We start from the raw sequence: 72,089 nt of genomic DNA on the forward strand, positions 1-72,089 counted from the left end.
CCATTTCAGGGATTGCGTTATTGTGTGTCTGTATGTTATTATTCTACCTAGACTTAACACTAAGGCAAGAGTCTGAGCATATATACACACTGTATAATTGTATAGCGTGGCAACTGCTCATGCAGACTCATCATGAGAAAGTGTTGCCATTCACTATTAAATTGTGAAGCCCATGTACAGAGAGACTAACAGAATACGTTGTCCAAGACTTGGGGTACTTTCTCTATTATAGAATTTTAGTTGCCTTTACTATTCCTCCATGTTCTTTCCTTAATTGTGGATCATCCTTTAAGCCTTGTTTTCATTCTCATCTGCTTAGTGGCTTCCCAGCCCACCCCAGCCATCACAGAGTTCCCAATGTCTTACTCTGTCTAAGACTCACTGTCTACATAACCTCTGTAGTACTTATAGTTCTGTCTGGCTCTCTCTTCACACGGCCACATCTTAGCAGCCTCACTCAGTTCCATCACGACATCCACACCATGAAAGACATTGTCTGGAGCTAAACCCAGAGTGCACTGGGGAAAGGAGGAGGTCTGCCATGGTAATTTTGATTTTAGATGTAAGATTGGAGGGCAAGGAGGAAGAAATGTTGCTCCCAGTTCAATTAATCATTTTTTTTCATTTTTGTTTTATGATAATATGTCTTTTATCTGCATGTATGTCTGTGTACCACGTGCATGTCTGTTCCCCATGGAAGCCAGATGAGGATATCTCATCCCTTGGAACTGGAATCACAGATGGTTGCAAGCTGCCATGTGGGAGCTGGGAGCTGAACCTAGGTCTTTTGGAAGAGAAGCCAGTTCTCTTAAAAGTTGAGCCATCTCTCTATCCTCTGCTTCTCCCCCAAAACAGTTGGTATTGATATACACCTTAGTTCTTAAAACAAGGACTGGATATGAAAGTCAGGCACTTTGACCAGTCAGTGAAGGGAAGACAGAGACACACTGGCTGCACTAGCCCTGCACACTAGGCCTGCATCTCAGTTTAGCTGGGTCACTTTCTCCAGTTCTAAGTGGCAGCATATAGGAACTTCTCGATTTATTCTTTGAAGAAGACGAATTTCTCTTCGGAAAATGACTTTTCAGTTTGTGAGAGGAAGAAACCCAACTTATGGCTTCTCCTTAAATGAAGAGCACATTTTGCACACAGAAAGATGTGTGGGGGTTGGGGAGATGGTGCAATTTGGAAAGTCCTTCATGACTAAGTACGAGGACCTGAACTCAGGTCCGAGGCATCCCTGTCAAAAACCTAGCGCCATTGTGAGCAGCTGCACAAAGCTGGAGAAGTGTTGACAGAAATATGCTCAGGCTTGCTTGCCAGCTAGGCCCGCCAAAGCTGTACTCTCCAGGTTCAGTGCGACACCTTGTCTCAAAAAATAAGGTGGATAGCAATTGAGGAAGAAACCCAATATCAACTTCTGCCCTCTAGCACATCTGCATGCATACACACACTCATATGCACACACATATACACACACAAAAAGAAAGAGACAGGGAGGGAGGGAGGGAGGGAGGGAGGGAGGAGGAGAGGAAGAAAGATAGACACACAGATACAGAGAGACACATACACACAGAGAACAATAGAGAGAAAGAGGGAGAGGGAAAGAATGCAAGCTTTTACCTGGAGGCCAGAAAGTAGCTGGGTAAGGAGTCTTCTAAAATTCTTTCAATGATCTCCCACACTCTGGTACAAAAAAAAAAGTTTTCATATGTTTCCCTAAGTTTAAGTGTTGAATATACCTATATCTACTTTACTAAATAGAAAACCTATAAAAGTGGTATGTGTCACCTCATGAGTAAATGATAAGAATCCTACACTGCTTGTTCTCTCTCTCTCTCTCTCTCTCTCTCTCTCTCTCTCTCTCTCTCTCTCTCTCTCTCTCTCTCTCATCCCCTTGCTTGCTCGCTTTAATAAAGCCAGCTGCCATGTGGTAAGATTACCTATGAATGATTCACATGACAATGAACTAAGCAAGAGAAGCCACCAGCCAAAGGAAGCATGGCAGGGACCTGAGACCTCCTTTCTACTGTCTTACAAGGAAGTCAGTCCTGTCAACAGATACGTAAGTCTGACAGTGGGACTTGCCCCGTGGAACTGTCTGGGGCTGTTGTTATCCATGGCTCCACGGCGAGGGGGTGGTGTCTCAGAATCCACCAAACTGCTAGCAGTGGAAGAGGGTGTAGGTGTGGGTGGGTGTAGGTGTGGGTGGGTATAGTGTAAGTGGATATAGGTATGGGTGGGTAGATGTACCCATGCCACGACACAAATATGGAAAACAGATAACAACTTGCAGAGTAGATTTTCTCCTACTATGTGGGTCCCAGGGATCTAATTAGGTGGTCAGGATTGGTGGCAAGTGTGTTAACTGAACCACTGCTGGCCTCACCCATATCATATCTAATGTAAAGCAACTTAACATATAAAATATGCTAGCTAGAAAATGTATATAGAACAAATTTAATAGATGGACAAAAAGAAGAAAATGGTAAAGAAGAGCGCTTATCCGTTTATAATGATCGTCCCTCAGACCATCCTAGCTCTTCTCATTAATACTTTCACCTGTGCGTTTAGTCAGTCTTGTTCTTCTGCCTAGAAAAATCCTGATTAGTATTCGGATCTCCCCACATACACAATTCTCATATTCCTTTGAGGATTTAAATCTTCATTGAGGCACACAAGCATTGAAGTTAAATCCTGATTAAAATGCACATAAACGTAGTGAGTTGAATTCAGACCTAAGATAGGTTTACAGTCTTAATGACTTGTGGTAAAGTAGCACGATATTGGAAGGATCCTGATTCAGCAGCGAATATTTGATAAACACAAACGTTTACAGATCAAGCATATCGTACAAAATGGACATTTTAAAATTTTAAATAATTATGTTTATTATAGAAGAGGGTTGACAAATAAAAATCACAAAAAAAAAATGTAGCCAATAATCCATCTCACTGTCTAATGAAAACCATGGTCAGTATATAGGCCAACATTTTCACAGCCATTATGACACAATTCTTACCATTTAAGTTTTTCAATTTATTTTTTTAAAAATTAAGGATTGTTAAGGACAAGAATATTTAAGTCCTTTCTTATCATTTACTCCTCAGTTCTCTTGAAGCCCAAATAAGTCAATACCCCTCCCCAAAACATCGCTCCCACCCCACCTCCATTCTGTCTCTCGCTCAGGATTAACCCTAGGGCTCTCCTATGATTAGCAAGTATTCTACCTGGAGATACACCTCCAACCCCCAAATATCAAAAGATCTCTCTCTCGATAGCTGGACAAGGACCAGTATTATAAAAGTGTAACAGCATTTCCGCGAAAGTCGACTTCAGGCACCTAACTTAGGCTCAAGGTCTGATAGACACACCCTTCTCCCAAAACACGGAAATTTCAGAGTTAGCATAAATAAGTACGCTGCTGGGAAGGAAGACCAGGAAGGAAGATAAGGGTCGGTAACTACAGAATCCACCACACTGCTAACAGTGGAAGAGGAAGGGGGTCCGCACGTCCGAGGCACCATGAGCCAGGACTGCTTGTCTCTAAGCTATGGGTTAGCTTTAATGTCCCCCTGGCCTACACAAGCCTGAGTTTCCAGCTTGGCAAGACTAGGATAAGGTAGAAACTGAAGGAGCGCAGAACCTCAGGGGTAGGCGTGTGGCCTGGGACAGCTAACCAGAACTGGAGTGTGGGACCCTGTGTCTTTCTCTTGATCTCACTCACTTTACATCCTGGACGTGTGTAATAGTTCTGTGACTGGACAATTTAGTTTCATTAACCTGGCATATCAGTTTCCCTTTATTCCAAAGAAATGAGTATACACGAAACCCGTTAAGGGAAAATGGATTCCTTTACAGTTTGGTCACATGAGGCCGGGGAAGAAAGACTTCTGGCCTCTCTCTGCCTCTACTACTATATAGCACTGTTAGGTTCTAGAAAAGACTAAACAAAAGCCAGGAGACATGCATGTGTTAATTAAGCTGAGAGAGAAACTGTGAAAATCCTGAGGGGCTCATTCCTAGGGGCACATTGCTGGGGGTGCACTCCTGGGAGCCACATTCCTGGGGGCACATTCCTGGGAGGCACTTTCTTGGGGGCTCATTCCTGGGGGACACACTCCTGGGGGCACATTCCTAGGAGGCACTTTCTTGGGGGCTCATTCCTGCGGGGCACATTCCTGGGGGCACACTGCTGGGGGGCACATTCCTGGGGGCACACTGCGGGGGAGTTCATTCCTGGGGGACTCATTCCTTGGGGCTCATTCCTGGGGGGCACATTCTAGGGGGGCACATTCTTGGGGGACACACTCCTGGCACAGGGTTTTAGCCTTTTCCTCTCCCAGCATGAGATTCCAGAGAAATTTTCATTCTTTTAAATCTCTTTTTCTAATGTGTTTTGGGTTTGACATTCATTCCCAGCTTTCAAAACCAGAAGCCAAAATACACATCCCTGCACTCGGGAGGCAGAGCCAGGAGGATCTCTGTGAGTTCGAGGCCAGCCTGGGCTACCAAGTGAGTTCCAGGAAAGGTGCAAAGCTACACAGAGAAACCCTGTCTCGAAAAACAAAAAAAAAATTACTTATTTTATTATTTTGTGTGTCTGAGTGTTTTGCCTGTGTGCATGTCTGTACGCCATATGCATGCCTGAGGCCCACAAATGTCAGAAGAGGGCTTCAGTTGCCCTAATACTGCAGTTGCAGATGGTTGCAAGCCGTCCTTTAGGTGCTGGGAATCGAACCTGGGCTCCTGGCAAGAGCAACAGATGCTCTTAGTTACCGAACCATCACTGCAGCCCCACACTTTCCCTTCTTAAAAAAAAAAAAATGATTATTCCAAGGGCTCTGTTGACAGTAGTGGAAAGCTTGCCGACACAGGGAGAGAAAAAGCAGGTCGTTGCTGTGACTCCACCTGATGCAGGGGGGAGTTTAAAACTGATGTGTAGGAAGATCCTGGGAAGCACTGGAAAGGAGGAGAAAGATGGTCTAAAGCCAGAACGGCGTGCTTTGGTCTGAACATGAATCATCCCCCACAGGCCCATATGTTTGCTGCATACTTGGTCCTGTCTGGTGGCCACTATTTTGAGACGTTCCGGCACCTTCAGGAAGTGGGACCTGGTAGGTTATGGGAGGCTGGTACTTGGGGGCTTCTTATCTCCGACCCTTCTCTCTCTTGCTGCTCCTTATCTAATATACTTCCACCACCTTGATGTTCTGCCTCCCCATAGGCCTGAGTCAACAACGCCAATGACTGTGGACTTAAACCTCTAGGTGATCAGCCAGAATAGCCTTTCTTCCCTCTAAGTGTTTCTTTTAAGAATTTGGTCATGGGTATGACAAAAAGTTAACACGTGGAGATTTACCAGTGATCCTAAGGATGAGTCCAAACATGGGAATATTTTGTTTTTATTTTTTATTTTCATTTTTTTGTATTTGTTGGAAAAGAGTGTTTTTGATATCAGACAAACAAAGTAAAAATGAAATGGCAAGGCAATTTCTTTTTGCAAAGAGTATGGACCAGGCTGACTTAGCTAGGGCACACACGACCAAGCAGGCCTCTGTCATTGTATCCCCAAGGAAGGGGAGAGCCTGGCTGCTCCTCATTGCCTGGGGTTCACAATTTACAGTTTACTCCTGATTGGCTAAGTTAGAAAGCAGTGTAAGGGAAATGAATGGAAGGGGAAGCAGGGAGGGTCTCTCTGGGCCATCACATGCCAGAAATGCAACAGGCCTTTGCATAAACAAAAGATTAACCATGTGGGGGAAATGAAAAGATTTTCCTTCCTTAGCATAAACATTTTAACAGATGAGGGAAATTTATGGACTACTGGTCTTCAGCATACTGGATACCTTTTTAAAAATATCCAAGGCTACCTCACATGGGCTGGGTAAATGCTGGCTAGATCTTACCCATGCTCTAAAAATTTGAGGAAGACTAAATTCAAAAGTAGTGGATTAGTTTATCTAAGGGAGAAAATTTTTATTTTTGGTTGTGAGCCTAGCCTTTAACGGCTGAGCCATCTCTCCAGCCCGGGAGAAAAATTTTTAAATAGCATCATAGCTCCCAGGGTATGGCATGGTTACTGCTTGCTGCTTTTAGCCAGGTTTACAGTGATAAAGAGTTCGCGTTGCAAGCAAAAAGGCTACATACAAGTCAAGCTGTAGAAACTGTTAAAGAGGATGGTGTTATTAAGGAAAACCACTCTGCACTGAGAAGAAGAAAGAATCCTTGGGGGCAAGACCCAACCCATCAAAGGACCCAGGCATTAAAACTTTGCTTAGAGTTTTTAAAGTCTATTACAGCCATGCTCCAAACACAGACTGCCCCACAAGTCACCAAATCACCATGAGCGAACAGAGAAAAAGAAATTGGAAACTGAAAGATGATAAGTCCTGATCGAAATTTTAGAATTTCAGATAATTTTGCCTTCTTTATAAATAATAATAGTTCTTTCAAAATTATTATTTTCATTGAAAAATTATGCATATTCAAAAGGACACAACCTTGCAAGTAAAACATGCGCCAGCTCCCCACACTTCTGGTATTTGGGAGTAAGTGGACAGCTTTACTCTGAAATAGGAAGAGAGAAAACGTATGTGCCCTCCTTCTCAAACTCCTACAAAAACAGGCACAGTGACAGCGAGTCAGTTTGACCACTCTTAAGACTTGGTTCAAATGATAACCAAGAATTAGACAGAAAGAGAGAAAGGAGGAGAGAGAGAGAAGGAAACTTGTATCACATTATATAAAAACTGACCATGGTGACATCAGTTATGGTGAAATTTCTAAAGCTTTCCATATTTCTTATCTATGGGTTTCATTAAAAAACAGTTGCAATTGTGTGTGTGTGTGTGTGTGTGTGTGTGTGTGTGTGTGTGTGTGTGTGATCTCTGCCCACCTATGGCAAGCACTCTGGATTTTTCTTTAATAGTAACTCAGAGATGAAGTATGGTTTAGACTAGTATTTTTCAGTAAATGACATTGTAAAGTCTTTTAATTTTGTTTGAATTATTCATTTTTATTGGTCCCCAAATTGTATTGATTTCGGTGAGGCCAGGTAGACAGTCTCTAATCTAATCTCTGGTACTCTTCTTTAAATTATAAGATGCATGAATGTATATTGATATAGTCACCAAGTCCTTATAGGAAGAGGAATAGGTTGGAAAAGATAACTCTGTAATCCAGAAGAATGCCAATGACAAAGGCCCAGTTTGGGGTAGGTCCAGAGTGAATGCCTCTTCCTAGACAGTGAGCTGGAGAATTCAAGGGGTTTTCATTATACTAGTTAGCCCACTTCTCAAGGCCAGAGCCCAGGCTGCTGTCACATAGAGCACCTATGTAAAGCAGAATCCAAGACAAACCAATGCTCTTCCTTTTCTTAGGCTTATACTTTTGAAAATATTGAACAAATAACTGAAGGAGCGTTGATACCAACACATGTGCCCATCTACCTCTACCTGACCACATTTCCATTGGTCACAACTTCCAAAAGCTCAGTTTAAATTGTGGAAATGAAACCCAAATATGCTTTTATCACAGCACATTTAGTTACAGAAGCTGATCATGTCATTCTTCAGTGAAGGCAATTGAGAATAAAATCAGCTTCTTACACTTAGCAATATACAGACACTTTTGCCTCTGACACTGTCTTCTAAAGCATTTAGATCCCTCTTCCATCAACAGTGACAAGATAACATCACCATGATGATGGAATAGAACTTCACAGTGCTTGTCACCTCACTAAAGCATCAATCACAGCAAGCTGTCCACTCAGGAAAATACTCTCATAGAGACTAAGAAATTCACATGAATGGTTAGAGCTCCTGGGTGTAACACAGAGCTAAGAAGAGGTGCATCAAAGGGGGTCCACTCTGCTCCAAACTGAGCATGTGGTATACAGAAAAATCTCTGCATATGAGAAAGACACTAAATTGATCATGACTTTGCTACACACTCAGAGCAGACCTACCCCAGTTCCCCTGGCTTCCTGCTTCATTCTTCTACCTATGATTAGACTCCTGGCCTTTCTCAGACTCCAGATCAGTCACATATCAGGCCCTAAGCCAGTTTCCAGAATTCAGATCAACTCAATTCTCAATCAATAAAACCACCTCCCAGGCTTCACTTAACCCACATGGACTCAGACTCTATAATCAAACTCTGAAGAAACCCTAGTGCCAGGCTGACCTTACCAGCTACAGATTCTAGCACCTGGCACCCAGGCACCTCCCAACCCAGAGCCAGCATTCACAGACTGAAGCTCCAGAAGAGCACCACAATCTCAGGCACCAGGCCACTACCCACAGACACAGGCTCCGGCTGTCCCCAACAGATTTAGACTCCTCAAGTCCCATACCAGCCTCTGTGGCTCCAAGTTCCATACTGTTTCTTTAGTCCCACAATCCGATGGACAAAGGCTGTGGGCCTGGCTGGGTATAATATCAGCCCTGTTTTGGTTGACAGTAACAGTCTCAGGCTCCTGTAGACCAGGTCAACTTTCAAAGTCCAAGGTTCAAATCTCACTCGATTGTACTTGTATTTTACTCCAACACCTACTGAAACAGACTCGGGACTCATCCCTGTGGCCAGAGTCCAGAAGCCCAGCCCTGTAGACACTAGTATCTGATTGGACGATGTAGAGTTAAAATGCAGGTCTGTTCCAATGGATCCATCTCCAGGTCTGTTTCTGTGCATGCAGGCTTCAGACTAATGGTTCTTGTGAATCCAGGGACCAGGCATGCTCACTTTGACCCAGGTACCAAACCAGTCTGTCCAAAGATGCAATAGGAGGAGAAGGGAGGGAGGGAGGGAGGGAAGGAGGGAGGGAGGGAGGGAGGAAGGGAGAGAGGGAGGAGAAAAGGCCTAGAGAACCTACATGTCACTAAGTGAACTAATGTGCACATTATGCCTGCCTGAAAGATCAGAGAAAAAATGTAGCTTAAATAATGACAGGACATTTTGCTAATCTGGACAGTAAGTGGAACGTTTAGATGTTCAAAGCATTGAGAACTACAGAGTCCACAGTAGCAAATCTTACCAAAACACAGTGTGATCATATTTCCAAAATTTAAGTACAAGGAGACTTTTTTAAAATAGCAACCCAGCACTTGGGAAGCTGAGGCAGGAAGGCCAGCCTGGGCAACCACGGAGACTTGACTGACATATAAACAAAGAACAATAGAACAAAGATAGCAAGAGAGAAAACGAGTTTTCACATACAGTGGAACTCCTGCAAGTTCAGAAGATTGCTGCTGGAAAAGTTGGTGTCTACAAAGAGAGTTGGTGGTCTCAAGAAGAATGGCTTCCATAGGCTCATAGACCTGAACGCTTGGTCACCAGGGAGTGGCACTAGTATGACCTTGTTGGAGGACTTGTGTCACTGGAAGTGGCTTTTCAATTTCAAATACTCAAATCAGGTTCAGTGTGTAGATGTAACCAACCGTCTTATTAAATAAGAAACACAGAAACAATGTAAAAGAGAAAGCCGAGAGGTCAGAGCTCAGAGCTAAATCTCACCCTTCCTTCTGCTGTCCCAGCTTCGCGAAAAGAGACCTACTTCCTGTCGGTTCGTTAGTGCTGTGGGATGGTCTGTATGTCAAATCTGTTGCTCTGATTGGTCAATAAATAAAACACTGATTGGCCAGTGCCAGCAGGAAGTAGGGAACAAGAGAGAGAGAATACTGGGAAGCAGAAGGCTGAGCAGAGACACTGCCAGCTGCGCCATGACCAGCAGCATGTGAAGACGCCGGTAAGCCACCAGCCACGTGGCAAGGTATAGATTTATGGAAATGGATTAATTTAAGCTATAAGAATAGTTAGCAAGAAGCCTGCCACGGCCATACAGTTTGTAAGCAATATAAGTCTCTGTGTTTACTTGGTTGGGTCTGAGCGGCTGTGGGACTGGCGGGTGACAAAGATTTGTCCTGACTGTGGGCAAGGCAGGAAACTCTAGCTACATCAGTGTCTCTCTCTCTCTCCTCCTGCTGGCTGTCAATCCAGTTGTACAACTCTCAGGGACCTCTCCAGTAGCATTTCTGCCTGCATGCAGCCATGCTTTCCACCATGATGTTAATGGACCAACCTCTGCAAATGTAAGTCAGCCCCATTAAATGTTTTCCTTTGTAAAAGTTGCCTTGGCCGTGGTGTCTCTTCACAGCAATAGAATACTAAGACAAGTGGTTTTGCTGTTTTGTTTGAAGCATACCTTGACACCCAAGAATAATATGCCTGGCAAGGCTGTCCTTCCTTCAGGATTGAAGGAGAGATAAGGACTCTCTCACTCAAACAAGAGTGACAGATGTCCATTGCCACTATATCTGCCTTTCCAGAAAAGCAAAAACTAGTTAAGTCAAATCCAAATACAAGGACATTGACTGAGAAGAAATGGATGGAAGGGTAACATTCACTGTGCAGGTAAAAAGCAAATCCTAATTCAGACCATTGATGAGAACAGGAGTTAGAACCTGGCCAGGCAGTATTAGGGTAAAGGAGAGCCTTTAACTAGCTTCTTTCTTAAGTCTATTGCCAGCATTGTCCTAGCTGAAAGTCATTGAAACCTAAATGTTTCAGTCTGAATGTCTCTGGTTCTGCCATGGCCAGAGCCTGGGTGACAGATGGGGCCAGTTTTCTCTTAATTCCTTCTCATGGGAGTCCCTTTCCTGGAAACCTTAGTGAAGTTGTAGCTGAAACAGAGGTTCCTGCACATGTAAGGTGAGTTGGACAGATCCATGCGTCCTCCTTCACTTCTTCATCCAGAAAAGCCTTAGACCAAATGAACCTAACAGACACCTACAGAAAAACCACCCAACATACACCTTTTAAAACACACATTTCCAGAATAAGTCATAGGTCAAGGCACAAGGCAAGTCTTAACCATTTTAAAAAGATTAAAAATTCATCAAGAATGTTTTCTGATCACAGTGGTATGAAACTGCAAGTATGAAGGGATGTGTGTCTGTGTACACACGTGTGTATGCAAACACATGGACACATGTGCACACATGTGGTTTTAACAAAGGAAATCTGGATAATTGCAGCAAAATGATGAGCCCAAAAGACATTGTGCTAAGTGATATAAACTAGGCACAGAGCATGTAATCTTACTTGTAAGTGGAATCTCAACATGTCAAGGTCATAGAAACACAGAGCAGAGGTTTTCAGGGTTTAGGGGATGCAGACATTTTGGTCAAAAGATACAAAGATTTCAACAGATGAGTGAAAAATTTCTAGAAATCTTCTGTACTTTTTGCCAACTACAGTCCATAATAAGGTATTACATACTTGAAAAGTGCTAGAAGAATAAATCATAAAGTTTCTCAACTCAAAAAAGTAATAAGTGTGAGATAAAGGATGCACTTATTGGGTTGATTCAATCATTTCATATTGCTTCCCAGCATTGACATCCACCACACTGTATACTGTGCGCACCTCTGATCTTTATTTGTTAGTTACATTCTAATGAAGCTGGAGACGGGGAGCAAAAACCTAGGCTTCCCTTCAAAGAACAGCATACAATGTCAGCTTTTCCAGACACAGTCTTGAGAGAACTCATCCGTGAACCTGTGCTGAGCTAGCCCTTGCTAAAGGCTTGACGGAGACAGCTGGTATTTGAGTGAGGCACTTGGCGGGTCTGAGAACCTCTCACTCCTAGAAGCCGACCTTTTCATTGTTGTCAAAATAACAGCCTGCACCATGCTCCTTGTTTTTCAACATCTTGCCGAAATTTAGAAGTTTTAAGTTTAGTATTTTCACTTATTCTTGACCCCCCCCCTTTTTTTTTTTACATAAGTCTACATGGCACAGATGTTCTAAGGAAACTAACTATCTTCTTTGTCTTTGGAGTTTTTTTTTTAGAATAAGTAATCCTAGGCCTCTTTATGGTGTGCAATTGGAGCTGAGAACACTGAAATTTAACTCAGTGTCCATCACTGGGAGATATTCACTCTAGATTCATTTCTACATTCTATTTCAAAGCCGTTATCTGCAAATAAAATGGTTTCTCTTCAAAAGATGTAAACTGTAACTCATTGTGATTTAATATTTGTCATGCCTATCAGGGTGTGGGGCTGAAATCCAGTGAATGTATTTAAAGTATGTATTATTAGAAAATGTATTTAGAGCATGTATTAGTGAATTTATTTAGAGTATGCTAAAAAAGACCACAGATTGGCATCCCCTGAAAATTCATGGCATCCATGCCTTCACTGACTGGCAGTCTCCCATCTCCCTTCTGAAGTCTCTCTTGCCTTTCTACGACATCCAGTCACCCTGCACAATCTACCCAGTTTACCTTCATCTCCTGCTTACACATTCATAGTATCAGCTCTCTCAAACTTGCCCTACCATCTCCACTTACAATGTGACACCTTTCCTATTTCCCTAGAAACAGAAAAAGGACTCTTCCTCTTGGTTTTGGCTGTTCTGTCACCAATACGGCTGAAAACAGTACATACTCCTTGGATATTTAGTAAACTCCAGCCTATGCACGCATTTTATTTATTTATTTATTTTATTTTAACTGATGCATGTGTGTCTGTGTGTGTGTTTGTGCCTGTGTGTACAGGTGCTCATGAAATCCAGAAGACAGCATCGGATCCCCCAGGAGACAGAGTTATGGGTGGTTGGTTATAGGCTATATGATGTAGGTGCTGGGAACTGAACTCTGGTCCTCTGGAAGGCATCACGTGTGTCTAACCACTGAGCCATCTCTCTAGCCACCTGAACACATTTTGTGAGGTTTTAGACTACTTGACACTCTGTCCAGGTCTCAAGCCCTGCACTGCATTTTTCCTTCTTTTCACTCCACTGGAGTCATTTGTTTCAATGTCCAATCAACCTCTGTCTTTAAAAATTCAGTGGGTGTATCTCCAAACTGTATTGCACTTGACCTTTAGAGCATTTGACATTTCTGTTCACTCGTCTGGGCATTCTCTCCTTCCTTGTCTTTCATGCTCCAGCAGGTGTCAGACACCCGTTTGTCCTTCTGTTCTTTCTCCGATCCCCTCTCCACCTTCTCTTCCCAGCTCTTGACCCCAGTCAGTCGTGTGCTATGTACTCCACTGACACCCTTGGCCTCTGGCTTCTTGGGCCAATTGAGAATCCTGGAAGGGAACTGGAAAAGGACAGGCAAATAAGATAGTATTTAGTTCAATTTATTCTTCTAAGATAAAGTAAAAAGTTAAAATGAGAAGCTAAATTTCCTTTGTTCAAATATAAAGAAATGTTTGTCCTTATTTCTGAGAGCATTTACTTTTCAAAGTTTAACATCACATTCCCTTTCTGTATCTTTGAAATATGTGTAAATCTCTCTGGAAGCTCAATAAGTCTCTTGCTGGCTTTAGGAGCCAGTAGTAAGTCTTTCATACAGTCCTAGGAGCCATGCCTTGGAATACAAACAAACAGCAATCAATAAATCAATCAATCAATAAATAAATAAATAAAATTCCCCGTTTCTCACAGTTTCTATGGGACAGAATCTAACTTCAGTAGGATTTTTTTCTTCAAGTTTCAAAAATAACTTTTCTCATAAAAATACGAGAACATTGCTATTCCTGTGGATAAAAACCAATTAGCTAACACAGATGGTCACCTAAACTGCCAGGTGAATCTATAATTGACTACATATGATAGACATTCCCATCACAGGTGGTTGCTTATATGCTGATATCTAACAAGGCTGAAATGTGCATCCTCAACCATGAAGCAAACCTGCCTCTACATCTGTGTCTTCAGGACATTTTCACAGAGGCACAGATGATGGATACAAGTATGTTCATAAGCTGCATAATTTTCAAAATAATTTTTAGATTAAAGAAAATCTCTAAATAATACAAGCATCTAGTAAGTTCTTAAAGTGGTAGATATTGTTAACATCATCTGCTATTTTATATAATCTGTACTATGCAATACAGATTTAGGTTATATATGTTACAGACATCAAAGTCACAGTTCTATAGAGAATGACATCAAATTTGATGGTGTTTAATCCTCTCAATGGCATCCCACCAGCTGAAAGGCTAAGTGCATGAGTTTCAAACTGAATATTCAATGTTGCTCATAACTTCAGTGCTATGAACTATATATATGGGTCTTCACCACACCCCATCACTAAAAGGTGGCTGCGCTGGGTCTCATGATTGCACAGCCCAATTCTAACCAGGAGCAGATGAGGAAACCCAGGTCAGAGAAAATAAGTTCCATATCGAAAATTGGGGAGCTATTTTCACACGTACGCTCACACTGAATCAATAAATGTTTTAAAGAAGTCTGTGGAAGAATGCGACTCATTACTGGACTGTCTGTCCAGGGTATGCAAGACCCTGGGTTCAATCCCCAGCACGACTAAGAGAAATACAAATAAATAAATGAATCAAAAGAGACAAAATCAGAAAACGTATTCAAGAAGTGATAGCAAGAAACTTCCAGGTCTGGAGAAGAAAATAAACCTGCCCCAAGAAAACTTATCAGACACTCAGTGGGTAAAGCCCAAGAGAGGCATGGTGGGAAAAGGTCCAATAATGAAAATAGAAATCTTTCACAGAAAAGCAGCTTGTTATAGATAAGGAAACCCCTACAAAACTATGAGTGGATTTTCTTTACCAGGTACTCTCCAGGTGAAAATCAAGTAGGACACATTTAAGGAGCAGAAAGAGAGAGAGAGAGAGTGAAAAACACTATAAAGAACTATCCGGTAGTACAAAAACTTCAGTCCTCTCAGACAAACACAAGCTGGGGGGATGTGCCACCACCAGACTTCCCTTACAAGAAACGTAATTTCTTCAAACTGAAGGAAAAGCTCATGAAGTTTATATTTTCAATCTGAAAACATAATAAAATCAAAAACACCAGTAAAAGTAAGGTGATGATGAAACTGAGGTCATGGATACTGTAACAGCACTATGAAATGCAAGATGTCTCTGGTAAGGAGGAAAGAACAAGGCCATTAAAACACTGGAGCTACAACGGATGGTTAAGAAATACAAATCACAAAGATGTAATGTGTGACATCAAAAACAAGCTCAGGGGTTTTGACTGTGTGGAGTTAGTGCGAGGAACCAAAGCCAAGTTGCTATTGGCTTAAAACAGCCAGTAAATTAGTATGTCTTAGGGGCATTTGATTGGGCCACAAAACAAAACCATTGGTAGATACAACTGATAAAAGGAATGGGTTCAAAGCAAATCACATATTCAGAAACTCATCAAACCATAAAGATATCAATGAAGGAGAAAATGGACAGAGTGCATACTAACCAAAAGTCATTAAAATGCTAGTGTCAAGTCCTCCTGTATTAATAATTACCCTGAAGAAAATGGATTATTCTCAAGGCAGAGGCATGAAATGGGCTTGGGAATGCAGCTCCATGATAAAGTGCTCATAGCATGAGCAAGACCCTAGCATGAACTCCAGCATGCTGAAGAAAAAGACATCAAGTAGATGAATAGATTTTGAAAACAACTCAAGTAGTTGCTTGCCTATTAAGAGACTAACTTCCCTTCTAATGACACATTGCAGATGAAGGGATGGGAAAATATTTCTCATGTCAATGAAACTAAAAGAGAGTAGGGATGATTACCTTTATACTAAATAAAATACTCTTAAAACTATGAAAATGGAAAAATAACATTGTAAAATGATACATGGGGTAGATCTATCAGGAAATTATAGCAATTATAAATATGTGGTACCCAGTATTGAAACCCCTAAACACCAATTCAACCAAATGGTAAAAGTTCCCAAGCTAGCAAATCAAGGTATAAAACAATAATGTTATAGAGCTGCAACATGCCACACTGTACATGGATCAGGTGATATACAAAGAAAACCAATAAATAAACTACATTTAGGCTAAATTGGCCTCACAGACACTATAGAACTCATCCAATAGCAGCAGAGTCCAAATTCCTCCAAGTACAATATTTATTTTATGAGTTTAAGGGCTGTGATACTGGGTGTACACAGATTTATAATGGTTCCATACTTTTGTTAAACTAGCAGCTTGATTATATAACAGCCTTCCTTGTCCTTTTTATTGCATTTCATTTAGAGTTATTTCATGTACGGATGGCTACCCTTGCTTCCTTGTGAATACCAGTGGAGTAGCTTACCCCATTGCGTCATTTTCTGTCTGGAGAGGGGAGGCGAGCGCCACATAAGCAGCACACAGTGAGGCGGCTCACCCTGTCTAGTCAGTCATGCTAAGCTGTACAACCCAAGAATTTCATTCATTTGTTTCCAGGGTGCTTAGGTAAGATGGCATGGCTGCTGTCTCGTTACCTGTCTTCAGCTTTTACTACGGATGCCTTCTTTCTCTTCCTGTTTACAATCTCCTCTGTGGTGAGATTTTCTTTAGCTGGGCATTTAACTTCCTTACTGTTTTAATGTCTTCCCATCACAAATTTGTGCCCTTTTGTTACCAGATTTTTTAAAACAAGGTATTTTGGAAATGACTGACATTGGTTGTAAAGATTGCAACTGAAACCAAAATTAAAATACTGGCAGAAAAAATTCTACACTTGTTCTCCACTCCTCACCACATATTGAATATTTTTGAAATTATAATAGAATTGTATCATTTCTTCTTTCCCTTTCCTCTCTCCAAATCTCTTCCTTCCCTCCTTGCTCTCTTTCAAATGCCTGTCCTGTTTTTAATTTATATATGTATAGATACAAACACACACACACACACACACACACACACACACACACACACACATATATATATATATATATATATATCCTGTTTAATCTATATGATGTTACTTGCATGAACATTTTCAGGTCTGAGTATTCGGTACTGGACAACCAATTGTGTGCTCTCCTGGAGAAGACTATCTTTCCCTCTCCCAGCTTTCCTTAGTTGCCTGTGTTCTGTTGTCCCTGTAGTTCTTCGTGCAGGGTTGAGACCATCCAGGTTTTCCCTGTCCACTTTGGCATGTCTATTGCTGTTGTCCTTGTTCAGCTCATGTTTAGGCAGTCATGTTAGTGAAACTTCATGGGTGAAGCCGCTGACATTCCTAGGACACACAGTCTCACAGCAAACTACCTGATCCTCTAGCTCTTACAACCCATGTGTGTGTGTGTGTGTGTGTGTGTGTGTGTGTGTGTGTGTGTGTGTGTGTGTCTTACGCATGGTGGTGTTTTGCCTGCATGTGTGTGTGCAGAACACACATACCTGCTGCACTAGATCAGAAGAGGGCAGTAGACCTGGAATGGAGTCACAGACAGTTGTGAGCTACCACATGGGTTCAATGGATCAAGTGGGTCAAACCTGGCTCCTCTGGAAGAGCAGTCAGTACTCTTAACCAATGAACCATCTCCCTAGCCCCCAAGCTCTTACTGTCTCTTGGCCCCCTTCTTCCATAATGTTCCCTGAGCCTTAGGTATGGGAGTGTTTTGTAGAGGTATTCATTGGAACTGGGCTCAACTCTGCATTTTCATTGGCTGTAGATTTCTGTAATGTTCTCTGTCTGCTGTACTGAGAAGTTTCCATGATAAGGGGTAAGTTTTTTCAATGAAAATTCTTTTCTTTTATGCGTATGGGTGCTGCACCACATGTGTACAACACTAATGTGGATCAGAAGAGGTGCCAGCCAGTGCTCTTCAATGCTGAGCTGTCTCTCCAATCCCACAGTGAGAATTTTTGAAGCCCCACTTCACATCTTTCTACATTGCTTGTCTCTGAAGGTATTAATATACTTATTTTAATGGTTTCGTCTTTAGTCTTCATAGTAAATATGTTCATAACACACTCTGGTTAAAATATTAAAACATTCAAAATCTATATATTCTTTTTGAGGAATGTTAAGCCTCTGGTAACTTTTTCTTACTCATTATTATCTCATTTCAGTTTGAAGAATTTTTAGCATTTTTAATAAGACCCGTTGGTAGTTTCAAATCTCTCACCTACTATTTGCCTGGGAACGCATTTCTTCTCCATTTCTAAAGCAACGCTTTAGTAGACACAGTGGTTTTGCTTCAGAGTTTATTCTCTTCAGTGCTTTGACCTGCCAGGAAGACTTCTGCTGACAGCTGTGCACAGGGGAACTGAGACACATTGACATGTGTTCCCTCGTGCTATCTACGACACTTCTCTTTAGCTTTAAATCTTGAGAGTTGTGTTATGCTGTGTCTTGGAGTACATTGAGTGATTTGAATCTGATTGGTGACTTTTGCTCCTCCATAGTCCTGAGCCTGTATTCAGGTTTTGTAGAATTCTGCCTGACCTTGGGACTCACTATGGAAGGAAATTCTTCAGGATCTCATGCAAGTAGACACCTCCCTTTCCCCCAGGTGGACAGCAACTTTCTGCATGTGTTGAGTCACTGGGGGCAAAGAAAGAATGGAATGGGCTGCTAATGGTTCCTAACATTGCAATGATGGGTCAGACCCAGAGCACTCAGCCTGCTGAGGTCAGGGCAATGAGGTCAGAGCAGGACCAAAGTGCACATTACCATGGGCTGCCTACTTGTGCTTCACACTCAGGGACAAGGAAAGCTACAGTCAGCCACTGATGCTGTTTGAAGTAGAATTATGATCGACGAGGACTTTGACTTGTCACTGGACCAACATGAATCTGAAGAGTTTGCCTCTAAGCATTGTCCTAGGATGACTATTCAGACCTGTCCAGTGTCAGGCTTTGCCAGCTCATCACTGAGTGCCAAGAAACATCCTGTGCCTTTTTTCTGCACTAATCACCACTATGAAGAACTTCGCTCTTTGATGTGCTGCCAAGGGATGAGAAGGGACAGTGGACTGTATCTGTTTGCTATCTGGGGTGACAGGCACTCAGCTAGATCATATCTGAGTTCCCTTGACCTGTACTACTTGTTCTGATAAGATTCCTATCAGTGGAACTGGGGCCCACATAGACTCTCCTTGCTTTTACTGTCTCTGAGTAGATTTGATAGAGTTCAATCTCTCATGTGACCTTTAACCTATCTTGTACCTGAATATTTTTATCATTTCTAGGTTTTGAAAGTTGTTGGTGTTATTTCCTTGGATACCGTTTCTACCTCTTTGCACTCACAAGTATCCATTGATCTCCAATAATCTGGCTTTTTGCTGTTGTAATCCCATATTCAAGTTCCTGGATACTTTCTTCAGTCTCCTTAGTTTATTTGTCTGTCTGTTTATCTATCTGTCTGTCTGTCTATCTTCCTTCCTTCCTCCTTTCTTTCTTTCTTTCTTTCTTTCTTTCTTTCTTTCTTTCTTTCTTTCTCTTCCTTCCTTCCTTCCTTCCTTTCTTCCTTCCTTTCCTTCTTTCTTTCTTCTTCCTTCCTTCCTTCCTTCCTTCCTTCCTTCCTTCCTTTCTTTCTTTCTTTCTTTCTTTCTTTCTTTCTTTCTTTTTTCTTTCTTTCTTTCTTTCTGCCTCCTTGGTTCTTTGTAAATAATCTGCCTTTGAGATCACTGGTTCTTTGGATTTTCTATTGATGGCTTCTAGCATAGATATTTTGTTTATTGTACTTTTCAGAAATAATAGTTCTGTTTGGTTTTGAAAAATGATATGTCTTACCATTAAGTTTATCTGATTAGTTTATGAGTTATTTCTCTGTATTTTCCCGAAATTCTTTGAGTGTTATTAAAAGCAACTACTTTGTATTATCTGACCAAGACAGCACACATAACCATTGATTTTGTGGCTGGTTTCTGGCACCTTATTTTGTCTGGTAAGTGATGTCATAATTCCCTGAAAATTCTTAATGTTTCCTGTCATATGTGATAGTTCAGGTCTAGAACAATCCCCAAACTTGTGTGATAAAGGTTTGGCCCTTTATCGTATGTTGTTAGTAAGAAGTGGTTAAGTATTAAAAGCAGATTTAAATAGTCTTTTGCAGTAATAGAGCTGAGCAACCACAGGCATTTGTCACCAAAAAGTAGTGCCTTGCCAGCTAAGGTTATGGATTTCTTCCTGGCACTACTGCAAGGCACAAGATACCACCCTTAGACATTATTTCTGGGTAGTGACTCTAAGGTAGGACTCTATGCCCAGCACTAGCCTCATGCTGAGTTCCAACTTCAAAGTAGTTCATTACTAACTCACCCAATCCAAAGGGCTCTTGCGTCATGCACTGTTGCTTGCAGCTGGGGATGCTGGCTGGGGGTTAACACGGACAACCCTTCTTGCTCTTTAGGACACCTTTTATTACTATTATGTCAAAACCAGGTACTGCATTCTCTCATCTGGTTCCAGTAGCTCTTGTGAACGTAGTTTCATGTGAGTATATAGCCAACCTGATGTTTCTGAGGGACATGGGTGACTAGAGAGACCTACTATATCATACTGTCTTATCCTCTTCTATCAATGTAACTCATTACAGTTATTCTGAATTCCTTATCTGTTAACTCCAAAATATCTACCATATTCGAGTTAGCCTCTGATGTTTCTTTCCTTCTTGGGTTTTTTTTCTTTTTTCGTGTGTGTGTGTGTGTGTGTGTGTGTGTGTGTGTGTGTGTGTGTGTTAGCATGTCTTTTCTTACAAGCTATGTATTAAGTGCTGGTTATAAATATTGCAGCTATGGATTTTTAGGTTCATGTCTAGGATTCCTGCTATGTTTACTGCTATGCTGATGTAGTGGCAAACTTGGGTAGAAGGGGGTCATTCTCCAGCATTATGATTGATGATAATCATTCAGTACCATCATTTATGGTGTTCAGAAGTATTTCTCAGCCTTTTGCCCCTGGAATGAGGTTGAAATGTTGCAGGACTGGAGGTGGACATTTCTTTTCTTTCCCTTCAATTGGGTTCTTGAAATTTCCTTTGAGGAGAATGGAGAACTGACTGAGCCTGGTATACCTCAGAATGGTTGGTTTTCAGCCTATCTGGCACACCTACAATCCCAGCACCGGGGAATCTGATGTCGGAGAGCCATGACCTCAGGGCCAGTCTAAGCTACATAGTCTCAGAATGGGGTGGGAGTGTTTTTCTCCTTCTACTGACAGAAACTCAAGGAGATTGTAGTCTTCTCAATGAAAACTTGGTGTGGCTTGGAGAGGGAGCACCGAGGTATCAAGATCTCATACACACATGCAAGAGGTTTTAAGTCTTAAGATTCCCTACACTGAGCCTCTAGCAAATCACCAAGCAACAACGTTTAAGAGCCCTAACAGTGGAATCATCAGCAGTGTTCAGATCATGAACTTTTGATCACAGGTTGGAGAATAAGGTGCATTCGTCATCTAGCTCTGCCCACTGTTTGAGACAATTATTTCTCAGTTTGATGGTGACTCTCAGATAGTGGTTGACTTTGTTCATTCAGTATTTTCCTTGAGGAGAGAAAAGCACCAATAGCCGCCCACTGGAATGGAAACCAGATCTTCCAGGAAGCAAATTTTAAATTAGATGTATTGAACAAGAAGTCTTCAGCATGGAGCCAGTGTTCTCTCGGTTCCCCTCCTTTAAAGAGGAAAAGGATTATGCTGATCCCTTTAGAAATGAAACAACAATGAAATTTTATAACTTTACTATGAAAACAGGTTAGTGCATGCTAGTATCTAAAGTAGACTAATTCTAAGACCTTGTGTTTTCTTTCTTTCTTTTTTAAATTAAGCTTGGCAGCCTTCATATTCTTCATGTATTTAGTCGTTGTTTCTTGAAACAGGGTCTTGCTGTATAGCCCAGGCTGGCTTTGGATTCAAAATCCTCCCTTACTCCGGGATTCAAGGAGTGTAGCAGCAGGCCCAGCATCTCCCTGCCACCCTCCCTAGCCCACTTCTGGGGTGAAGAGGATGTGAGTGACAGCTTGAGTCCATGAAGCTCTACTCCATCTCTCCATCTCCCCATCCAAATCACTGATGCACTCAAGACTGGCTGGGAAGTTTAAATGAACAGGCAGTTTAGGGCTCAAGCCCGGATACAGGAAAGCCTATTGCCTATGCGTTCCTGTTCTCAGCCATCAAGATCCTTGACTCTGACCTTACGCTGCCCTAACTACAGTCCTTCTGAGATGACAGCCTTACTATTTCCTATCAGCTTTTGCTGATCATCTCTAAAAGGCCCTATTCACTTCTATAATAACAAGAGATGCAAATTCGGAATTTAAAAATGTGATAATGTCAGTTTAAGTTGGTAAAGTTTAAGGATCATATTTCTAGACCCAAGGAAGTGATAACTGAAACACGTTGACCAAAAAAACCTTGAATACTTGGTCAAAAATGGTCCAGATCCCAGTCATATATTGTGGAACATTTTCTCCCAGCCCCCTCCCTGCCTCCACACTAGGGAAAGGATTTCTGGCCAGATGTGCTTGGAAATTAATTTATCCCACATCTATGATGTGTCTGGAGTAATCTACAGAAAGTAGCCAAACAATACCACTTCACTCATGCAAGGAAATAAAAGCTGAGCATAGTAGCATATACCTGTGATCCCAATACATTGTGGGCTAGGACAAAAGGACTGAATCTCGGGACAGCTTGAGCTTTACAGTAAGACTCTATCAACACACACACACACACACACACACACACACACACACACACACACACACACCATGGAGATGGAGATGGGTCATTAGTAAGGTTAAAAATGCATGCAGATTCACTAAGCATTCAGAGAAGTGAAAGTAAAAATATCACTACTGTTATCTATAATGTTGGATATATACTACTGGCAGACATTTGTAGATTCCTAATTAATCAACTATTAATCAAAACATGGCTTAACTGGGCTTGTTCTACACAATACAGAACTGTGATATTACTGACTGAACTTAAAGAGAGCTATGTTCTGTCCTTCTGCAGACTGCACTCTCGATGTCTATCCTAGAGAAGTTCCCGTGCTTACTTCCAGGGATGTGTAAGAGAGTATCTGTCACGATAGTGTTTGCAGAAAGTAGAGGAAGGGCACAACCCAAGTGTTCTTAATTGGAAAGATAGTCTAAAACTCAGTCCCTACAAAACCACACCCTCACACAACAATTGGCAATAAGCAACTCATTTTGAAGGTGATTTGGGGAAGCACTGGTGGAGGAGGAGACCCCAAGACCCGGACAGCATCAACTCCTCTACAAAGGGTGCACTGTTGGAGGCTGGCTGTTGACAAAGGAGGCAAAAATCTCTCTGAATCACACCAAGAGAAAGTGCTGTGCAAGTCTCAGAATGTCCCCAACCGAGCAGAAAGGAAATGGGGATGTGCGTCCTCCAGCTCACTTCATTCTTGGGTGTGGCGTGCACCGGGGCACGCATTTGTGTGTCTGCTATACCTAGTCAGGCGTAGCCCATAAGAGAATACTGTGGTAGAGAGTTCCAGGTTATTCACCGGGAAATGATAAGAATGTCCAGGACATTTGATGCCAGGAGCATCAATTCTTTCATAAACACGATAGTTATCCATTGCTAGTGGAAATAGAGTGGAAATAGAAACTAGTGCAACCACTACAGAAATCTGTATGGAGCTCCCTCAAAAAGTTAAACTTAGTGCTGCCTCGTGACCAGTTTCGAGCGTATACCTAAAGGACTCTATATCTTATCACCGAGATATCTGTACACCTTTATTTATTAATTCCCTATTCACAACAGCAAGGAAATGGAATCAGCCTGGATGTTCATCAGCAGAGGAACGGATAATGAAAGTGGCATATTTACACACTGGAATTATAGAAAGAAAATAGAATTATGAATCATTTGCAGGGAAATAAGTAAAAACAGAAAGTATTGGATTAAGTGAAGTAATTCAGTCTCAGAAAAATAAAAACTACATGCTCTTTCATATGCAGATCCTAACTATTAATGACTCTATATATGTAAATGAGATATGGCAGTGGGTATAGATTATGAGATTTTATAGAAGACCATGAGGGCACAGGGGTGTTGAGAAGCAGGAAAGGAGAGGGAAGACCCTCTGTCATCTGAAGATTAGGGGGAAGCTACTGTGTGTGGGAGGGCACAAGGGAGGACAGGAAGATGGGCAAGAACAGTGAAAAGAAACAATAAAAACAAATGTCGATTAGAAAATGCCCTAATAAAATTAATTTTTGGTATGCTGATCTAAATTATATATAAATACATTATATATATTGCATTTATACCTTATATAAATATAATGTGTATTTTACATTTACTTACATAGGATATATAAAAATTTATATATTTATCTCCAAAACACAGACATTTCCATCTCTAAGAAACATCAAGTATTGTAGGCTAATGCCTTTACTATAATTTGAAAAATACAAGCAGAGCAAACTGGCACTGATGTCACATCCATAGACAGATTTTGGACATTACCTGGTGCCTTTGGTAGAAGTGTAAATGGGAGTGAGTTTAGGAATGGGAAGAAAGATGAAAACTGGAATAATAAGACTATCCTAGCTGGTAATGTGAATAATCCTCTGCTTTGCCGGGCCCTTTCCCATGCTCTGACCTTCCACATTAACTCAGGCATAGTCTGATCTCAGGCTTGCAGCGGGCAGGAACAATGTGAATGGTAGAGAGCCCCTCACAACCTAAGGCATGAGAATCACCAGGCAGTGAAACCCTCAGTGCCTTTACTGGGAAGGACTAGAGCAGGAAACCCAGGGGGGGCCTGCAACTACAGTTCCCAGAGAGCCCGGGGATTATTCTAAGCAGCCTTGGGGGGCAGGGCAGTTGGACAGCCAATGAGCACTCCCTCTGCAGACCTTGGCTAGGCGTGGACAGCGGTCCACCACTTCCTGGTTACAGGTCTGATAGACCCAGTAAGCTGAACTGCGCTGCAGAGTTCTTGGGAAGCCCAGCTTCACCTGTTTCTTAGGAAGACCAGGAGGCTGAATTCTACCCAGACCTGAACGGCAAGTTCTAAAGTTGTTCAGAAAGTTTTGTGGTTCATTCTTGGAAACTCATGCTGTAAATATTTCACAGGGCATGAGTGGGTATAAGGCAGTGGTTCTCAGCCTATGGGTCATCAGATATTTGCATCATGATCCATAGCAGTAGCAAAATTACAGTTATGAAATAGCATCAAAAAAATTTTATGGTTGGGGGTCACCACAACTTGAGGCGCTCTTAGAGAGTCGCAGCATTAGGAAGGGTGAGAACCTCTTGCATGAGGGATGCTTGGCTCAAACTGTCCGGACACATTTTTACCAATGAGAATTTGAGTAACTCTTCCAGGGTGTCTAAAACCCTGTTTCCTAACAGTAAAACGAGAGCTAATGATGGTGCTTACTTAAAAGGTTCCTTGCCAGGATTAAATAAGTATATTAACAGAGAACTGTGTTATTTCCCTCAGGGTAGCTTTTGACCCTGATGTCCACCAGTCCTCTGTCCCCAACAGGGAAAGTTCCAAGGGCACAGTTAACGGTCCAGCGAGCAAACTGCTAACAACTTGTAGCTCATTCTGCAGTAGCTGAGGAAAAATATCCCCGTAGCCCTAAATGTCCAGCCTCGTTATATAGTGCATTTATGCTCTTCCAGGGGAAGGTCTAGCATACTGAAAGAGCAGTGGCAAAGGCCTTCAGGAGCAAGTCAGTGACAACCATCTGCTTCATGTTCTGTCAGACTATAGAGACAGCCCTGAGCACAGTCCAGAATTCTTTAGCAGCCAGGAGCCTTCCAAGCACAGAGCCACAGAGCAAGGGGCCCGTGTACTCAACTCTGGACTGCTTCTGGCTCATGGGCAGGATGGGAACCAGAACAAGCTTCCTGGCCCTCTCTCTGAACTGATGTTTTCTTTTTCTAAGTCGTGCGGTGTCGTCGTCCTCCATCCTCCACGCCAGCCCCCCGTCGAAACAAGGACTCCACCCCGTCTCTCCTGAATTCTGCCCAATCTCTGGTGTCCTCAGTGCTTGGGATCCACATGCTTGATTGCTTACCGTCTGTGTCTGTGGCGGTCCTGGAGGCCGTCAAGTTGGAAAAGCTTCGTGTGAGTCGGGTGGGTTGCTTTTTAAGTGTTTTGTGATTGCTTTGGGCAAGGAATGTACTCGTCAGCTTTTCGACAGCTTTAACTGCCCTGTTTCATTATCCCTAAGCACTCATATCATGCACGGCAGTAGTTTAATCAGAGGAAGTTCTGTCCTGTGAGAAGCCACTAGAGAGTGCCTGCTTCCTGAGGTTCCAGTCAGAAGCCACCAACTAACCTCTAAGCCTTGGAGTCTAAGGACCATCTACTTTAAGTAATCGAATCTGTTTCTTTGCATTGTCTGTGTTTTATGAAAGTTGTCAGCCACAGCCCCTTGGGCATGGGATGTGATGCTGCTGGCTGGCTTTCTCATTTGCTATCTGCTCAAATAAGCTGTTTAATTTGAATGTCCCTACAGTTATCTTTCTACAGTTCCAGTTTGACCATACTGAACCAGGTATTTCTAGTTCTGATCTCCCGTGGTCTTCAGGTTTCACTTTTTATTTTGTTTGTTTGTTTGTTTGGGCGTGAGTTTCATGGGTACCAGACTGGCCGTGTACTCCCCGAACTTGAACTTCTCATCCTCCTACCTCCACTTCGTGAGTGGGGGCATCACAGGCATAGGCTTCTACACCTTGTTTCTGCGGTGCTGGGGATGCAACCGGGGGCTTGGTACATACTAGGCAAGCACTCAGCCAAGTGAGCGATACAGCTAGCCCCTGATTTTTACTTTATTTTATGCATACGGGTGTTTTCCCTGCATGCATATTTGTGCACTGAGTACATGCCTGGAACCTGCTAAGGCCAGAAGAGAGTATCAGATGCCCTAGAACTGGAATCATAGATGATTCTGAGTGGCTGTGGAGCCAAACCTAGATCCCCTGGAAGAGCAGCCAATGGTCTTTACCTGTCTCTCCTGCCCCAATATTTTACCTCTCTATTCTTTAACAGACAAAGAGGTTTGTCAGCAGGCATAGTGGCCGCCCCATTCCCAGTGGTCCTTTGCTGTGGTCCCTGCCATGAAGAGGAAGCACTTTATGGGGATAGTTACAGTTATTGCTATTGTCACTCTTGTTACATTTGAGATCTTTGCACGCCTGCCCCTTCCCCTTCAAGAAGCACTCACAGTGCGGTGTTTGAGGACGCGACTTTCCTTCAGTACCTTGGAGACCTAGCTTCATTATTTCACCTGCAAAGATGCCTGTGGAACATTCTGGTGCCAGGTGGAGAGTTTCTTTCTTATGCAGTGCTTTCTCTCTTTGCTGCATGCTCAGGCATTTCTCTTTCCTTTTGCATTTGAAAAACTGTAATGGAAAATGTGTTTCAGCATCAAGCTTTTCCAGAAGTGTGTCGCTCTTATTTATCAGGCACAACTTCGTCCACTTCCTTTGCCATCTCTGACATGTACTTGTTTCTCTTTACATATGTTTTTCTGTCCCCTGTTAATTTCTCCTCCTGGGTGTGAAGGGGCTTGTCTTTCCTGTCTTTTGTCTCTCTTCTAACCCTGGAACAGACTTACCTTTTATCAGCCTTCCCTGTAATTATCAAGCATCTCTTGAACATGAGATGCTATGGTCTTCCAAAGGTGCATGTATTAAATTCTTGGTCTGAAGCCTACTCTGCCACTGGGAGATGGCAGAGCCCTGTGGGCAGGTTTACAGTCAGTGTGCGAGTGTGGGGCACACCCTTGAGCAGGATGCTGAGCCCTCCACCTTCCGCTTTCTCTGACTTCCCTAATGCCATGAAAAGAAATGCTTGTTCCACACATCGTGCTTGTCATGAAGGATTGTCTTCTGACAGGCCCAAACACAGTGGCCATTGCCTCAAAACTAGGAAACAAAATTAAAGCATCCTTTCTTTTTTTAATTGCTTGCCTCAGATATTTTGTTACAGTAGCTGAAAACTGACTAAGAGAAAATGAATTCCAGGGTGGAGGATTCATTGCTGTGACTATACCAGTATGTTTCAGAGGCCCTTGGATTTGCCTCACAAAAGAGTTTCAGGGAGTTTGGAGATGCATCCAGAGAATGCCAAGAGATCTCCAAGCTGATCTTAACCTGTGATCGCTGTGGTCTTAGAAGAGGCAAATACAAATGGAAATGTGGATGGTGATGTGCTCCTGGAGTTTCAGATAGAAAGGAAGAATCTACTGGGAATTGGACGAGAGGCCACCCGTGTCACACCATGTCAGATGATCCCCCGAGGCTGTGTGTTAGGATGAGCTTGAAGGTGACAGGATTGTTCCCTGGATGGAGGAGATTGCCAGGCAGCACAGAGTTAAGGGGGTGACACAGATATTATGTTTGATTGGAGCTCAACCAGAACAGAATTGCAAGATTCAGAAAACTTGCAATTTGACCATAACAGGCACATATAGAAGTTTCATGCATAAGAGGTACAGTTCTCAGGTCTCATAAAAAGAAGCCAAGCAAAAAAAAAAAAAAAAAAAAGAAAAAAAGCCGGGCGTGGTGGGCGCACGCCTTTAATCCAGCACTCGGAGGCAGAGGCAGCGATCTCTGTGAGTTCGAGCCTGCCTGGTCTACAAGTGAGTTCCAGGAAAGGCGCAAAGCTACACAAGAAACCCTGTCTCGAAAAAAAAACAAAAAAAAAAAAAAAAAAAAAAGAAGCCAAGCCCAATCAGATCACTGGGACAATAGGATAGATCCCTTGGGGGGCACCCCTGGAAAGAGCTAGGTCTCCACTCTCTCAATCTCAAAGATGTAAAGGTGAAAAATTGCCTCTAATATTTTCTAGGGCAGAATCTTTTGACAAGAAAGGAATTGTGCCTCTCTGGAACCTCATGAATTTTTTAAGCTGCTGCCAATAAAAAAGTCTCCCTGTGGGTCTGATGGGCACCAGTGGCAGACCTTAGAATCTTGCAGGTGTTGCTGGTCTTTCAAATAAAATGTAAGAGTCTGGGCTAGCAAGATTGCTGATCAAATCAACTACTGCAGGGAAACTGGACAAGGAAGTGTAAACACTGGTCACGGTACCTCAATTAGTGGAATTTCTTTAGTTTTCAAAACCCTGTGGGGTCTTGTGGTCTTTGCAGTAGAAACCTTCGTTATACCAGAACATGCTCCTTCTGATCAAAAGAAAGCATAGTACTTAACATTTAGGAAAGTAATGTGCTTATCTACAGGCTAGCGTATCTTAAGAAAACCTAATTTCCTTCCCGTGACTCAGCTCTGAATGTCATATCGCCGCATGTGATTGACGATAACGTTGGGGCTTACTCTTACTCTTTGGCCTCCCGGAAGTCTGCTCTCACTTTGGTGCCATCGTTCCTTAGCCTTGCTCTGTCTCCGTCCCTTGGAATGAGAGCGCTAAACGGGGACATTGTTTATCAACAGCATGTAACTCATTCAAGTTTGCTCAGCCAGCCTGGAGTCTCAGGGCAGAATTCTCACTTAGACTTTTGAGAGATACTGGACAGTTAAACTTTAGAGGTCTTGGATATGGAGTAAATAAATTTTGCGTTTTAGAGGAACATAAACCTGTGGGACTAAGGGAAGACCACTGCAGTTTGAATAAGGACTGTCCAAAAGTACATTGCTGTAGATTTTATTCTAGTTCATGCTATGATTTGAAAGTCACAGCTTTTCAAGCCGTTGAGAGTGCACTCTTGAAGAGCATTTGGGGAGGCTGGTTCCTTCCTGTCTCATTCTTTACTTTTCATGTTGAGCAAATTAAGCCGCATTGCGTACAGCATGACCTTGCCACGTTGCATTTTGCCACCACAGACTCAAAGCAATAGGACTATGGGTGAGGAAGTCCAAACTGCTAAACAAAATGACCTCTCCCGCTTGCTTACGTCTGTGTTCATTTGGGTGAGTGCTTGTGTGCATGTGGAGACCAGAGGTTGACCTCAGGAGTCTTCCTCAATCACTGTCCACCTTTGTGTTAGAGACAAGGTCTCTCACTAAACCTGGAGTTCATTGATTTGGTTAGGCTGACTGGTCAGCAAATGCCAGGGATCCACCTACCTCCAGTCCCTACTCCACCCCACTCCGTAACTGGGGTGACAGATTCATTCCCAGTGCTATGGAATTGCACTCAGGTCCATGCTTATGGGGCAGGTACTTTACAGACTGAACCATCTCTTAGCCCCAAACACATTATTTTATTGAATTATTTTTAACTTTTGGTTATTAGGATTCTGTACTGTTAAATACCTGTAAGGAAGTTCTTCCTATTGTCCTGTTCTTCTTCTAATGGTTCTAGTGGTTGTCTTTCTAGGGTTGGAATTTTATTTTGTATGTATGTCTTGTCTTCCTCCCCGAATAACATGGTGTATGGTGTATTTTCATTTGTTTTCTCATATATTTGTAACTCTAACTCCATGTCTATTTATTTCTCAAATCTGCTGTGACTGGTGTGATGTCTGACTGTTGCTAGGCTCACACTCTTCAATCTTGCCAGAGGAAGGGAAAGACAATGAATTTGACAAGAGACTTTTTTTGTGGAGATTCTCTGTGTAAGTGGTTGTTCTTCTCCTCTCCACCTCTATTAATCTATCACTTTGTTTTCCTGCTCCAGTATTTCCAAATATAATCGTCTCCTGCAGGAAGATCAGATGCTCTCGCTGCGTCTTGGTCTTGGTGTCCATCCTTGCTGTCCCATGGCAATTAGTCATCTGGTTGGCTGCTGGATGACTCATGACTTCTAGACCTCACAATTTAGAGTCTGTCATGGTGCTCCCAGCTCCCATAACAACCCTGTGAATAAATGTCCCTGTGTATATCAGATGCTCACTTTACTCGTTTGCAAACTCACTCTGTTCAAAAATATTTAGGGATTTTTCATAATGTGTGGTCCACATAAAACTACCATTTTGTTTTTAAGGAAAGCTGTCTTGGGGTTAATAGCACTTTTTAAGGAAAGCTGTCTTGGTGGTTAATAGCACTTAGTGTTCTTGCAGAGAACCTGGGTTCAGTTCCCAGCACCTACATCAGGTGGCTCAGAACCAGGGGATCTGATGCCCCTTTTTTGGCTCTGTACCTGCCTGTGGGCGTGTGGTGCACATAAACTCAAGCAGGCACACACATACACACATAAGTAAAAAGATAATGATTTTAAAAGGAAAAACCATGTTTTATTTATATACATACACACACACCCATACACACACACACACACACATATATATATTTGAAGTTATTTTTATTGTTTCTACAGTTTTCACAAGAAGAAGAAGCATCCTAAGACATCTGAATTAAACCTGCCAATCAGCCTACATTAAACTTACCAGCACAGGTATGCAGAGCTGGATTGCTCTTGGTGGGCTCCCTTAGTGTGTTTCTTCTATCCCTTCAGTCTTCCTGTGTTGATGATGCAGAGGAGAGGAAGGAGTCTGCTGCTGCGCAGAGATGCTGCAGGTCATCGTGTGGATCCAGCAGGGTTTCACTAAGGAGTTTCTTGGCAACTAGTTTATAAGTGTTTTCAGCATTTCATTTTAAATCTCAGCCTCAATAACATGGAATTAAAATATGCTTAGGCACAGGCTACCCCAAGTATGGATTGATTATAAGATGGTACTAGTATGGAAGTCCCTAGCAAATTTCATTCCAATGGAGCTTCAATTAATACTTTCCAGTTTGGCATTTTGTCATAAAGGGGACTTTTGTTATGAAAAGAAGATGCCTGGAGAAAGAGCGAGGTGGGAAAGAGGGGAGCAGACAGCGATAGAGACGATGAAAACCTTCAATATAAACATAGCACTTAAAGAGAAATAGAGTTTCCTAATAGAAAGCGTGCTGGCTAACGACTTGTTCCCATTTGGTTCAATCTTCCTCTCTCTTCCTAACAGAGTTAGTGCAGATTCTGGGATGGGGGCCAGGAGGAGTTTAGGATGTTCTGATAAACACCACTTGTTCTTTCTAGGACTGAATGATAGATTCTAGAAGTTGTCTAAATGCCAAAGAAGGGTGATGGTATAACAGAGCTAATGATTTAGGAGAAGTGTTGCAGACATCACTACTGAAGAAAGTGCAAACCCTGACAATATGGGCAGCATGGCTGTGCGACAAAAAAAAAAAATGCTGTAGGGAAGTAATAGTTAGGTTGTCACCATGGATCTGAGGGCCAGGCCCCGTGTACCGTGTCATTTCAGAAAGTATGACATTGTAAAAGTGTTCATCTCAGGGTCTGTGTTCTTCTGTTGTAGTCAGTCTCAGTAAATCAAGGCTCTTGGGTAGCAGGTTACCAAACACTTTCTAACTAGATTGATTAAAGTGATTTTATGGAGTGGAGAGTTCATATTAGGGATCTGCTGATAGCATTAGTACTAATTTCTTCACTTTTCCATTGCACAGTCTTTGTTAGTGTTGCTTTTTGTCATTATTTCAATAGATTTGCCTCTGCTGCAGAACATAAGTCTCTCAACAATATCTCACTGACGCATTTGAACCACACACACATCATGACTCAAACATCGATCGGTTCTGGAGTGTCGTGTTTTGAATGGGAACGCCTGACTGCATTTGATCACTGATAGTGGTTTATGTAGACATCCCATTATTCATAGGTCAGCCAGAAAACCGATTTTGACTGCAGCAAATGTCACAGTGTGACAGTCCTCTACGCCGTCCTTTACACTCTTCATCTCATTTTAGCAAGACTCACAGTGTCTCCATTAGCCATAAAGACATTGGTAGCAATGGGAGTTCATTTCAGTCCACTCTTCCCACCCACCCGCCCCGGTCATCCTGGCTTTCTAGAACATTTATCGAAGACTCTCTATTCCTTCTGCTAGAAACCACCTTCTTCCCACATATCCACTGGGCTCAGTGTCTAGCATCCTTCAAGTCTGAGTGAGGCTTGCTTCACCCACATTATTTCACAGCGAAACTCTCCCTGTACCTCTATCTTTCCTTGTTTTAGCTATCCTGTGGACAGTTACCACATTATTTTTAAAAATAAATTCACTTGGTTCACTTTATGTATTATTTTAATGCCCACTAAAATGCAAAATTTTGGAGGACAAGGAAATGCTAGAACAACAGTGGGTATCAGGAGGGTATTTATTAAACCGTTTGTTAAGTGTAGGGATGAACTGGGCCATCACTGTAAATCTTTGAGTAAGTAGCATTGGTGGTGGAGAGGGCCACTCAGCATGGCTGTTATGTTCTCTGCTGCATAATTCTCCCATTTTCATGAATGTCTTAGTTAGGGTATTTATTGCCATGAAGAGACACCATGACCACGGTGACTGTAAGGTGATGACTTACAGTTTCAGAGGATCGATCAGTCCATTATCATCATGGCAGAGAGCATGGCAGCATGCAGGCAGGTGTGGTACTGGCTACATCTTGACCAGAAGGCAGCAGGAAGTTGACCGACTGTCACACTGAGAGAAGCTTGAGAAAAAGAGACCTCAATGCTCACCCCCACAGTGGCACACTTCCTCCAACAGGGCCACATCTCCTAATGGTGCCACTTCCTTTGGGGGTCGTTTTCTTTCAAACCACAACAATGAATAACTGTTTAGAAGTTTATTTTGCAGGATGCCAATGACAATGTCTACCATTTACTATCAAGAAGACCACATCTAAGCTGTTAGTTGTAGATGTAACCAACCGTCTTATTAAATAAGAAATACAGAAACAATGTAAAAGAGAAAGCCAAGAGGTCAGAGCTCAGAGCTAAAATCTTACCCTTCCTCCTGCGAGCTCCTAGCTTCCCGAAAGAGAGCTATTTCCTGTGTGTAAGTCATTTCATAGTCTTTTGTTCTGCCTTCTCATTGGTTGTAAACCCAAACACGTGACTACCTCGTCACTGTCTGTATGTACAGCCCCCCAGGTCTTAAAGGCATATGTCTCCAATGCTGGCTGTATCCCTGAACACACAGAGATCTACCTAGCTCTTCTACCAAGTGTTGGGATTAAAGGCGTATGTCACCACCGCCACACTCTTGCTATGGCTCTAATAGCTCTGACCCCTGGGCAACTTTATTTATTAACATACAATCAAAATCACATTTCAGTACAATTAGAATACCACCATAGTTAGTCTTTTGACTGATCTTTTAATCTGACTTTCTAACAACAAAATATTGAAAATACAAGAAAACAACAAAAATTTTCCTCAAGGTCACTGAGAATATTTAATGAACTGTAGGTAAAAGCAAGTCATGCAGTAGAAGCAATATGATTGTCAATGAGATATTTACAGGCATTGTGCATATATACATGTTAACAGTACATTCTAGCTACAGTTAGCCAACTTCCAGACATCTACAGGAACTGTTGTAATGTTCATTTGGTTTCATGTTGTTTGCCTTAGGGGACCATGGACATCGAAGCATATTTTGGAAGGATTGGTTATAAGAACTCAGCGAATAAATTGGACTTGGACACATTAACTGAAGTTCTTCAGCACCAGATGCGAACAGTTCCTTTTGAGAATCTTAACATGCATAGTGGCGAAGCCATGGATCTGGGTTTAGAGACTGTTTTTGACCACATAGTGAGGAAGAAGCGGGGTGGGTGGTGTCTCCAGGTTAATCATCTCCTGTACTGGGCTCTGACCAAAATGGGCTTTGAAACCGCGATGTTGGGAGGATACGTTTACATAGATCCAGTCAATAAATACAGCAGCGAAATGGTTCACCTTCTAGTACAAGTGACCATCGGTGACAGAAACTACGTTGCTGATGCTGCCTATGGAGGCTCCCTCCAGATGTGGGAGCCTCTGGAATTAGTGTCAGGGAAGGATCAGCCTCAGGCACCTGCCATCTTTCGTTTGACAGAAGAGAACGGAACCTGGTACTTGGACCAAATCAGAAGAGAGCAGTATGTCCCAAACCAAGAATTTGTTAACTCAGATCTCCTTGAGAAGGCCAAATATCGAAAAATCTGTTCTTTTACTCTCAAACCCCGCACTATTGAAGAATTTGAATATTCAAATACCTACCTTCAGACATCACCGTCATCTGTATTTGTAAACACGTCGTTTTGCTCCTTGCAGACCACAGAAGGCGTGTGCTGTTTAATAGGCTCCACCCTTGCGAGTAGGAAATTCAGTTATAAGGACAATGTAGATCTGGTCGAGATTAGGAATGCGAAGGAGGAAGAAATAGAAGACATCCTGAAAACTGCATTTGGCATTTCTTTGGAGAGAAAGTTTGTGCCTAAAAATGGTAACCTATCTTTTACCATTTAGGATGAGGCGCAAAACTACTTTTCATTATTATTTCATGCTCTTACACATTTGAAACATATGCAAATGTATCCATAACAGGCCTTAAAGAATCATCACCCAGGTGGATATTGATCAACTAATGACTTGTTGTGTCTTCTATTTCCTACATTTTATAGAAAAGAAATCCTAGCTGTCCTATCATTTCACCAAGAAAAATATAATCAATTATAATTAAATAAAAATTTCAATGGATATAACCACAATCTTTTCAAGATTAATCATATAAAAAAATTCTTAATGAAGATGTGGTTATTTTGGGAGCCATATTCATTTGTAATAGAAAAGCTTCAAACATGATGCTATTGTTGAACTCATATAAAACTTATATTGGTAGTTGACTATGAATTAACAGAGAACTGCAGGCATTAAATTTAGCCAGAATAAATCTGATGTCCAAGGTTTACAAGAAACCACCTTCACAACTTAGGATCAGAATAAAGCGAACAAGAATGAGCCATCATTTCAGTTCTAGGAAACCTAGACCTAAAGACAAAATTCAAACCAATGCATGGGTCTCTATGAGTAGGCGCCAACACAATGACATGGCTTAGAATTTCTTCCAGGGCTAATTTTGCAGACACAGTTCTGTTTGTATTTGATTTTTTTTTAAGCTATGGGAACACTGATGTTTGGAATTAGGTGATTTATACCTCATGTAAAAATCTTTGTAGCTCATAAAATATATGTTATCTGGGAAACGTAAAGTATATTAATTGTTAACTATATTAAAATAGTATTGGCTGACAGGATATGAGTCAAAGGTTTCTTGGAGGTATTGGGATGTGATGAGGGCTGGTGTCGTCTGTCTTCCTTTCATCCTAGTTTAATATCCCTGCTATATTCTTCTACTCCATTCTACAAGTTAGCTTAAGAGTAAACAAGCAAGCAAACATACTTCTTAGTGGATCTTGGAGTTCAAACCCTGAGCACAGTACTGGGTAACCTTATGGATCTGGTTCAAGAAATAAAACTGAGTTTGAGACATATATATTCCGTACCGGACATAAAGACCACCAATGTAGGGGTAGGGAGGTAGTTCCTAGCACTAGACTACTGGTCCAGTACACTGGAAGCCCAGAATTGTTTACATCACTACCACACGAAGTATTTTGTCCTTGAGTGAATAAGTAATGTTGGTAATTACTTCTAAGTCTTTCCCTCCTTTGCTTTACTCCTGTTAAAATCCTGTTCACATTGTGAGCTGTCTCCTGCAGCATGCTGAATGAGAACAGATGCCAAAGATATACATGCATGGTTTGTGCCCCAGAATCTGAATCTCGGGATTCTCTTTATGTTTTCTGACTGGATTCTCTAAGACTGTCATGTTAGAATCTAGTCTCTCTTCAGACCACGATACTTGCAGCAGCCTTCACTCCATAGTCACGGATACTGAATGACAGGTGCCTTAGCATCTGAGTCCCTAGCTAACAGGAAGTCCCAATGGAGTGCACATTAAGGGAAGCACTGGCTTTGGCATTGCTGGTTCATACATCTTCCTCCCCACTCCCTTCCTAGACTCCTGCCTGGGAATCAGAGATCCTGGCTCCAGGCTTTTGCCGAGAACTTACCCTAACCTCAAAAGGGATAAGAAGAGGCTCCTTCCTCTACCATATGGGCTCTTGTTCTCTTCAGAGACCCCACCATGCTGTCTGTCTCTGGAGCTGAGGCCCAAACTCCCTTGGATCCCCTGCCCTCCATCTATGTACCCATGCTGTTAATAACTCTTCAGTAAACCTATTATTCCCCAGTAATCCAGCCCAGAGTGCTCTTGAGGGCCCTCCTCCGTGCAGACTCCAGTGCCAGGACTCTGGTTAAAACTGGATAGTCCTGTATTCTTCAGCCTTCAACCAGTCATATCATATCAAGGTCAACAGAAAAGCAAGGGCTGGGATATCAACAAAAATACAGGTTACACTGCCACAGAGGTGGGTTTTTGTTGTTGTTTGTTTGTTTGTTTTTTGTTTTTGCTTTGTTTTGTATTTAGGGCAATGGCCCTATGTAGCTCAAGCTGGCTTTGAACTTGCTATGTAACTCAGGACGGCCTTGAGTTCTTGAGTGTCCTACCTTCACTTCCCAAGTGCTAGCATCACAGACATCAGCCACAGCATAGCTGTTTTTCTGTTGTTTTTCTCTTGGTTGTTCATTTGTAGCAATATAGTAGTTGGGAAGTGCTAGTGCAGGTATAAAAATACACAAGCAGCTTGATAACAACTGGTTGTTATCAATAAAGGATGCAAAATCTCTCACATCCACACTGAGAGGTATCACTGTGCATGCCTCAGAGTGACCCAGCTGAACAGACAGAAAGTGGGGATATGGATTCTATAAGTCACCCCACCTCCCCTGAGGACCCGCCCCCAGAAGCTTAAACTTAAGAATCTTTTCTACTACCCAGAATATAAGAATAGTATGTGCCAAAGGGACAACACAAAGGACTGATGCTGTCATGAAGAGTCTTTAGTAGTGTACAGGGAAACAGCTAAGAAGCCCAAGCATTATCTGCCAGTATCATGAATATAAATCCAAAACAGAAGAAATACAAACGTATGACGGGTGTCCTGTTTACAGCACCTGTACGGACACACGTCATACACATTCCACAGTGCCTTTGGGATAGAAGAAGAAGGGCCTGAAGGTGAGAGGGGAAAGAAAGATAAAGGAAAACGTAGATTGAGAGAAGGTGATTCATGAACTCAAGAGTGTGAATGAGACATGGCCATCTCTTCCTCCTCTAAGTCCTGGATCTGCTTTGCCTGAACCCTTTTCAAGCTTTGAGCTTCCACGGGCTCCGAGAGCGCATAAACTCTGAAATATCAAAGCCCTTCACCAGATACCCTACTCCTTTTCAAAGAAAGGACTTCAGAAAGCGTTCCCAGGGCAAGTGGGGCCATACAACTACATTTCCCAGAGATCCCTGGGTTGGCTTTAACCAGGCACAGGGGGCAGGTCAACTTGGACAGCCAATGAAAGCATTTGGAGTCGATCTCAGCCTGCTTCCTGGTCTTGCTGGCTGCGGTCCTAGGAGCATGGTAAGTGGGGCCTCCCGGATAGACTTGGAACTTGGGGTTTCCTCCTCCCCTAAGAGGAAGACCAGGAGATAACAGCATAACTCTGCCGTGAATTTCCAGTCCTGAGGTTGTTGAGAAAGTTTGGGTGGCACATACTTGGAACCCATGCTATAAATACTTTGTAGTACACAGGTGATTCTAACATGTTTTCAAGTGGGTGACAGCCACAGCACGTTCTATTAGAGAGACTTCAAGAGTCATTGGGTTCCTCTAATACTGTTTCCTTATCAGTCACGAACACGCCAGTAATGGTGCTTACTTAAAAAGTGTGTGAGAATTAAGGAGATGCACTAGCAGCTTAGGAAATCCTTAATTGAATCCCCTTTTGGTTACTTTTAACAGTGCTGATCACTGCACGTCTAGAGGAATTCATGGAGGGACTTTTGTCATGCTTGAAGAAGGGTTCATCTGGAGGGGCTTTAGGAGCTGTCGATAACACCAGAAATCAACTACTTCCCGTGAACCCAGAATGCGACATTGCCTCTGAGCATAGACTGTCACATTACACAGCAACTAGATTACACAGCCGTGAGGCGCCAGCTTATGCAAGAGTCCCGGCAGCTAGCAACCTGTGGGCCCTCTGGCTCTGGACTCTGCTCTGGACTACGGCCATGATGTCAACAACCACGTTGCCCTGTCCGTTTCTGATAACAGTTCTTCCCTTTCTCTCGCCCCTCCTTTGACTACCACAGACTCAAGGCAACTGATTCCACTCTGTCTTTCAAAAAGAGAAAAACTAAGATAAAAAAATGCAATTTTTTTTTTTTTTTTTTTTTTTTTAGCTACCTGCCAAAGACTAACTATGTAGTCATGCCTTTTTTCTGTGGCCCTGTTTCTCTTTTCCTTTGTTTTTGTTTTCTGGTAGGATCCCCTGCCCTTGTCTGACTGCTGGAGGCCTTTACTGGACACCTTGGGTGCCCTGGAGGTTTCCTGTAACCTAACGGCAACTAGTTAATGGTCTTTTCATGTGGCCAGGCTAACAAGTCTAGTCTCTTTCATCTAGTCAATCAAAGAGATTGCTTGGGGTTTGTGGTCGATATATTGTGCACCCCAATAAACTTATTTGGGTATCAGAGAACAGAACAGCTGCTAGATAGACATAGAGGCCAGAAAATGATGGCACACACACCTTGAATCCTAGCATTCTGGAGGCAGAGGTCCATCCGGTTCTCTGTGAGTTTAAAGCCACACTGGAAACAGCCAGGCATGGTGACACACGCCTTTAATCCCAGGAAGTGATGGCAGGAAGCAAAAAGGTATTTACGGCATGAAAACCAGGAACTAGCCTGGTTAAGGTTTTAGGCTTTTGAGCAGCAGTTCAGCTGAGATCCGTTTGGATGAGGACTCAGAGGCTTCCAGTCTGAGGAAACAGAATCAGGTGAGGAACTGGCGAGGTGAGGAAGCTGTGGCTGGTTCTGCTTCTCTGATCTTCCAGCATTCACCCCAATACCTGGGTTTCAGGTTTGATTTTATTAATAAGACCTATTAAGATTCATGCTACAGGGGTTGTTGGACGCTGTGGGCTTCAGAGCAGAAATAAGAGAAAAGTAAAGGAATGAGGGTGGGGGAGCCACACGTACAAAATTACAAGCAGTTCATTAGTTCTCATTGTAACTCTTCCCGGAGTATTGCCAATAATCCACGGGATGAGAATAGCGGCCCCTCAGTGGTGTGTCCTGCTTCTAGCCTGACAGTATGTCACTCACATATCAGAGGCATTCTCCTTTGGGATTCATCTCTAGTTTTTCCATGTTGGCCTCTTGCCCACAACTCCATTTGGGGAAAAAAAATAAGAAGCTCTCCTACTAAAACAATTGAAAATCACTCTTTTTCATGAAAGATGCAGAGGTTCTAAAGACCAGGAGTTAAGCAACAAGAGGTCTGTATACCAGCCTGTTCTCTGGGGTGGTGGGGTGGAGGGAGTATCTAAAAAGGACAACTTGTGATTGGTATGCCGTTCCTTTAGGGACAAAGGACAGCAGCAGGTATAACCATCGCATGTTGATCATTAGACTAAATAAATATTTCTGTGATCTGCAGAAAGACCCCTGTGGCACTGAAGACCCTCTAGAAGTCCCTCCCTTTGTGTATTTTAAGCTTCTTATACACAGGTCTATGGACTTGAACACACTTGAAGATAGCCAAATGCAAATTCCCCCAGACCAGATGCTGGGGCAAAGTTACATGTCCGAGTGAACTAAGGAAGTGCTGGGGAAATGCTGCTCTGCCTGTATAGATTATAACTCCCAAGTTTGTCCCCACAAGAGCAAGGAAGCCGTGCTTTCAAGACCTTGTGCCAAGGAGTCCTTGGTCCAGAACTGTGCTGGGATTTACAGCTTGGCATTTACAGCCTTTAGCAAAAGAAGCAAGGAAGCCCCAGAAGCTGTCAGGGTATCCCCAGATAAAATATGGGGTGCAGGACCTTTTATATATAGGCATACAAGCCATGCTACTGATATAGAAATGGTTAAAAGAATCTATAGGTCTGAGTGAATTACTCACCAAGCTCACCTTGGTCTTAAATCTTCTCCAAGTTCCTGTGCCCCCTCTGAGTGCACAAGCATGCCATGTTCTTTATTCTTGAGTGCACGTGGTGGGAAGAAGTATGTGTAAGGGGCTTCATGTGAATCATGGTATATATTTTAAACTTTATTTCATTTTTGTTTTCATTATGATCGTCTGTCTTTCAGCAAGTGGCTCTACCCACAGAGCCATCTCACCAGCCCCATACCTTCTTAAGTATACTTTTGTCATTTTAGGTAAGGAGTGCAGTCCAGCTCTTCTTGGGCTTTGCCCCTCCTTATTTTATTGCATGCATTTCTGCCTCATATGTCAATAAATGATCTAGGTTAAGGGTTCATTTCTTCTTCAGGATTGAATACAGATTGTCCCCATGAATAGCTCAGATGTCGAAGGCCGATCCCCAGCGGCTGGTGTCATTTGGCAGTGATTTGGTTGTGAGGGTGCTCACCTCACCAATGGACTGAGTTCACAGCTGCATGGGCTCTTAGGAAGTAGGGCCTAGTTGGAGCAAGTGTGGAGGAGTGCCATAAGGATGTATTTTATCACTGGTTCCTTCCTCTTTGTCTCTACTTTTCGGCCACCATGAGATGAACATGTTTGTTTTGCCATGCCTGCCACCATAATACTTCTGTCTCAATACAGAGCCACAGTAATGGAGTCAGCTCACCATAGACTGGCTCATCTGAAACTGGAAACCAAAATAGAGCTTTCTTTCTTCGGTTCGTTTGCTTGACATGCATTAACATGCATTGTTGTTTAATGACAACAGAAAATAGCTAACTCTTCATTACAGAGTCTTAATGTGTCCTTTGCGTGTGGTTTTTAAGATAAACAATAAATGAAAGCTGGAGACTTTGCCTATCAGAAGCTGCTAACCCATCTCTGAGGACTTTCTACCTTAGCTCATCAAACACAGTCTTTGTTCTTTGCTTGTTAATCATGACAACAGAAAATAGCTAACTGTCCATTGCTGTGGGATGTCTTTCTGTATGCTGTGAATATGTGTTACTCTGCTTGGTTGATAAATAAAGGGGCTTGGCCTATGGCAAGGCAGCTTAGAGGCAGGTAGGAAATCCAGGAGAGAGACAGGAAGAAGAAAGGCAGAGGTGGAGGAGACACCATTCCACCATCCATGGAGCGGCATGTAATGGTACACAGGTAAAGCCACAGAACACGTGGTGATATATAGATTAATAGAAATCGGCTGAGTTTAGTTATAAGAGCTAGCTAGCAAGAAAATTAAGCCATTGGCCATGGCCATGCAATTCATAATTGATATAAGCCTCTGTGTGTTTACTTGGATCTGAGAGGCTGCAGGACTGGGCAGGACACAGGAAAATATCCAGCTACAGTCCATTACAGAGCCTTAATGTGGCCTTTGGACTGGATAACGCCAGTGTTTGTGGTTCACAAAATAAACAAGAAATGAAAGACAGAGACTTTGCTACCAGAAGCTGCCAACCCATCTCTGAGGACTTTCTACATTGGCTCATCAAACACAGACATTGTTCTTGTCAGGGAGAGTATTGGAAAAATTTTCACCAGCCACAGCCTCACTGGAACACTGAACTAGTTGAGGTCTGTGCTGTCCAACCCGTAAATTGTCAGTTCACGGTGGCAATTGCGAAATCAGATGTTCCTGTGTTGACTTTGTAATGGTCCATCAGGTCTTCCTAGTTCTGGCCAATTCTACAGCTAGCTTTATGATTTACTTATGTCTCTCTATTTCTCTATAAGACAAAATGGCTTGATCGGGAACCATAATGTGTAGCCCTTTTCTACTCTTCCCTGTATGAAAAGGAGCCAATGCTTGTACATCCCAGCATGCTGCCCTCTCTATTTCTTGGTTCACCCTTTCATCTACCTCTCCACTGGCTGGTAAAGAGGAAGCACTTCACCAGGATGGCTCACAGTTGTTTCTCAAGTTCTTTCACGTTTCACTAGGCAGTGTCTTCACATGCCTAGTGACTTTCTAATTCAGTGGGATGCTAACAGAATAACAAGCAGCTAGTGTGTCCCTTCAGTACTTTGTAAACATATTCCATTATTTAACCTTTGCATGTTTCTGTAAAACATCTGTTGCCAGGCTGATATCTTCCTGATGAAGAACTAGTTATCTCTCTACCAGATGCTTGAGTAGTTCTTTATAATTTTAGATTTCAACCATTTAAATAGATACAGTCACATGTCATACACATAGAATTCAATTTTTCCTGGAATGTTATCTCATTTGCTTTCTGATCCGATTTCTGCAGAATTTTCATATACACACATCTTATATCATATTTTTTCTATTCTAATTTGTGTACTTTCCATTTCAGAAACTGTGGTTGCTTTTTATATCTGTCAGCATTTAATTGGCTCTGACATGGCTTTGTCTTTCCATTAGCCTTGACTGGACCATCAAGTGATCTTTCTACATACCTAATGTGTTATTGTATTCTGTCTATAGAGTACTGTTCATCATAATTAATGTAATATCTTGCTTTATGTCCTTAGTTTCTAAGTTTGAAATCTTTCTTTGCTTAAACCACATTGTTCAGTAATTATATCTGTCATCTCTTTGAAGAACTTCTAGAAAGTTTCTTTTTCTATTGGTTCTTTTTGACATGCATGTCATATCTCATCTCCTAGTACCAGTGTCTTGGTATATTTTCATTTGTGTTTCACTTTCTTTAATCATGCATGTGTAACATTGACAATTTCTTCCTTGAATCTAGTTTGATTGGTAAAATGTCCATCTAGCACCAGGCTTGGACTTAATCATTTTGGAAGAGGTAAGAGAATCAAATATGACAGGAGATTCTTTGGTGGCATGTCTTCTACACAGAAGTTGTCCCTCTTCTCCAATGGCATCCACTATCACTTCCTGGGGGACCCAACATAGGGCTCAAAGGGAAATCCACAGAGTCGGCGCATGCTAGACTTTTATCTGAGGGGGTCAGGGAAAAAGACACTCACACAGTCTCTTGATGCTTTCCTTCTTTATTCTCTATCCTTCCCTGTTCGTCCTGTGCTATTTCTACTGTATATTTTCTCTCTACAGTTTATATACCCCAGTGAAGTTTTTCAAACAATATAGGAATTACAATGTGGTTATATACTGATTTTTTCAAGTGAATGATTACAATGAATACAAAACAAACAGAAAAAAAAGCATGTTTTCCATATCCCTTACATGATTAAACATTTTACGTATTACAGGTAAAAAGCAAATTATCCCAAGAACCCACATACATCCATGCCAAGCAATTGGTTATAGATTAACAGTGTAGGAAAGCAAGGTATTCTTCTTAGCCAGGTTTTTACTGGCAAGCTTCAGCTTTGCAGTTCCAAAAAAAGGGCCAATTACTTTATTACTTATCATGAAAGGTAATCTTATAAGGAATCATTTTTAAAAACCTCATAGGTCCTAACTGTGTGACATTTCCTTGTATTTATTTTTATTAATCAAAACTCTGTATAAACCAACATTATTATTATCAGTTAGACAGGACAGCTTAGGAAGGAATCATCTTCATAATGATCCACCAGTAAAACTGCCCAGTAGAGCAGGATGCTTCCATGAGAAAAACAACGATATTACAGGCAGCGGGGATCTCCCCTCACCATCCACACCATGCCAGATCCCAGAGAAAGATGGCAGCAGCAAACATGTAAAGACACAGCAGAAGCAAAAGACATTCCAGGAGTCTGTGGTCTTGGGGCCTTGCCTAACTGAGATTCACACATCAGGGAGTTTCCTCCTAGTGGGCTGACACCTTGAACTTCAATTGCCACCTGCTGTTCCTCTGACACAGCCACCACCAGCAATTCACATTAAGACTGCCACTTTCTTTTCCTGCCCTTAGTCCCCTGCTGTAGTTGTTACCTTAAGGAAGGCCACTGTACAAACTGCTTTCCGTGTGCCATCTATATTTAGGTAGTAACCGGGGATGTCAAACATGGTTCATCACGCCTTGCTGTTCCTATGGCAACTAATGATGTGTATTGTTGCTGCTGGGCCCTGTACTTCTGAGAACATGCAGGTACTTCTGGAAGTCCCAGGCTTAGAACCTATCATGGTGCCACCATCTCTCAACACCATACTTTCTGTATGCTTCCCTGTGTAGCTCAGATGTTCTCTTCTGTGCAGTCGGCTCTCTGTGTTTGTGATGTTCTGTGACTCCTCATAATTTATGGTACAAATAACTACCCTTTATCTTTCAAGAAAAGTAGTATTATATTTAGCATTTTATATTTAGTTGGGGATTGTGGTCTGTGATGTGTAGGGCTGAAAATTTATTGGAGCTTGTTTTCTTCATCCACCTTCCAAGTTACGAGGATCAAATTCAGGTTTTCAAGCTTGGAGTCAAGTACTCTGCTCTCTCTAAGACATCCTCCCAGCCCATGTTATATTCCATTTTTAAACTTCCCTTTCTGAGTTTGTACCAGGAAGAAGAAACTTTCTAATACTTTTGAATTAAAGCCAACAACTTTCTTTGAACTGACGCATATTAAAAAAAAAAAAGTGCTTTCTAAGAAATCTCAAAGGATCTAACTCTATTCACCAGCCTTATCTAAGTCTTGTCTATATTGATGATCAGACTGAAGAGAGGTCTATCCTTACATAGAGACTCTGCTAGCCTGCGTGTGAAGCCAATCATATTTTCACTCATCTCCTTTCCTTTCAAGTACTCTCAAGGAACTCTCAAAATTTTACCTTGAATTTTACCCAACTTCATCAGTATACCGTTGAAATATATTTAGTCACAGAATACCCAGGTATGAATTGCTTACCATGTATAGCTAGTGTTGAGCCCCATAGCCAAAACTGACTTATTTATAATGAATCTGCAGTTACTCAATCTAAATTCCAACTCAAAACTTAGTCTTCAAGCAAACACAAAATCGGACGGTTGCTTATAGCAATATTTCGGTTACTTCACTGTAATGCCTGTAATTGTCTCCAAGGGTTTGTCCCAGTCCATCCTCTGGGTGTTATTGTCTCACCCTTCTTCCCCAGTCCTGGGAAAGCAGCAGGCAGGAGGCTGTCACGCATAAACCACCACGCTTGCTGCTCCCTTCCCCATGGATTCAATGTAAATACCGAGTACGAGCCAAACAGGTGCCGGGGACATCTAAATTCCCCTTGTTCTCGCTGAGTGTGAGATGCGTAACGCTTACGTAAATGGTACCATGACAACTGTGTACTGTATTGCACAATTCTCCTGATCCTGTAAGCAACTGTTCAGAAGCCTATTTTAATGGATTCTGATTGGAATCTTATAGTTACTTATCCTTGTCTGGCTTTTTACTTGGTCCCTGTACTGAGTGTATACAGGAAAGACTACAGAGCATCCTATATTTTATTATCTTTATCTGGCTCGCCATTTAACCTGTATTTCAAGGAAATGAGAAAACATTCATCCTGGGTCACTGAGACAATTCAACACTTGTCAACATTGATTGTATGTCAGTTCATATGATAGGGGCAAAATAGACATAGATAGTTGTAAGCATTGTCTGTGTTTATATATTGAAAATGAATTTTATCTGTAGTTATCCCACTCTAGTAAATCCTCTAGCAAAAGCAGTAATATTTGATTCAGATTGTTTTCCTTGCCTTAGGGGACCATGGACATCGAAGCATACTTTGAAAGAATTGGTTATCAGAACTCCAGGAACAAACTGGACTTACAAACATTAACTGAAATCCTTCAGCACCAGATACGAGCTATTCCCTTTGAGAACTTGAACATCCATTGTGGGGAATCCATGGAGCTGAACTTAGAGACCATCTTTGATCAAATTGTGAGGAAGAAAAGGGGTGGGTGGTGTCTCCAGGTTAATCATCTCCTGTACTGGGCTCTGACCAAAATGGGCTTTGAAACCACAATGTTGGGAGGATATGTCTTTAACACTCCAGCTAATAAGTACAGCAGTGGTATGATTCACCTTCTAGTACAGGTGACCATCGGTGACAAGGACTACATTGTTGATGCTGGGTTTGGACGTTCCTACCAGATGTGGGAGCCTCTGGAATTAGCATCAGGGAAGGATCAACCTCAGGTGCCTGCCATTTTTCGCTTGACAGAAGAAAATGGAACCTGGTACTTGGACCAAATCAGAAGAGAGCAGTATGTTCCAAACCAAGAATTTGTTAACTCAGATCTCCTTGAGAAAAACAAATACAGAAAAATCTATTCTTTTACTCTTGAACCCCGCACTATTGAGGACTTTGAGTCTATGAATACCTACCTTCAGACATCGCCAGCATCTGTGTTTACAAGCAAATCATTTTGTTCTTTGCAAACCCCAGAAGGGGTTCACTGTTTGGTGGGTTCCACCCTCACTTATAGGAGATTCAGTTATAAGGACAATGTAGATCTTGTCGAATTTAAGAGTCTGAAGGAGGAAGAAATAGAAGACATACTGAAAACTATATTTGGTGTTTCTTTAGAGAGAAAACTTGTGCCCAGGCATGGTGATAAATTTTTTACTATTTAGAATAAGCAGCAGTATAAGTTTTCAGTGTCCCTCCATGTACTTGGACTTTTTATGATAAATTTTCAAGCAGATGTATAGTATATGTAATTGTATGAGCCTTTTTGCATTCATACCCTAGCTTACCAGTTACTGGTAACTAGTAATTTGTTGTATCCTCTCTACTCCTATATTTTAAATAGCAATAATTGCATCTTGGATAAACCTCATTGGCTATGATACTGCCACTGTGCAAAGCTCTACTCCTGTATTTTAATAAAAGAAAACTAGACATTTCATTCATAAAATATCAGCATTTTTGGTTACATGGCTTTTGAATGAAACATAGCTAGAAATCAGCCATTCAAAGAGTACTTTACTGACGACATGGACACACTGGTGACCATGCTGATGTGTACAAGAAAACACCCAACATTGGCTTACTGCTAAATTCACATGGAATTTGTGGTAATAGTTGAATAAAAGAAATAGTGAGAAAAACATTCCCATTAAATTCAACCAACATGAATCCAATATCTAATTTTTATGAGATATTATCTGTATAATTCAGGATTTGTATGTAGCAAAGAAGAATGGAAACTAATGTTGGTTCCCAATAACTATATAGTCTTCAGTATCTGACTTATCCCAACACCTAGGGAGATGTGATTAGGACCAAAGAGAACCAGTCACACAGCTAATGATTTCCTTCTGTGTTGTTTTTTTATCCAGTTCTTTTTATACTCTTTTTCTTACTGTGGGAACAAACACCAGTATTTAGAAATGTAAGCTTCTGTATTTTAAAAATGTAAGTCTAAAATAATATAAATGATGAACTATCTATGTCAAATGTTTCAAAGAGGTATATTAAAACAGGTTGACTAATGTAGTGTGAATGAAAGGTTTTTGTCTGGAGGAGTTAGGACATAACTTGGTGTCTTCTCCAGGGGAGTCTTCTGTTTATTTTACTCCTCAGTCATGCTGATTAATCTTTCCTGCTGATTTGACTAGATTTGTAATCACATAGAAGAATTCTAGGCATTCCTGGGAATATTTTTTAGAGACATTTGACTGAAGAGGGAGGACCCAGCTGATGAAGGAATGTGGGTGGCACCATGCCCTTGTTAGGTCTGGACTGAATAAAATGGGGGAGATGAGAAAGTGAGCTGGGCAATGTTTAATGAGTTGTTCTCTGACTATGACACAGCGTGACCAGCTGCCTTGTGTTCTCACCTCTGCAGCTGTCACTGAGCCCTCAAGCTATGAGCTCAAGTATATATGGGTGGTACTCATTTGTTTGTGACAAGTCAGCCACAGATTTGTGGGTGTGTGTGTGTGTGTGTGTGTGTGTGTGTGTGTGTGTGAAAGAGAGAGAGAGAGAGAGAGAGAGAGAGAGAGAGAGAGAGAGAGAGAGAGAGAGAATTCCAAGCCTACAGCAAATACTAAATAAATATCTGTTAGATGGATGCCTGAATAATGTCACTAAGTCAGTAATTTTGACAGTAAAGGAGCTTTTTTTTTAAACTTAATTCTTTATTGATTCTTTGGGAATTTCATATCATGCACTACAATCCCACTCACCTCCCAGTCCTTCTATATGTTACCCCTGCACACAGCACATGTCCCTCCAAAAGAACTCCCCCTCAAGTTAACTCAAAACAAAACAACAAAACCACCTAGCTTCTCCGTCTTTCCAACACCCCTTCATTCATCCTAGTGGCATCAGGAGCTGCGGTGTGTCACACAGTATACACTTTTATCCAATCAGTCCCAGCCAAAAAATGTCCATTGCAATGAGTCATTAGTCTGGTGCAAGGCATCTGGCACACCATCATCACTGGACCCTCATCCAAACTCCTCTTGACCAGTGGTCCCTTCACACACGCCAGCAAGTCACAGATGGGGTAGATGTTATGGTGGGCCAACCCAAGGCCCAAGATGTGGGTCTGGGTGGTAGCTGAGTTGGTCTGTCGAGGCCACTGGGATTACCCCATTCAGATGAAGGGCAGACATTATGATCTTCTAGGTGCCAATGCCCATGTGAGGCCAGATATGAGTGCTGAGAAAGTTCCTCAGACCTGAGTTTACAGTCATCATCAAGCCCTGGGTGCTGTATCACACAGATAGCTTCTACTCAGTCCCAGCATTCCTTTGTGACCTCACTTGCTGGTCAGCATCTTCAATCCAGCAGGATTCTAGGCCTCTTTCAACTAGCCAGGACTGTTTGTTACTCCATATTTCAGATCTGCCTCTCTCCAAACTGACTAGTGCCGTCATATTCTTTGGCAACTCATATTATGGTCATTACTCATCATCTTAGCTTTCTCTCCAGTGGGCTTCTAATCTTCTTAATGTTGGACACCATAATCGATCTGCTCTCTCGATGAAGATCATGACATAAACTACGGAAACCCTTCTCCATTTACAAATGATTATTTCTCGATGTTTTGCTTCACCTTTAATTCCTGTGAATTAATAGAATGACACGAATGGACATAATAGAAAATACCATCACACTCTACATTTGCTCACCACAAGTGTCTGACCACCCAGCGGTCACAAGGTGCCAGGCGGGCCTGTGTTTTCTACTCAGTGCCTGGGGCAGGCTGGCCCATTGGCACTGGCATATTTCTTAATCACAGGCAGTTCCCAGCTCTCAGGATGTATCACTATGTCAGGACATGCTTCTGGATATTTTTGAGACTTCTGTATTTTGAATTTTTGAAAATGAGTGTGTGTGTGTGTGTGCATCTCTGTCTGTGAGTGTGCATATGTATCTGTGTGTATGTGTGTTTGGAGAGTTTTTAATGGAAGTTCTTCCATCTTGCTTTAGTGTACTCCACAAATGTCCCGTCCTCTGTTTGGCATGATTTCCCTCTAGCTTGAAATCCTGCCCCACTATCACCCAGTGGCTTTATCCCTGATGGAAGATTGATAGCAGACCCAGAGACCTATGAATATTACTAGCACATCAAGCTTGGGGTGTTGACTTTTCTATATCTCACATTTTCTGTTGTGTTTCCCAGTATCAGGGATAGAATGTAAAATTCATACTTGTGACAATGGTTTTCTCTCTTCGGCTATGATTATCAAGGAAATGTGATGTGAGAAGCAGTATTAGAGTAGGGGAAAATTCTTTCAGGTAGCAGGTTTCCACAGGGATAGTTTATGTAGTGATAGGGATACAGGGCAGTGTGCATGTCCTAGGCAGAGTGTGACAAGAGGCCTGACCTGAGTAAAAGTGGATAATGAAATAATGCTTCCATTGATGAGGCTTTACCGCTTCCCTTCTTTGGCTTTGTGCTGTGGATATCACTCTGTATGCTGTGAATGTGTTGCTCTGATTGGTTGATAAATAAAAGGCTGATTGGCCAGTAACTGCCAGGCAGGAAGTATAGGTGGGATAAGCAGACAAGGAGAATTTTGGGAAGAGGAAGGCTGAGTCAGGAGACACTAGCCTGCCATCCAGGGAACAGCATGTAATGGCACACAGGTAAAGTCACAGAACACGTGGTGACATAGATTAACAGAAATGGGCTGGGTTTAAGTGTAAGAGCTGGTAGTTAGCCTGAGCTAATGGCTGAGTGGTTTTAATTACTATAAGCTTCTGTGTGTTTACTTGCGTCTGAGCCGCTGTGGACCGGGTGGGACACAGAAAACCCTTCAACTACAGCTTTGTTTACCTCCACTGCTCTCATTGCCAGTGTCAAGTCTTTCTGGTACTTCTGAACAGAAGAGAATTCCACAAGTTGATTGAGATCACGCCATGGACACAACACACTGAACCAATGCAAATGTGGCCCATGGAGAACAATGAGGTTTTAAAACACTTTCAGTGAAGTTATCTGTACAGTGAGTGTCCTAATCCCCTGTCCAGTTGCTTTTCCTTAAAGCTTTCCACTGTGTGGGGAAAGTAAAAATGTATCAAAAGATACAGATAGATACAAAATGTAGCCATCAGGACTTGAGTGCCGACTTCACACTGTTAGTTTCTATCAAATGAAATTCAAATGAATAAAAAAAGGAGAATATCACCAAAATGTATAGTCAGAGATTTTAAGAGAGCCCTCCATTCTTTGTGGTTACCCAAACTGTTGTCTGTCCTTCTGGCAACCCCATAAAGCTTAGGATATGCCAGCTTCTGTCATAGCTTCTAGACTAATAATGTAAAAGAAGTCTGACCCCATGTATATGTCCGGAACAGTTCTCAATAACGACGTGTACTTCAGTTTCTTCTGTCTTTAAGATGGAGCCAAATGAAGCCCATATCTTACTCTATACTATGCAGATAGAAGAACTGTGACAAATGCCAGTGTCCCTTTAGTATTATTAAAGGTTCACAACATTTTAATTCTTGAGAGGAAACCACAGGAAGTAGGTTCATTGTATATTTACATCTGCATTTTCTAAGGTCTAGGACCATTGAGGATGGAAACCCTGGTGCAGCCAAAGCAGTTCTATGAGTGATTTTTATAGTAACATGTCTACATTGAACGACAAGAAAATATCAAACAAATAATCTAACACTATAGTCTCAGGTACTAGAAAAACAGAAACTATCTAACTTCAAAGTTAAATAGGAGCAGAGTGTAAAGATAAGAGCAAACAATCAGAATGCACAGTAACAGAGCAATAGAAAAGATCAGCAACAGAGTTGGAATTTGGAAAGGTTAGATGTACTGGAAAACTATTAACTAGATTACATAGAAATTAAAAAGTACTAAAACTGACGAGTAAGGGGGAGACTTTATAACTAACAACAACCACAAAGGTTTCTAATGATTATTGTGAACAATGAATGAGTCAACAAATTAGACAACTAAGGAAAAGATAAGGTTGTATAAACATAATGTACCAAGACTGAACCAGAAAGAAATAGGATATTTGAATAGACCATTAATGAGAAAGGGCATTGAATCACTCATTAAAAGCCACTAACTGAAGCAAAACCCAGAACCGTAGCGCTTGATAGCTGAATCCTTTGAAGAAAAAACAATAAAAGTACTTCCAATCTCTTCCTGCAAACAGAAGAAGGAAGGAGGCACATTTCTAATCCTATGTCACCTGACCAAAGCCAGTAATGTCCCCAGAAACGAAAACTACAGTCCAGTATTCCTAATGACACAGATGCAAAACCCTCAAGGACACTGTTTCCAATAGCATATCAAAGGATCATTAACATGATATGCAGGATTTATCCTCTAGGTGAGAGAATGGCCCAACACACACAATCAGTTAATATGATTTGCCATACTAACAGTATACAAGCGATATAATCACTGCAAGAGATGTATAAGGAACTTCTGTTAAAATTTAACTTATTTTCCTCATTAAAAACTCTCAGGCCGGGCGGTGGTGGCGCACGCCTTTAATCCCAGCACTAGGGAGGCAGAGCCAGGCGGATCTCTGTGAGTTCGAGGCCAGCCTGGACTACCAAGTGAGTCCCAGGAAAGGCACAAAGCTACACAGAGAAACCCTGTCTCGAAAAACAAAAAAAAAAAAAAAAAAAACAAAACTCTCAATTACTTTTGTTACAGAAAAAATGTTGCTCAAAAGATAAAAAGTCACATATGACAAACACAGCTAATATTATAATCTAAGGTGAAAAGTTAACAGCCTCCTTCTTAGGTCAACAGTGAGATAAGCATGCTTACTCCCATTCTGTTCAACCTATTGTGGGACACTCTAGTCCCATAGGAAATGAGAAGGGTTCAAATGAGACTGCAGGAAGTGAAATCCTTTGTCTTTGCTAACTGTGATCATATATATGAAATCCTATTGTCTCCACCAAAGAGACTTCTTTTTCATTCTACACACACACACACACACACACACACACACACACACACACAATTGTTTTTTGTTTTGTTTTGTTTTGAGAAAGGGTCTCACAGTAGCCATAGATGGCCTGGGACTTGAAGACAAGGCTGGCTTTGAACTCAGAAATCTGCCTTCTTCTGCCTCTCAAAAGCTGAGATTAAAGATGTGTATCATCATTCCCAGCTGAGACTCTTAGAAATAAACTCAGTAAATTTGTGTGATATTATAGTAATCTTTAAAAATCAATAGCTTCTCCAGTGCTTATTCAGCCATCATTAGAGAAGCTTCCTCCTGCAGCAGGTGGGAATGAATACAGAGACCCACAGCCAGACAACAGACAGAGAGAGACCTTGGAACATACAGCTGTAAATGTGGTAACTCCATCGAATCCCCCACCTCAGAGCTCAGGGAAACCTACAGAAGAGGAGACAGAAAGAGTGTATGAGATAAAGGGGATGGAGGACACCAGGAGAACAAGTCCCTCTAAATCTACTGAGCCAAACTCACAGGAACTCACAGAGATTGAAGCAACAAGCACAGGGCCCACATGGGTCAGCACCAGGTCCTTGGCATATATATTATAGTTTTCAGTTTAGTATTTTTATGGGACTCCTGAGTGTGTGAATGAGTGGTTTTCTGATTCTTGTGCCTTCTCTTGGGGCTTTTTTACTTCTATCAATTTGGCTTGTTAAAATTCGATGTAATGGTTTTTTGTTTTAACTTATATTTTGTTTTTTTATGTTTTGTTATTATCTCTTAGAAGCTTTTTCTTTTCTAATGAGAGACAGAAAGGGAGTGGATTCAGATGGAAGGGCAGGTGGAGAGGAACTGGGAGGAGTAGATGGAGGGGAAACTGTAATCAGGATATATTGTATGATGAAACATAGTAGGACAGACCCATAGGATCAAGGAAATTGGCTTAAACCAGTTGCCAAGGCATGCACATAATGTACTTCCTTATGAGCCAATGTGAAGTCTGCCTGAGGGCCTAGCAATAGGTGCTGTCAGAGTTCCTGATAGTGCAGATTCTGCCTCAGGGCCTAGCAACAGGTGCTGTCAGAATTTCTGATTGTGCCCACTGAATGAGGAATGAACACACAATGCCACCAGATTGGGACACAGCTTGGGTGCTGGGAGGAGGGTATATAAGGCCCTCCCTGTTATTGAATAAACAGGTCTGCTGTTTGCCTTCATCTGGCTCCCGGTGTCTGTGTCATTGATGCCACAACTTCTCACCCACTCCCCCAAGGGAGTTGTCATTAGGATCCAGCAACATCAGGAGCAGTTAGGACCCTGCAACAAGGGAAGAATCTATTTTTAATAAAAGTGAAAAAAATAAATTCCAAAGACCATCCCAGTTTTACAGGTGGGTATATAATATATCTATTAAGTGAGCCCCATTGAGAAATAACAGTGCTTACTGTAATTGGATTTGACATGTAACATCACAGCACCATGACAAATGGGGAAGAAGGCATTCAAGTGTCTATAAATTCTCTTTTTTAAAGATTTATTTATTTATTATGTATACAGCATGTATGACTACAGGTCAGAAGAGGGCATCAGATCTCGTTACAGATGGTTATGAGTCACCATGTGGTTGCTGGGAATTGAACTCAGGACCTCTGGAATAGCAGTCAGTGCTCTTAACCTCTGAGCCATCTCTCCAGCCCCCTAAATTCTTAAAAAGAGAAAAAATGATAAAATCAATATTTTCTATTTAGATTCAAAAAACTTAATAGCATTTCTATAAGCTAAGATTGGACTTTTAGACTTCACAGTGTGAAAAGCAACTGGCAAAGTAAAGAGACAACACACACAATGGAATAAAGGATTTGCAAATCACACATCATATAATGGACTAATATCCAATATATATAAAGAAGGCAAACTATTCATCAACAAGAACAACTATAACCCTATTTTAAAAACTGGCCAATGACTTGGGCAAGCTCAACAGAAGACATCAGAGAAATACAAATCAAAACCATAGTGAAAGGCCATTAGCTACTTGACAGGTTGATCATTATCCAAAAGAATTTTTTAGTAAGTCCACAGATATATGGAAATAAAAGAACTATAGACTCCTGTTGGCAATATGATAAAGTATTACAGTCACTTTGGAAAACCGTATGAATGTAACTCAGAAAACTGAAAATTGAATTATTCTAGGATTCAGGAGTGCCATTTCTGCATACATACCCAAAGAAATTGAAATTGGTGTGCTGTAAAAATGTCTGTGCTCCCATGTTCATTACAATGTTATTCACAATAGTCAAAATAGATCATTTCCCATCTTCCTGAACCATCACACTTATTGCCATAGAGTATACAAGTTTGTGTTTCCACCAGCAATGGAGAAGTGTTCCCCTTGCTCCACATCCTCACCAGCATGAGCTGTCACTTCTGTTATTGATCTTAGTCATTCTGACAGGTGTAAGATGAAATCTCAAAGCAGTTTTGAATTGCATTTTCCTGATGACTAAAGATGCTGAGCATTTCTTTTAAGTTTTTCTCAGCCATATGAGTTTTCCCTGTTGAGAATTCTCTGTTTAGATCTGTACCCTACTTTTAATTGGATTATTTGTTTTCTTGATATCTAGTTTTTAGCATTCATTCTATATATTTGGATATTAGGTCTCTATCAGATGTAGAGTTGGTTTAAAATAAAAATTCCCATTCTGTAGGCTACTGCTATGTCTTATTGACAGTGTCCTTTGCCTTATAGAAGCTTTTCAGTTTCATGAGGTCCCATTTATTAAATGTTGATCTTAGTGTCTGAGTTAACAGTGTTCTGTTCAGAAAATCTTTTCCCACGTCAATGTATTCAAGCCTATTCCCCACTTTCTCCTCTATCAGGTGCATCTAGTTTGTATGTTGAGATCTTTGATCCATTTGGAGTTGAGTTTTGTGCAGGATGATAAGTGTGGATCTATTTGCATTCTTCTACATACTAACATCCAGTTGACCAGCACTATTTGTTGAAGATTGTTTTTTTTTTTTTCCAGTGTGTATTTCTGGCTTCTTTATAAAAAAAAAAAATTAGATCTCCATAGGTGTGTTTTACATCTGCATATTCAATTCAATTCCATTGCTCAGGGTGTTTGTTTTTGTGCCATTTCCATGCTGTTTTTATCACTATAGCTCTGTCGTATAACTTGAAATTGGGGATGGTGATACCTCCAGCAGTATGATTGTTTTAACTATCCTTTATATGTGTGTGTGTGTGTGTGTGTGTGTGTGTGTGTGTGTGTGTGTGTGTGTGTTTCCATATGAAGCTGAAAATGTCCTTTCAAGATCTGTAAAGAATTGTGTTGGAGTTTAATAGTCATGGTAGGGTGGTCATTTTTAGAATATTAATCCTACTGATCCATGAGCATGGAAGAGCTTCCCATCTTCTGATGTCTTCTTCAGTTTCCTTTTCAGTGTCTTAAAGCCATACAAGCCTTTTACTTGTTTGGTTAGAGTTACCCCAAGATGCTTTATATTGTTTGAGGCTATTGTAGAAGGTGTTGTTTTCCCTGCTTTCCTTCCCAGTCTGTTTGTCATTCGTATATAGGAGGGCTACTGATTTTTGTGAGCTAATTTTGTACCCAGATGCTTTGCTGAAAATGTTTATCAGTTACAGGAGTTTTATGATGGAATTTTTACTGTCACTTATGTTAGCTATCATATCATCTGCTAATAAAGATACTTTCATTTCTTTTCCAATTTGTATCCTTTTGATATCCCCTTCTGTTGTCTTATTGCTCTAGCTAAGACTTCAATGCCACAAAAAGCAGAAAATCTTGTCCTGTTCCTGATTTTAGTGGAATTGCTTTGAGTTTCTTTCCATTTGAGCTGATGTTGGCTACAGGCTTGCAGTAAACTGCCTTTATTATGTTGAGGTATGTTCCTTGTATCATTAATCTCTCCAGGACTTTTATCAAAAAGGGGTGTTGGATTTTGTCAAAGGTCTTTTCTGCATATAATGGGATGATCATGTGGTTTTTGTCTTCCAGTTTGTTTATGTGGTGAATAACATTTACCAATTTACATATATTGAAACATCCCTGCATCTCATTCTGTTTGCAAGTATTTTATTGATAATTTTTGTGTCTATATTCATAGGGGAAATTGGTCTGTGCCCTTCTGTTTCTATTTTGTGAAATAATTTGAGGAGCATTGGCATTAAGTCATCTTTGAAAATCTGGTAGAATTCTCTGCTAAAACCATCTGGCCCCATCTTTGTTTTTGTTGTTGTTGTTGTTATGAGACTTTTAATGACTGCTTCTATTCCACTTGGGATTATAGGTCTGCTTAAAATGGCTTATCTGATCTAGAGTTAACTTTGGTAAGTGGTATGTATCAAGAAAATTATTCTTTTAGATTGTCCAATTGGTGGAGTACCGGTTTTTAAAGTATGATTCTCTGGACTTCCTCTGTGTTTGCTGTTATGCCCCCTTTCATCTCTACTTTTGTTAGTTCAGATATTTCTCTTGGCGTTTTATAAGGTTTGTCAATCTTATTGATTTTTCAAAAAACAAACTCTTTGTTCCATTGATTCTCTGTATTTTTCTTTGTTCCTATTTTACTGATTTCAGCCCTGAGTTTGATTATTTCTTACCATCTATTCCTTTTCGGTGTGATTTCTCCACTTACGTTCTAGAGTTTTGAGGTGTGCTCTTAAAAGTTACAAGTATGAGATCTCTCCATTTTTTTTTTATGTAGGCATTTAGTGCTATGAACTTGTCTCTTGGAATCCCTTTAATGGTGTCCCATAAGTTCGGGTATGTTTTGTATTAATTTTCATTTGATTCTAGAAACTCTTGAATTGTTTGCTTAATTTCTGTGTTGACCCAGTTTTCATTCAGTAATGGGTCATTCAGTTTCCATGAGTAGGCTTTCTGTGGTTTCTATTGTTGATATCCAGCTTTATTCCATGGCATTTAGATAGGATGTAGGGTGGTGTTTCAATTTTCTCATATCTGTTGAGACTTGCTTTGTTTCTGAGTTTGTGATCAGTTTTGGGAAAGTTCCATGAGGTGCTGAAAGGAAGTATATCCTTTTGTGTTTGGGTCAAATGTCCTGTAATAAAGGGACCAGTCAAGGGAAGGAAATTTGGAGAAGATGATGTGTGGTGGGCGCAGGGAGGAAAGGGAGGAAGCAGCAGGCAGTTTGCTGCAAAGCTGGGATCAGACTAGGGAATGGATTTGGAGGAGAGGAGAGAAAGGTGAGGATCTACAGTTAGCCTACTGTCTTAGTTAGGGTTCCTAGTGCTGTGAAGAGACACTGTGACCACATATCATTGGGGATAGCTTACAAGTTCAGAGGCTTAGTCCATTATCATCATGGCAGGAAGCATGGCAGCATTCAGGCAGACATGGTGCTGGAGAAGGAGCTGAGGGTTCTACATCTGGATCAGCAGGCAGCAGGAAAATAGAGAGAGAGAGAGAGATACTGGACCTGTCTTGAGCATTGGAAACCTCAAAGCCCTCACCCAATGATACACCTCCTCCAACAAGGCCACACCTCCTCCAATGAGGCCACACCCCAACAAGGCCACACCTCCTAATAGTGCCGCCCTCTGTGAGCCTATGGGGGTCATTTTCATTCAAATCATCACACCTACCTTGCATGTTTCTAAATAGCTGAAAGATGTTTGTTAGTTTGATTTAATAATTCCACAACGTCTATGTAATAGTACCTTTGCCCAATAAATGTGCACAATTATCATCGTTTTACAATAAAATAAAAACTTTAACAAGTAAATGAGTGTTCAGTTACTTTTGATTCTTAACAAGTTGCTCTGGAATTTGGTATCTTGAAACAACCGTTTTTTGTTTTTTTTTTTCCCTCACACATTTTTTTTTCTTTTGAGTCTGAAATTTCAAAGAACACACAGGACATCACTTTTGTGCCCTAGTGTCCTCTTGTAGGCAGAGAATTTCTGTGGTAAGAATGAGCTGTTAATTATCTGCAAGTATCTGTTCAGACATGAGTGGAACTGGGATGGGACTAGTGTGGGTCCCTCACACCATGTTGGCCCCAAGGTGGCTGGATTTTCTTGCAGGGAGATTTTAGACTCTGTGTGTGAGGCTTCTAGCTTACAATGTGAAAAATAACTCACATTTTAAATTATTTATTTTTGACAATTTCGTACATGTATACAATATGTTGTATTGTACCTTCCCCTCATGGCTTTCTCTTTTCTTCTTCCCACTCCTACACTCCTCTTTTCCTCAACTATTACACCTCCTACTTTTCTATCCTTTTCTGTAATTGATAATTTTTAAAATTTCTTTTATTTTTAATTATGTGTATATTTATTTTTATGTGGTATTTGCACATGGGCTCAGATGCTCATAGAAGCAGAGGAAGATGTCAGATTCCCTCAATCTGGAGTTACACCCGGTTGTGAGCTGCCAATATGGGTACTGGGAGCTGAACCTGGGTTGTCTCAAAGAGCAGTACATACTCTTAAGCACTGAACCATCTCTCTAACACTTATAATTTTGGTTTTAAGTTGTGATTAAAGCTCACATCCCATAAAACCATTTTATTACTTATTTTATAGAAGGAACTAATCTATAGTCATTTGGAAAATTCAGAACATTTGAAGCACTTAAGATTCCCCCACCCCCATCCTTTGCCCATGAAGAGTTTAGACACCTTTACAACCTAGCTTCAAAATCACAGTGTACCTTCTCTGCTACATTCTTGTTGGATTTACACCCATAAACTTGTAGCATGAATCTTAATGGTACTTATTAATAAAATAAAACCTGAGGCCAGTTATTGGAGTGAACTCTGGAAGATCAGAGAAGTAGAAAAAGCCACAGCTTCCTCACCTCGCCAGTTCCTCAGCTGATCCTGTTTCCTCAGACTGGAAGCCTCTCAATCCTCATCCCGAATAAATTTCAGCTGAACTGTGCTGCTCCAAAGCCTGAAAGCTTAACCAGCCAAATGCTTAACCAGCTAAATGCTTCTAGTTTCTGGTCCTCACACCTTATATACCCTCTGCTTTCTACCACCACTCCCTGGGATTAAAGGCTTGCTTCCTGGGATTAAAGGTGTGTGTCTCCTTGCCTGGCAGTTTCCAATGTGGCCTTGAACTCACAGAGATCCAGAGAGATTTCTACCTCTGGAATGCTAGGATTAAAGGTGTGAGTGTCACCATTTTCTAGCCTTTGTATCTAGTGGCTGTTCTGTCTCTGACCCCAGATAAGTTTATTAGGGTGCACAATATTTTGAGGAACACAATACCACCACATTAACTGTTTCAGGTTCTTGATGTGCAAGTAGAAGTTTCTAGATTCTGCATTTTCCAGATCATCTTTGGGATAACCTGGCATAATCATCTACTCAGAAAAATTTACATTCCTTTTATATGCAAAATATTCTTTGGTCATTTCAAACTCTAAAATATCCCTTCTCTTGCATTATGGCTGGAGACCCAGGTTGGAAGGCCAGGGTCTTTCCACCAGGTCCAGGAGTGAAGGAGACGTTTCCATTGTGGTAATGTCAGTCCAAACCTTAAGTGCCATTATTCTTGACGTCAGACCTTGTCACCTATTGACACAAATTACTTTCCCTCCAAACACCAAAAATAACTACCACATACACTTTCATCCATACAAGAACCAACCCAGGAGAGTCTGTTAGCCACCAGTCCATAATAGTTCTGAAGTCCATTTGGGTCCATGTGGTAATTCCTTGATGAGAACTGAATCTTAATCTATGAGGCTTGTTTCCATGGCTGTCATTCAAACTCCCTGGGCTTCAGGATTCACTGCATGTGCCCTGTCACATTCTTTTTGGGTGGTAAAGTTAATGCAAGAACCATTTTCTACTTAGGAGGTTCCAATTCAGTGGGAGCTAATAGGATGAGTGACTTGTCAAATGACACCCCCTAGTGTGAGGGCATTTCTTTCCACAAACCAAGGAGATAGCACGCTATCCCAGACACCAAGTCACAAAAATGGGTTTAATCACAAACAGGATGACTAAGAGGTTATGCAAGTAAGCAGGCTTAGTGATAGAGTGAGGCGCTGTTTTGGAGAGATTACTGCCCTGGCACCCAAACCACCTTCTGCTTAAGTGGAGAGCAGGGAGTGGGATTCGGAATGCCAGCTAAGAAAGTAAGCTTATTGGGGTAAATGAGGGGTAGAGATAGTAGCGTATAGAGACTTGGACACGGTAGCTTGGGAAATGATACCAGTAGGCTAGGCAGGCTAGGGACAGGGAAGAAGAAAACCAATAAGAGTGTTTAGTAGGTCTGTTGCTATTGATGACACGGGCTAGCTTCCACTGGGATTTACAAGGAGCATAAATGAGTGCCTTCTGGAATTGTCTGCCCATAGGAGGCGCCCATCAGCTCCTACTTACCACTGATGGAGAGCTCCCATTGGGAGTTCCTCCTGGGGTGTCACTGCCCTGGCCCTGCCAGGCCACCTATGTGAATTCCTATGTGTATTTACTATAAGGTTTGTAAGTTCCTAAATTGTAACTTCTGTCCCTAGTCTATCTTTTTCTCAGCAGATTTTCACTTGGCTGACAGACACATCCAAGCATCGGCTGCTCACTACAACCTGCTCCAAATGACTGTGAGCCCTGAACTTGCTGAAAGCTGATATGGACCAATCCAGTTGATGTAATGCTTGAGTATTTCAAGATCAGGACTACAGAGCCTTGAGAATGGCAATAGATGCAAATGTTGCTGCCCTAGTAAAATTTGTTGCACATTTAGAAGAATTACTCTCCTCTCTAGCCAAAGTCATTCTCCAAAATAGAAGAGGCTTGACCTATTGTTCCTTCGACAAGGGGGCCTAGGCAAGACCTTTAGGAGAGCAATGCTGGTTTTATGTTAACTATTCTGGGGTTATTAAGAACTCCATGGCCCCACTTAGAAAGAGGTTGCAAGACAAACAATAAGAAAAACAACAAAATGAAGGATAGCATGAATCCCTATTTAACTTGTCATCATGGGTAACTACCTCTTATCAGCCTTAGCTGGGCCCTTAGTCCTCTCACTGTTGGCTCTAACCTATGGACCATGTATAATTAATGCCTTAGTCAGGCTTATCAAAGGACATATCTCCACAGTCCAACTGATGGTTTTAAGGCAACAATACAAGCCTGTAAACCAAGAAGAAACACCTCCAGGATTTGAGATGATACACTACTCAAGGGGGGAATGAGAGAGTCGAGTAGATGCCATAACAGGCTGCTCAGTCTTCTGTTAGAGATCAGGCCTCAGTTTCAGTTTCCTGAGACTGAGCAAGTAGTTTCTTAAAGAGCCACAAACAAAGGGCAATCAATCAATCAATCACCAATGCCTCCTCCCCACCCCCAACACTAGGGGAACTGCACATACCAAGCCTGCTAGCCCCCACAGTATCCCAAGGCAATAACCATATAAGGACAGAGCCAGGGACTTGTCCAGACTTGCACCCAAATGATAAAACTATAGCCTTAGCCAACCCCTGCTATCCCTAACCAATCAGGAACGTACTAATATGACTATCACTAGTGTAAGCCAATTCTAAATAGAATGACCTCACTTCCTCTAGAATTTATTTAGCTGTGCGTAAAAGGAGCCTGTAAGCTTCTCTCAGGGCCACCATTTTACTTTTTGGTCTGGGGTGTGGCCTGAAAAAGACCTGTCTTTAAGTCCTCAAGGAACCAGAGTCCACTTATTTTCTGGGACCCCCGGTAACACCCAGTGGCTCTGCCTGTCCATCACTCAGCTGCTGTGCTTCTGGGTGTTTTTCAGACAGGCTCTGATAGTTGTCCTTGAGTCATTAGTACTATACTGTCACCATACCACCTTCTAAATTATGTAGTTCTTTTTATACTTTGAACTTATCCTGAAAGTGCTTTGCAAAAAATTCAACACAGTCTAGATCTACATTGAAGGGGTGAATTTCTGAATGGGGCATTGAATCTGTGGGGGTTTTGGTTGTTGTTATTGTTGTTGTTGTTGTTTTTAATTTCTTCCTTCTTCCACAGGATCTAACTTGGTAGCTTAATCTTATTGTAACACTAACTAATGGGACACTAGCCCAAACCACTGAACTACATAGAAGATTCTGGATGGCTATCTTTTTTTTTTTGTTGTTGTTGTTGAGAGATTTTCTATTCATTTTACATACTAACTACAGATTCCCCTGTCCTCCCTCCTCCCGCCCCCCAGCCTTGCTCCTCAACCCACCCCCTATTCCCACCTCCTCCAAGGCAAGGTCTCCCATGGGGAGTCAGCAGAGCCTGGCACATTCAGTTGAGGCAGGTCTAAGACCCTCCTTCCTGCACCAAGGCTCTGCAAAGTGTCTCACCATATCCCACTGCCTGGGGGCCCCCTATGCAGTTCAAGCTCAACAACTGTCTTGCTTATCCAGAGGGCCTAGTCCAGTACCCTGGGGCTCCTCGGGTATTGGTCCACGGTTCATGTGTTTCCACTAGTTTGGCTAGTTGTGTCTGTACTTTTTCCAGTCATGATTTCAATATCCCTTGCTCATGGAATTCCTCCTCTCATACTGATTGGACTCCTGGAGCTGAGCCTGGGACATGGCCGTAGATCTCTGCATCTGCTTCCATCAGCCACTAGATGAGGGTTCTATGATGACAGTTAGGCTATTCAGCTGTCCAATCACCAAAGTAGGTCAGCTCAGGCACCCTCTTGACTATTGCCAGTAGTCTATGGAATCATCCTTGTCGATTCCTGGGGAACTCGCTAGCATTCTGCTTCTTTGTATTCCTATGGTATTTTCATTTCTCATGGTATCTCTTTCTTTGCTCTCCCACTCTGCTCCTAGATGCCCCTCAATTGAAGAATGGATAAAGAAAATGTGGCACATATACACAATGGAGTACTATTCAGCAGAGAAAAACAATGACATCATGAGGTTTGTAGGCAAATGGATGGAACTAGAAAATATCCCCCTGAGTGAGGTAACCCAGCCTCAGAAGGACAAACATGGTATGTACTCACTCATAAGTGGATACTAGATATAAAGCAAAGGATAACCAGGCTGCAACCCACAGCTCCAGGGAGGCTAGCTAGTAAGGAGGACCCTAGAAAGGGTACGTGGATCACCCAGCAATGGAGAAATGGATGAGCTCTACATGAGCAAACTGGGGGTAAGGAGGGAATAATGGAGGGCAAGGGACAGGGGATGAGAGCTTAGAGGAGCGGGAGGTTGGAGCTGGAATGGATGACTATCTTAACCACCAAAATTAGTGGAGATAACACAATGCCTACATATAAGCTTTAAAACAAGGGGTATAGGAAGGGCAGAATGACATTGCCTGCTGAGCATATGCAGTCTTCAAGGGGCTTCATAAGTATATGCAGCTCACATACAATTCAAGTACTGCAAGCAGATCTCTGGGAAGATTGCTAAGCAAGGAAAGAGTTTCACCTCTCAAGGGAGGCATCAACTAAGTTCACATCAAGCAGGGACTCTGCTTTATTCATCCTTGAGCTCATAGATGTTAAGCAAATATTTGCTAAACAAATGGATGAATGCACCCAGTTCTGACTAGCAGTGCTTGACAGATAGCGGTGTTCAAAACGCGCTTGTTGAATGATGCATGAGATGGAAATAAATGCATGCTTTGCTGGTGGAAGGGAGCCTGCACTTAACGGCACCAACCTTCCCCATTCCACATCCCCACCGGCCTTTAACACCATAGTGTTAGGTGCTCTATGCAATGGGTCAGCATGTCTACACCTACTCCAACTGGATGGGGAGGGGGCTCCCCATAGGGGTGATTGACAAGACCCGAACTCTCCACTCCCAAGAATAAGAAAAGTCAAAATCCTGTTGTGTGCACAGCAGAAGTGCTGTTTGCTGTTACTGTTTTTGTTGGGGAAATGTTTGTTGGTTGTTTGTAGTGCTGGGGATTGATAGGGCTTCCTGCATCCTAGGGAAGCGCTCTGTGACTGACCCTAGGACTTCCTGCATCCTAGGGAAGCGCTCTGTGACTGAACCTCATCTCCAGGCCATTCCTTGTATTTTTGCTTTCCTCCAAAACAAAACAAAACAACAACAACAAAAAAATCCTCACCAAGGTAAGAATAAGCTGCACCTCAGTAGCAGAGATCCTGGGTGATGCTAATACTACGGAAATGACAGGAAAGGCGGCCAGTGTGACTGACTGCCTTGGTTTATGCTGTAACTCAGGGAAGAGGCAAGCCTTCTATGGAAAAATAAAACCTAGGTACTTAATAAATGCTGTCTGTTGGTTAATAGTTTCGGCCACAGATGCATGAATGAAATTCTAATTCTGAGTATGTAAATTTTTTCTTTGCAGTTCACTGGCTGAGCCCAGCTCTCAGCCTCTAGAATCTATCATTCTGGTGAGATGTGAATTTCAATCGCTACTTGGAACGCTTACTGTCCAACACTCACTGAGAGGAAAAGTATATTGTGCAGACCAGAGAGGCACCAGAAGAAACGGCCTTCCCCTTGCCACTGTCCCCACATTCCAATACTCTAGTTTCATTGACAAGTGAGGAAGACACTCAGCATTCCTTTTGCACAAGGACTTAGAATATATTGACAAAAATATCCTTTCTTAAAAAAAAAAAAACCAAGTTCTCATTTTGTTTCTCAGTCAGGCATGATTTTTGGACACACACAGATGCAGGTGCCCATCACTGTTGTCTCTGCTACTGAGGAGACACCTGATCTCGGTCAATACGAAGCATCTCAGCTGTGTCAGCAAGGAAACTGTACAGTCACGGTGTGTCACTTTCCATAATCAAGGCCAGTCAGGGGTAGGTCACCTCTGATGTGTGGGCACACTTCTAACAGTTATCTGCCCACGGGGAAACCACCCTCTCCATTACAAACCGTCCAGCCAAGCTATTTAGAACCAAAGACCAGTTAAAGCAGTTAGATTCTAGATGCAAGTGGGCATTTCATTTTCCATTTCTCCCTCCTCAACAATGCGTAGACACAGGGTTGTTACAGTCCTCTTCCACGCCTAAGTCCCCACTGACCAGAGAAGACCATCTGTATCCGTTATCAAGACACAGCATGTCTACTGGATCTCCAACCACCAGATTCGTAATTTTAGAAGAAGTGAAAGAACCAGGTACAGAAAGAAAGAGTTCTAGTGAATGCCGTGGGTTCGTTTATGTGGTTGGCAAAATAAAAATGAGGTTTCTGGTATCAGCTAGTCACAGGAATTCAAGAGAAGGGCTTGAAAGAGGGTGTGGCAGTGAATATTCTGCTGGCTGATGAAGGCATGGGCAAAGCAGGGTGGGGGGATCTGTGTTCCCAGTGTGTAGTGGGTAGCCATTCCAACTTGGTTCTGGAAGTTCCAACCCCCATTGAGACTCTGGCAACTGTCACGCCTACGAGGCGGGACGAGGGGAGGCGCCTGGGGACCCGGGAGCTGGATGGGCCAGCGCTCGCTCTGGGCGCTCTCTCGTGCCGGGACGCTGACCAGTGCAGATTGACTGTGTAGAGCTCCGGAGAACACCGTTGGACTGCATTACACCTTCCCCAGACCCTGCGACCTACCCATTACTTAATTTGTGAGTTTCGCCATTAAATAAATATCCTTTTAACTACGTGGAGTGGCCAAAATAATTTCTCCAATACCAGTGCACCATCAGCCCACCACAGCATCCCAGGGAGCAGGGGATGGTTTGGCACAGGCAGGTAAGGAACACTTGCCAGGGAAGGGACCTCTTCATTTTGGCCAAGGAGTGAAACAGAAGATTACGTGGGTTCCATTGGTAATGCAGCCACAAAGGTAACTCAAGCTCAAGCCAGCGCCCCAATCATTACAAGTTGACTTACTTGCCGACCAATGTCAGAAGAATGTCCTAGCCCACAGATTCCCAGGCAACCTGGAAAACAAAACAGCTCAGAAGACAAATCCTCTGAAGAGCTGTCAGAACAAACAGCGGTCACCCATTACGACATATAGTTCTGAAATGTCTGCGTCCATCACCAACCTGTCGGGCCCACACCTAAACTATCTCACAACCCATCAGCAATGTGGGGCCTCTAGCCCTTGCAGCCTGTGCATGATAAGGCAGAAATGAGCAAGCACATAAATAATATAGCAATAGAGGCACTGGTTATAAAGCAGTGTCTTGCCTGAACCCAGCCTCCTGACAATAAAGTGCATCTGTAGCTGCAGACCGTCCTGCCCAGGCAGGATCTGCTGATTCCCTGTTGCGGCCACCGTAGTTTCTTCTCGGTGTACCACAGAATGGCAGCAATATGAAAGAGGGGTGTTTTCTAGGCATAAATGATCTTGATGCCCCAGTTTGCAAATGAGTAAACCAGTCTTCCTGTTCCGAGATCGCCAGGGTTACCCTGATGGGGTTGGACACTGTCACACTTCTCCTGCCCTTTCTACAACCCCGGGGCCAGAGCCAGGAAGAGACTTCTGTCCCTAAGCAGGTAGAGGATGAAATGAAGTCTGGGCTGAGGCTGCTTGATCACGCCACCGTACAGGATATGGCTGTCATACCCTGGGCTCCCCACCGTGCTCTGTATGATAGTCCTGGTGGGAAGGGGAGACCTAAGCTGGTGAAGAAAGGTGAAGAAAGCTTCCTGGAGGTGGGCCTCCCTGGGCCATGTGGTAAACAAAGTCAACCCACCTGGGAGTTCTCACCGGAGGACACAGACTCCAAGGTGCCTAACTGTGGCGAACCCCAAATTTTGAAGTAAAGGAGTCAGTAGACACCATGTACCAGGCTTTTGGTCCAAAGACTGAAGATTATACTGTATACAAATATTATAGAGACAAGAAGAAAAGGCAAAGAGCCCTCTGGGGTTGCTCTTTGCTTCTGCTTCTTCTCACAGGAATTATCAGCTTTCAGGGGACCCAGACCTGGAAGGACAGAGCCAGATGGACGGGCTTGGCTGTCACACAGTTGGAGAGAACACAGTTGGCAAATCCAAGGAACACACAAAGCCTGCCTCTCACAGAGCAATGCTCATTCTTCACAGTATTTCAGCAGTCCGTGATGGATGGCACCTTCCTGTGTTGGGTCCTGTGAGAGACGAGAGTTTGAGGAAGATGCGCCGCTTCTCCAGCGAGGACACCGCCGCTTCTCCAGCGAGGACACCGGCAGAGAGACCACCAGCTCTGTCGCCTCAGAACGCGTTCTGGTTGCTGGTTATTGAAACACAGCCTTATCCCCTCTCCGGCAGACAACAAGGATTAATTCTGACTGGCACTTCAGAGGTTGCTCTACAGACATGTGACATCTGAGCCCCGAGGATTACTATGGTCCAAGCTGTTTGGCTGAAATCAAATCTGGCCCGGATCCACATTTATATCTTTGCTTATAACCTCGCCGAATGCCGCCTCCATACTGCCACCCCTCCACCCATCTCAACCCACCCCAACTCCCTCCTCAACCTTGATTCTAATTTGTTCCTCTAGAGTCACAAGGGAGGCAGCACTGGCACAGGAAAATACAACCAAATTCAAAGTCTCTTTCGTATTTACACCAAAATGTATATTTCCTGCGGAAACACTTTCCAGGTCTCCCAGGCAGAAACAGCAGCTCCTTCTTCAGCTGCTTCTCCAATTGCACTTGATATGTGTGGTGATTGCATATCTGTCCTGGTGTGCTGTGGACTTGCTTGCTTTATGTGATCTCTCACTGCTGTATGAATCGATTCTGTTGACTGGCGCTTACTGAGTGCTAACCATACATCTAGCATGTGCTTGGCTGAAGACTAGAAAAATGAATGCATCTTCCTTACATGGAGACATGACCAAAGGCACTGTATTCTTCAATGCCCCTTTGTCAGTAAGAGGAATGTGATATATAATAGCTACCCTGTGGTTGAACTTCTAAACATTAATCTAAGTGAACAAAAATCATATGTGGAGGTTGCGGAGATGGCTCAGAACTTAAGAGCCCTTACTGCTATCCAGAGGACCTGAGTTCAGTTCCCAGCACCCATGTCAAGCAGTCCACTACTGCCTGTAACTCCAGCTCCAGGGGATCTGATGACTTCTTTCTGGCTGCTGTGAACATTTACACACACACACACACACACAACACACACACACACACACACACACACACACACACACACACAAAGTAAAAATCACACCTGATTCCATCTGTATTGAATGTAGGAAAGTACTTAAGCCGTGGCACAAAACTGAGGGACACTGTAAAAGGTAAGCACACATTTCTCACTTGCCGGGGTAGTGAACTTAAGCTGTGAGCATCACACTCAGAGCGGCAATTGCCAGCGAAACAGACGGCACCCGTGCAAGCTGGTCCCAGCCAGCCGACACTGACAAACCGCTGTGAACTCTGCCTCAAACCTAAAACAAACCCTGCCATCTCCCTGCTAAGGAGCACCAAAATGGATTAATTTTATAGACGAATAACCAGAGAGCTTGCTTTAACCAACGAAGTGAAGACTCATGAAATGCTTTGATGTTAGCCAGCCAGAAAGGGTCAAAACTTGATTCACAGCCATACACCCCTTCTCAGTCATACACTCCTTCCCTCTAGGAAGCTGCCAGTAAGTTCTTCCTCCACATGAATACTTGTCTGAACAGTGGCAAAGCTCACTGCTTGCTTTCCAATCCTTGGATGTTGTCTTTCCTTTACAGTAAAGACTTTAAAATGCTATATTCTCATTAATTGGAGTTTGGAGTCTGGAACTCATTTAAATCTTTTCATAGTTAATCAGGCCATGAGATATCAATTATGCAGTGAGCAGATGCCTGACAACATCAATATCAAGGTATCGGCATGTTTACTGATGGAAGGAACAGCTGCCATTTCTAAAGCAAACTCGGAAATGTCCTTTTCTTCTGTACCCAACTTCTCCGTATGCTGAGATTTCAGGAAAGAATGCTAATGGGCTGATTTTATGAAAAAGTTGGATATCAATAGTATCTTAGGACCTAGATGATCATGTGAGGCCCAATACTCAGAACAAGCTATGCCTTGTTCTGATAAGCCAGATCTGGTGTCTATTTCAAATGGTAGTTTGCTATTGTGCATGGGTGGTGGTTTAAAAGAAAATGGTCCCCAAGAGGAGTGGCACTACTAGGGTGTGTGGCCTTGATGGAGTAGGTGTGGTCTTATTGGAGAAAGTGTGTCACTGTGGGGATGGGTTTTGAGGTCTCATTTATGCTCAAGCCATATCCAGTGTCTCAGCTATTTCCTGTTGCCTGTAGAATTCTCAGCTACCTCTCCAGCACCATGTCTGCCTGCAGGCAGGCATCTCCCACCATGATGATAATGGACTGAACCTCTAAACTGTAAGCCAGCCACTCCAATTAAATGTCTTCCTTATAAGAGTTGCCATGGTCAGCAGTTATGGTGTTTCTTCACAATAGAAACCCTAAGACAATATGGTTACATTTACTTGCGAGGGCTAAATAGTACAACACACACACACACACACACACACACACACACACACACACACACACGACGGCTAAAAATAAATGAAATACATTAGCACATTGTTCTAGATGATACAAGTCCAAGACCTGGGCATTAGCAGGCTTGATCTCCTGAGGTTTCTTACCTTAGTTTGTACTGTTTTACTTCTCACCGCCCTCATCTCATCACTGCTAATCCAGGTGTGGTCTGCATCCTAATCTCTTCTCCTAAGGACACATGTGGCATTGGACTACAGTCTAGAATAACACCTTCTTCTGCCTTAGTTTTCTCTTTAAAGACCTAAATCAAAGAACATCAGGTTCTGAGGTGGCCTGGATTAGACCTCAACACATGTATTTGAGCACGGTCATAATTCCACACATAACATTTTGCCTTCTATCCCCGCTAAAACTCATTACCTTCTTGTTTACAAAACCTATTCACCATATTCTAACAGCCACAGAATTCTCAACACATGCCTAAATCAAAGCTAAGTCCAATGTATCATGTAACTACTATCTAAAATGTGGTAGCAAATGTGACACAAAATTCTACTTCAGTTATAAACCCATAAAATCAGACAGATTGTCTGTTTGCTACACAAAGGGTGAAAATGTAGACACTCCCATTTTAAAAAGGAGAATCGAAAGAACAAATGTACCTTAAGCAAATTCAAAGCCAAAGCAAACTCCATTGGGTTTGAGGCTCCAAAAATGTATCCTCTTCTTTTCTCTATTCTCTGTCCTTCAGCATCAGTAATGGTGACATCACTGTCCTGTAGATCACCAGAATGTTGCCTATCCTATAGGCTCTTACTGGAACCACTGACATTAAGAAAGTAGTGCTGAGATATTGATTGTATCTGTGAGTCACAGTCATTATTTCTTTATTGCAAGGCACATCCTTTGTATTCTCTCCAGAACATACTTCCTCAGTGTGAATAGGCAAAGAATTTCCAAATCCTCTCATTCTGGTTCCCTTTCACCTCATAGTAGCTTCTTCAGGTTATCTCTGTCCCCCACCCTGTGTTACTAAGCACCTCATACTCTTAGCTCATCCTCAACTCTTACCTTCAAATCTCCTCCAAGACATGGCCAAGTTCTCCACCCAGAGTTTGTCTTTTATGAAATGTGCTCCTCATATCACAGTGAAAGAAGCATGTAAGTAAGCCAAGAAATCCTCACCAGTCCCATCCAGGGGGAAGCTAAGGTAGTATAAAGGTAGTCATCATACAGGACAGAATTGTCTACAAATGCATCACAGGAAGCACCAAGTAGTTTTGAGCCACATGTCTGTATGATGGGCAATGTACCAATGCCGCCCCCCCCACACACCAACCCATAGCAAGATGCATGGTGTCCCCTTGTTCTCCACAGCCAGTGTGGATCTTCCTGCCCTTACCTTCTCCACTATATTCCTATATGAACACTCCCATAGACATCAGTGCTTTGACAATGTGTTTCCTCTCTGCTCCTTTCTGCACAGAGACCAGAAGCAGCCCACAGGGGTATTCATCATTAAGGTGGCCATTCCTTAATGGTGGAAAGTGGCCTCCACTGGGACAGTTGATAATGTGTACAGACATTTTTAGTTGGCACAGTGCAGGGAGGAAAGACAGTGTTACTGGTGCTCAGAAGACAGGAATTGGGGATAGTGCAAAATATCCCACAATCCACAAGATAGCCTCTCACAAAGTCTAATACAGCCTAAATGTCAATACTGCCAATATTTGGAAACTTCTGGTAAGGAGGGCATGTTCTGAACACAGAGTAGAATGTCAGAGAACAGGTAATGGGGAGGAGGATGAGGGAAGTTTTCAT

General features: G+C 42.2%; 2 protein-coding genes across 7 annotated transcripts; both read left to right on the plus strand.

The window, feature by feature from the left end:
- The first annotated feature begins 24,639 nt into the window (after positions 1-24,639).
- On the plus strand, positions 24,640-35,765 carry LOC114703126 (arylamine N-acetyltransferase 1). Of its 5 annotated transcripts, none has more exons than XM_028883859.2 (4): positions 24,640-24,821; positions 25,658-25,839; positions 30,994-31,071; positions 34,099-35,765. In XM_028883859.2, exon 4 carries the CDS (start codon positions 34,105-34,107, stop codon positions 34,975-34,977), a length of 873 nt encoding a protein of 290 aa, XP_028739692.1. In that variant the 5' UTR covers positions 24,640-24,821; positions 25,658-25,839; positions 30,994-31,071; positions 34,099-34,104; the 3' UTR covers positions 34,978-35,765. The 5 variants fall into 5 exon arrangements, with proteins under 5 accessions (XP_028739692.1, XP_037067666.1, XP_028739694.1 ...); XM_037211771.1 differs by having other exon boundaries at positions 24,640-24,778; XM_028883861.2 differs by having other exon boundaries at positions 24,640-25,848.
- Positions 35,766-37,989: 2,224 nt separating this feature from the next.
- Positions 37,990-47,957, plus strand: LOC114703125 (arylamine N-acetyltransferase 2). 2 transcript variants are annotated; one of them, XM_037211774.1, is made up of 2 exons: positions 37,990-38,045; positions 46,218-47,957. In XM_037211774.1, the coding sequence occupies exons 1-2, from the start codon at positions 38,043-38,045 to the stop codon at positions 47,094-47,096; spliced, it is 882 nt and encodes a 293-aa protein (XP_037067669.1). In that variant the 5' UTR covers positions 37,990-38,042; the 3' UTR covers positions 47,097-47,957. The 2 variants fall into 2 exon arrangements, with proteins under 2 accessions (XP_037067669.1, XP_037067670.1); XM_037211775.1 differs by lacking the exon at positions 37,990-38,045 and adding an exon at positions 39,564-39,963.
- The last annotated feature ends 24,132 nt before the right edge of the window (positions 47,958-72,089 follow it).

Source organism: Peromyscus leucopus, chromosome 17 (assembly GCF_004664715.2).
Source record: "Peromyscus leucopus breed LL Stock chromosome 17, UCI_PerLeu_2.1, whole genome shotgun sequence".
Taxonomy (NCBI): Eukaryota; Metazoa; Chordata; class Mammalia; order Rodentia; family Cricetidae; genus Peromyscus; species Peromyscus leucopus.

Coding starts and splice junctions, on each gene's coding strand:
- LOC114703126 (XM_028883861.2), top strand. CDS start 34,105: ATGGACATCGAAGCATATTTTGGAAGGATTGGTTATAAGAACTCAGCG.